The 70,497-nt window shown below is 50.7% G+C and overlaps 1 protein-coding gene across 2 annotated transcripts; it reads right to left on the reverse strand.

Annotated features, from left to right (window-relative positions):
* Nucleotides 1-4,378: 4,378 nt before the first annotated feature.
* SLCO2B1 (solute carrier organic anion transporter family member 2B1) lies at nt 4,379-58,151 on the reverse strand. 2 transcript variants are annotated; one of them, XM_030828897.1, is made up of 14 exons: nt 57,741-58,151; nt 46,423-46,553; nt 45,106-45,243; nt 43,249-43,411; nt 39,788-40,021; nt 39,430-39,528; nt 36,620-36,810; nt 20,948-21,050; nt 15,583-15,940; nt 12,492-12,657; nt 8,784-8,947; nt 6,194-6,258; nt 5,728-5,848; nt 4,379-4,753 (listed from the first exon to the last, which is right to left on the reverse strand). In XM_030828897.1, exons 1-14 carry the CDS (start codon nt 57,754-57,756, stop codon nt 4,573-4,575), a joined length of 2,130 nt encoding a protein of 709 aa, XP_030684757.1. In that variant the 5' UTR covers nt 57,757-58,151; the 3' UTR covers nt 4,379-4,572. The 2 variants fall into 2 exon arrangements, with proteins under 2 accessions (XP_030684757.1, XP_030684758.1); XM_030828898.1 differs by lacking the exon at nt 39,430-39,528.
* Nucleotides 58,152-70,497: the final 12,346 nt, after the last annotated feature.

Here is a 70,497-nt window from a genome sequence, read left to right on the forward strand (position 1 = left end):
ATCACTTCTTGGCCAGCCCCAGAACTGCTGTTTCCCAGGGTAAGCCCATTTGATAGCCAAAGGGGAAGTAGAAGGGAGGGACTGCTCTAGGAGGGAGAAAGAAAATCAATAAAAATGTAAATCTGGTTGAGAAAAGCTGTCCCAAGCTGGCTGTGGGGAAAGATAAGACTGGGCTGGCTGAGCCCTGGCTGACAGTGGAGGAGAGATTGGGGACAACGGAGCTGTGGCCAGGGTAAGGCAAAGGAGGTGTGTTCCTCCCTCTGTTGTCACTTCCCCCTCCCACCCTGATGCTTTATGTGTTTATGAAATTTTTTCTGGGACAGAAGGGGAAGGGAGCTTACAAATCCTGATCATCAGGTGTGGTGCCTGTGAGCAGGTACATGATGTTACCCAGTCCTCACAGCTTCTGGGAGATAGGAGCTAGGCATGCTCAACCTCACTTGCAGGTGAGCAAACTGAGGTGCAGAGAGGTTAAATCATTTGTTCATCGTCACACTGTAATAAGTGGCAGAGTCAAGATCTGATCCCAAGCCTGACTCTCTCCACAACTCTATAATCTTTTCACTCCATTAAGGGCTTTTGACTGGGGACCTGGGATTCTTAGGAGGTCTACACCCAGGCATCATATGGTCTTCAACCTCTGAAATCACATGCACAATTGTGTATATGTCTGTGTGTGTGTTTTATGTTTAGTGGAGAGTCTATGCCTTTGATCAGATCCCCAGAGGTGGTTGGCACTTGCCCCCCATTGCCTGTACCATGTTGCCTTCCTGGAGTTGGTGGCCTTTGAGCCGGGCCTGGAAGATTGGGTAGGACTTTATGAAGTGGGGATGGAGAGACAAGCTGTGGGATGGGGATGAAGAAGATAACCCAGCAAAGGTATGTGAAGGGGAAAGAATTCAACACCTCCAGGCAATGGTGAGGATGTCCATGAGTTCTCTTTCACTTATCTGCATGTCAGTCATGACCCCTGGATGCCAGCTCCTGATGGGTCATCTGCCTGCCCTAGAACTTCCCAGCATCTAGCATCCCAGACCTTCCCAGGGTCTACAAGAAAAGAAACCTAGGCATCAGGATGTCAGTTCTGGTCTGAGTCCTGTCCCCTGCTGACTTTACACCAGCACAATCTGGCAGGGAGACTTAATGTCTTCTCCTCCCAGCTTCCTGGTACAGGGTAAGAAAGTAAGCTCGCAGATGCAAATGCTTGTGGCTCTTCATTGACCAGAGGCTATATTAGGGGAGAGGACTTCCCTGGGACCCCCACAGGGCCTGGAAAACCCCTCTAGCCCTGACTTGCTCTGCCCCTTGGCTCTCAACCCATTTTTCTCTTGGGTAACTCCTGAGTCTCCTCACCATGGCCAGTTTGGAAGACTTTAGGCACAAGGACCTTGTCTTTTCCTTCAGATCTTGGCTCAACCAAGAGGCGGACTCACTGAGATGTGAACGCAGCTTGAGCATCCAGGACTCTCCCCAGATCCAGGGAGGGCCTCAGCGATGTGTTCATGTTGTCATATTTTTGTAAAATTTGCAAAGGTAAGATACTTTAACCACAATCAAAATTACTATTTTCTTCCCACTCCAACTTCCCTTGTGTTTCAATTTTCCTTTATATGGGATAATTGGAGTGGCCATGGGCACTTCTGGGATCTGACCAAGGGGAAGCTGAGTGGGGGACTGATTTGAGTTGGGTTCATTGGGATATGTTTATGTGGTTTTCTGAAACAGAGGATATATTAATATTTATGTGGTTCTCTGTGTATAGATAAATCATTGCCAGTAATCTCTGTGTAGAGAATAGCTTCTAGGAATTCTACCCACTGCCCAGCTCACTTGGCATGGTGATATTAAGTTGCCATATGCAGAGGTCATATCGTGATATGAATGCGTGTCATGGCACCCAGCCCAGGAAGTATATGGGCAGTAGAGAAGAAACAGGAGAAACCAGGTCTGAAATGTACAGAGCCAGAAGCTAGTCTGTGGAAAATTCTTCTAATCATCAGGGGGAGAAAATGTGTCTTAGAGGTTATGCAGGGCAGTTAATGAAAGTATTATGCATTTTGGGGGGATTGTGTGATGTATCTGTTTTGATCTCTTTTCTCATTATAGGTAAATATGGGCACCTTGTACCTAATTTTATATTCATAATTTTGTATATTTTTCTTAAAGAGGGCTCCTCTAATTATAAAACCTTCAGTTTCCACAAGGTCTACACATCCAACCTTGGCTCCATCATTTATTTTCTGTGTGATCTTGGGGAAGTCACTTGTGCTTTCTGAGCCAGTTTCCTCTTCTATAAAATGTGAATGACAATTTGGATAGGTGAGGATTCAGAAATCCTCATGACCTTATTCCATTTTTGAAACCATTAGTAGAAGAAGACACTCAGTCAAACAAAAATTAGACCAGAATATAAGGATTGGAAAAGATGTAATATACAAGCAATAATGGTGAGCAATGAATCCAGTAAAACTTAAATCTAAGTTAATGGAAATGATGTGGTTATTGCAAACCTCTAATGCAGTTTATAAAGAAAGAATTTTTGTAATAGAAGAGACATTATGCAAGAACAAATTTGATAATAAGCCGTATCTATAATTCCAGACTTTTTTTCCCTGCAAAACCTGGGAAACAAGAGGGATGAAGGAATATAAACATCCTAAAAGCCTCATATTGTTGAAGGAGACTTTGAAATTCTTGGCATTGATACATACATGCTCAGATATTTGTTAAACATTTACAGATACCAACCAGCAAAATAAAAAGGGAATTGGAACTTCTGTACCTCCTTTTTCTTTTATCATATGGGAAAGTCTCAAAGCCCTGGCACTGGGAACTGCTCAGAAGGCAAGGGCCACATGTGCCCCCAGCTTCCCCCCACCCCCAGCACAGGGCTAGGAAGCCACTGCTAGTGGCTCCCTGTCTGCTGCCTCCCAAGCAGCAGGTCCCAGCGAAGTGGGGTGGTAATAGGTTGGGCTGGGAGCAGATTAGCAAACTCTATCCTCCCCGCAGGGAAATAACCAGGCCAGATAAGACTAGCCATAAAACAAAACAAGGCCTGATGTAGAAAAGGATTGGATCATAAGACCCAAGCAAGCCATAGCATCACTCATTACACAGAGCTGAGCTTTACTGCTCCCAGCACTACAGTCCTGGGCCTGACACCAGCCCAGGCATCGGAGAACCAGGTGCCACCCCCAAAAAAACAGTGTCACAGAACTAAACATTATGCACGCTGCCCCAGGTGACACAGACCCAGGCACCCAGGAGAAAATAGAGAAATTAGGATCCTAGTCACAAAGGTCACAGGGACTTTGGTGGCCCCTGGTCACATATGTGAAATCTTGGCAATATGTAGGAATCAGTGAGTGCGCACTGAGTGTGTGTTTGTTTGAAATTAGAAAATACCCAAGTGTGGGCCTGAGTCTCCCTCCCTACCCCAGGGCCCAGACTTGCCCACCCAGGGCCCTAAGGCAGGTGTTGGGCCTCACCCTCAACCGTGGCTCCCTGAGGGCAAGGGCTAGAACTTCCTGAGATGGAGAATGAGTCTCCCCGCTTCAGCTAAGGCTTCCTGGGGCCCCCACACAGGCCTCTTGAAGGCCCTGCCAAGTCTGGGTGTCCCACTCCTGAGGCCAGCTCCGTCCTCCCTGTGGGCGTCTACCCAGGGTCCAGCTCAGTGCTCTGCCTCCAGGGGGCGCCAAAGGGACACTTTTTTTTTTTTTTTTTTTTTTTTTTTGAGACGGAATCTTTCTCTGTACCCCAGGCTGGAGTGCAGTGGCGCGATCTCGGCTCACTGCAAGCTCCGCCTCCCGGGTTCACGCCATTCTCCTGCCTCAGCCTCCCAAGTAGCTGGGACTACAGGCGCCCGCCAACACGCCCGGCTAATTTTTTTTGTATTTTTAGTAGAGACGGGGTTTCACCGTGTTAGCCAGGATGGTCTCGATCTCCTGACCTTTTGATCCGCCCACCTCGGCCTCCCAAAGTGCTGGGATTACAGGCTTGAGCCACCGTGCCCGGCCGGTGAGCCACCGCGCCCGGCCGGGTGACACTTCTTAAAGGCTGCTGGAGTTGGGGAGGAGATCTGAGTGTACCCTGACCGCACAGATGGTCATAGCTGAACGAGCCTGAAGGCTGGCAAGTTCATTCCCACCTGACAGAAGATGGCTAAGGCTCAAAGAGGGTGATCCAGGCGAGTGCAGACCTGGGCTAGGGCCCAGCATGGAGGGCAGCCTGGCCCACTATGGCTCACTTTGCTGTCCTAGGGCCCTAGGGAAAGGTATACAGTCTTTCCACCCAGGAAAGCCTGGCTCCAGGACAGCTGGCTGGCTGGGGGAAGGAGGAGGAAGACCCTCTTGCTTCAGAAATGGCTAACACAGCAAACGCCCAAACAACTCTTTGGTTCAGACTAGCAAGCAAAGGCTCAGAGAGGATCAGTGTCTTGCCTGAAGTCACACAGCAATTTAGTGGAGGAGCCAGAATGGAACACAGGGCTCTTGACACCCAATCTTGGGCAAAGGATTCAGAGGAGGTACTGCTGTGGCTGCTACTCTTGGCCAGGTGGGGCCCCAAGACAGCTCACACTCGGGAATCCTCTGGCTTCTTCCCTGGCCCCGACACTAGCAGTTGCTGCTCTACAGCAGGGCTGGATCTGCTCTCTTTGATCCTTGCCTCTTTGTCCTGCTGCCTCAGGATAGCCAAAACTAAGGCGAAGCAGATCACGGAACCTGTTTTGAAGAAGAACTGGAGGCCGATGAACCTGGGGAAAGAATGGGGACCCTTGAACTCAAGAGCTGCCAGGCCAGGGCATGGACATCAGCAGTCATCACTCATTGTGAAATCAGAGATACTGAGGCCTCAGGGAGACATTGACCTCTGCTGGGGCTCTTCCCTGGAGGACGGGGAGAGGCTCTGCAGAGGAGCCCTGGGTGGGAGCAGAGGCCTGGCCATCTTCATTGCCCTGTCCTGGACTCTGCTCTGTGGCTTGGGCTGGTCCTGCCTCTCTCCGAGCCCAAGGGCTCAGGGGGCCTGACAAGTACAATTTTATATTGCCCCCACCTGCCACAAGAACAAATGGATTCCCTCTCCCCTGTTTAACTATTAAAGCCCTTGTTTGACTTTTCCTTTTCTAGGAAGCCCCCCTGTGGACAGTCCCAGCCCACAGAAACTGTGCCCTCCTCACCTCCTCAGAGCTGAAAGTGACCAGCTCCCTGTCCCCAGCCCTGCTAGCAAGTCCTCTCCACATCCATCCCAGGCCAGCCGCCTCTGTGCCTTCAGGTTCCTTTGAGTTCCCCTTTGTACAGATGGGAAGACTGAGCCCCAGAGAAGATAAGTCCCATGATGAGGGAGACAGAGCTGGGCCTGAAACCCAGGCCTCTTGTGTCCTAGACAGGGCTTTCTCCCCAGCCCTTCACCCCAAGTCCCTCTCGCAGCATGGCTGCTCCTCTGTTTCTCCCCAAGTTCCTGCATAGACTCTGTGGTCAAGGCCCAGCTCTGCCAGTTATTAACTGTGTGACCTTGGGCTACTTGCTTTAACTCTCACTTTCCTCATCTATAAAAGAAGGGGGGCAGTGTCTAGCTTGAAGGACTGGTGAGCTCAGCACTGAATATATAATGACACCTGTCACCTAGCAGGTAGACTTAAATGAAACCTCCCCTCCCTGCTGGTATCCTGCCTGGGACTCTGAGAGTATTTCCAGCACCCTTCCCACAAGCCGTAAAACCAAGTCTCACCGGTTTCGGAGCAGGTCGTTATTGTAGTAGCGACAGACAGCTCGACGCCCACAGCTCAGGGCCCAGTGCACACAGGTGGTGTCGATGGCGCTGCCGTGGATCACGGGGCTGGGCATCCAGGCTGAGGGAGGCGGTGCTCAGGGGGCAACGAAGGCCCACCGTCCTGCCCTGCCCCCTCCCTGGCATGTACAACCCCTCAGGGGCTGTGGGTTACTGGGGCCTCTTGGCTCTCTGGCCCTCAAGCCCGCCCCACCCCTGCATCCATCTGAGGTGGCTTCCTGACGGGCTGTCTAGACTCTGCCTGTACACCCCGCTCTAGGAGAGCTGGGCCAGGTCTGTCGCCCCATGGGCTTGTGAGCCCTAAGATCAGGGATTGAGTTCTGCTCATGCTTGTGCCCCAGGCCTGGCACACAGTGGGCATCTGGACCCCATCACCACCACCAGTGGTCCCAAGCAAGATCTTTACCCAAAATCCTCAGGAACATGAACTGGATGCCCACAGCCAAAGTCTTGTCTTCTTTCTTCACTCCTCTAACAAGCAGAGACATGGGCAACATGAGGTTGGAGGGGTTCCAGCCCCCAAGGGCCATGCATCAACGTTGAAGGGTTCTCATTATGCCCTTCTCTCCCACCACCAAAAGCCAGCCTCCCTCCCATCTGATGACCTAGGCTGGGGGCTCAGGGACGTTTCCCATCCTTTTTCAACCTGCAGAGCCTGGTCCCATATAAAAGATAACACACCCACTGACCATCAGGGTCCTGTGCTGACCTCTGTATGTTTCTGGTCACAGACATCACTCCTTTTCCTCCACCCACTGGTCCCATCAAATTCTCCCCTTACTCCTACAGTTGGCATGATCTGGAGCTGGGACAGTCGGACACTTCCCCAGCATCCCCAACCACTGTAACGCCACAGCCTGCGATCCTCTGGCTGCTGCCAGACAACACCAGTGGCCGGCATTTATGGAGCACTTACTACGGGCTCAGTAATTCTGCCCGGCAACCCCACATCACTCCTATGAGGGAGGTGTACATTAGCCCCATTTTACAGATAAGGAGACTGACACTTAGACAGATTCAATAACTTGGCCAAGATCTCATGGCCCACGGCGGTCAGGGCCTGTTTCCACGCAGCCCTGAGGTTGTGTTCTCAACTCCTTTTAGTCAGGCTGCCTGTTGGGCATCTGATTCCTCTATTTTCTCTCCCAGGCCAGCTTGTGTTCTAGATCTACATGTCTTCTGGTATTTGCAAGGGGCTCCATTTCCCTTCTAATTTCCTAGAAAGTAGATAGTGAATAAAATAATCCCAGGAGAAGGAAAATGGAAATTATCTTGCTCTGAGGTCCCTGTGATATTGTGAGATATGTATTTGGTCTTCCCGGCATACACTCCTAAAATTCTTGGAATCTTCAAAGTGAGAAGTGTCTTTTTGTATGCTAATGAGTTGATTGATGGTGAGCAGCCCCTAGGTAGCTTCAGGCTGGGCCTTGGTCACCAGATGGACCAAAGCAGGATTAGAGGGTTGAGACTTTCAGCCCCAACCTCCAGCAAGGGGAGAGGGGCTGAAGGTTAAGGTGACTGCCAATATCCAGTGATTTAATCAATCATGCCTACATAATGAAGCTTTGGAGAGCTTCCGGATAGCTGAACACATGGAGGTCCCTGCAGGGTGCAGCCAGGGAGGGGATGAAAGCTCCTCCCCCATACCTCGCCGTATGCATCACTTCATCTGTATCCTTTGTAATATCTTTTATAATAAACCGATAAACATTAAGTAGATGTTTTCTTGAGCTCTGTGAGCCACTCTAGCAAATAAAGCAAACTCAAAGATGGGGCTGTGAAAATCCCAGTGTATGGCTGGTCGTTCGGAATCATTGGTAAAACAGCCTGGGGCTTGCGGTTGGCATGGAAAGTGGAGGGGAAGTCTTGTGGGACTGAGCGCTCAGCCTGCGGGATCTGATGCTGTCTCCAGGTAGACTGTGTCAGAATAGAATTGGAGGACACTGGCTAGGGTCCACTGCAGAATTAATTGAGTGCCTGGTGTGTGGGAAAATACCCCCACACTTCTGGTCGCAGAAGTCTTCTGTGTTGATTGTTGAGTGAGAGAATAGAAAAACTGTTTTTCTCAGCCGAGTGTGGTGGGTCACGCCTGTAATCCCAGCACTTTGGGAGGTCAAGACAGGTGGATCACTGAGGTCAGGAATTCGAGACCGGCCTGGCCAACATGGTGAAACCCCGTCTCTGCTAAAAATACAATTAGCTGGGTGTGGTGGCAGGTGCCTGTAATCCCAGCTACTAGGGAGGCTGAGGCAGGAGAATCACTTGAACCCAGGAGGAGGACGTTGCAGTGAGCCGAGATTGTGCCATTGCACTCCAGCCTAGGCGACAGAGCAAAACTCTGTCTCAAAAAAAAAAAAAAAAAAGAAAAACTATTTTTTTCTCACTCAGTCCTCTTATCCCAGCCCTTACCCCAGGAGACCCTGATTTTGAACTCAGGTGACAATTTGTCAGGGTGAGCAGGCATTCTTAGGACGAGGGCCACAAAGATCTTGGCCCAAAAGGCAGTGCTCAGCATGGGTTGGGTCCACAACGGGCACCTAATAAGCACTTGTATGTAGCCTTGAAGCAGCATTCAGAGTCATGCACCAGACTGACACAGTTTGGTTTCCTAGATGCACCTCCTGCAGCTCATCCATTGCAGTATGATGCCCTCACCTCTAGAGGCCAGGACAGGGCCCTAGGTATGTCCTCCTCTCCCCTGGGCAAGGGGAGCCTGGGCTCTGGACCAGGGAACCAGTACTATTCCACCCAACACTTGCTATGTGACGGGGGCCAGCTCCTGAACTTCTCTGAGCCTCAATTTTCTTATCTGCAAGATGGGGAGAAAATCTTGCCTCAGTAGGTTGCCATGGGATGAACACAGTTAAGGCCACGTTGTGGGGGTCAGGACACCCAAGTGGCCTCCTTTCTTGAACTCCGCCCTTGGAATTCCTTGTTCTGCCTGTGGTTAAGGACCTCCTAGTATCCACCTTCCCCTGCCCTGCCCCCACCTTCACCTTAGGATGAGCATGAAGGAGGGTGTGTGGGTGAGACAGGCCAGGGCCGAGCCCAGGCTGACCAGGAGCAGGAAGGGCACCACCAGGTGGCTGCAGGTTGAGTCGCAGGATCCTGCCAGCACGGGGTTGCCCTCTGCCACGCAGCTGCAGTTGGTGTAGAAAACCTGGAGTAGGAAGAGGAGGAAGAGACTTCAAGAGCCTCCAAGGGCAGGCAGCTGGCCAAGGGCTTGAAGCGGGGAAGGCTTGTGAGAGGCCCAAGTCGCACAGCCAGTTGGGGTAGAGCTGGCTGGGAGTCCGAGATCCTGACCTGTTGGCTGAGCAAAGACGGCTTGAGGAGCAGGCACTTCAAGGGCTGTCTATGCGCAAGTTGAGCCTGGGCTGAGGCGGTAGGCAGGGAGAGGGAAGCAGAGAGAAAGTAGAGAAGAAGAGGAAGGGACCCAGGAGAGCATCATTCCCTCACATTCTACACACCAACTGTAAGAAAACATCCCCAGGCTGGCCATGTCCCCGGGCTAGCCCCCTGGAGTGTTTGATCCCAGCCTGCACTCCCTCCCTAGGTAGCCAGGAAAACCTCCAGCCAAGGACTCTGAGAAGTGATCTGGACTGCCAGGGCCCACAGGCACCCAATAGAAGCCAGCCCAAGCCAAGAGGCCTGGGCTTCTCTTTACTTTCCCATAGACCAGAGCTTCTAGACTCATGTGCCCCAGCCACACAGGGCCTCAGATGGGAGATAGGTGTGCAGGGATTTGTCCCATCAACCCTAGAAGTGGCTGGCTGGCCTGGGCAGCTGGAGCCCTCTGGGCCTCTCACCTTCAGCCCTGGAAGCTGCTGACACTTCTCAGTGTGAAAAGGGTTGGGAATCCCTGAGGTGGATGCTGGGGTCCTTGGGAGAATTTTAAGCAAGGGGTAGATGAGACTGGATGGTACAAAGGGTGTTCTGGGGGCTGCATGGAGGAGGGACCAGATCGGGGAGGCAGGCCAAGGGGCCCATCATAGAGTGGGCTTGGGGGTGGATGGATAAATGGGTTTAGATTTGAAGTTACTTAGCAGGTGGAATCAGAGAAAGGCAAGAGAGAGTGAGCATGTGAGCACTTAGGCTTGGGTGACCGGGCACTCTCCATTGGCCGGCAGAGCCAACGTGCATGATGAAGGTGTGCTGATCCTTCATACAAGGGTCTGAAGACCCTTCACACAAGCTGTGTGACCCCTAAGTGCATATCATCTTACACTGCAGGAAAAGTGGCCCCTGAACCTCCAACTACAGGCTGGAGATACAATGGAGGGACAAGAAATGGAAATGCTAAGGCGAGGTTCCTGGGAGAGAGGCATCCTGCCCCTGCTCCTTTTCTCAGAAGCAGAGGGTTGTCGGGATGAACGCAAAGCCTGGAGGCTTCACTTAGGTTTTTCCTGACCCTTCACTTAGGTTTTTCCTGACCCTTCACTTGGGTTTTTCCTGACCCTTCACATTCATTTAATTCCATGGCAGGAAGTTTTTCTTATGAATGACTTCAATCTTTCTGCCGCCTCAGAGTCTCATTCCCCCGGAGCATTCAGCTCCGCACCTGTGCAGGCGCCCACCTGCCCCATCTTACCTCATTCACTCATGCACTCATAAGCTGTTACTGAGCAGCTGTGCTGGGCGCTGAGCCACCCATCCCTGAGCCAAGATGTTCACAATCGAAGGAGGCAGACATGTCAAGACACAATTCCAGGCCAGTGTGACAACAGTCCCTGAGTGCTGGCCTGGTCTCAGCTGCACCCTCCTCCAAATACTGCACCTAAATCCAAGCCTCCATGATGCTCCAAAGAGGCGGCTGGCTGGGAGGCCAGGGCCTTGGTGCCCTGGTATTGAGACTCTGGGCAATGTCTGGTCCTTTCCTGGGCCTCCATTTCTCATCTGTACAATGGGTGTAATAGGAATGTGTGTTACTGAGTATTTAAAATTGCCTAGGCACTGTGCTATGTGCTTTCATGGATAATGTGGCGCTTTGCTTACTAGTTAATGAATTCATCCAGGTAAAGCATTTATTCAGCACATTCCTGCTCTGTAGTAGGCACTCAGTAATATTTCCCCTATTTTACAGACCAAGAAACTGAGGGACTGGTTAAATAATTTGCCTAAGGTAACAGAGTCAGTTAGAGGCAGAAGAGGAATTTGAATCGGGTCCCATATCCCCAGGTACTGCTCCACCTGCCAAGGCCTGGGGGCCTCTGGAAGGGCTCTCCGGCCCAGGTGGTGTCTGGCTGGCTTCTGAAGGACTATGCACCATCAACAGGTTCTTCTGCACCAGCCAGTGCAGCCCAGATCTCTCCCTGGAGGAACCTCAGGTTTAGATGCTGATGCCCAGCAGGAGGGTGGGAGGTGGGAGGACTCTGGAGAGAGGGAGATGTTGTCATAACCACCAGCCTGATGCTGCTGCCCCCACAAATCCCCCAGGCTTCACTACAGCCTGGGGGCCTGAGAAGGCAGACATTGTCCCCCTTTGTCATTTTGGGGAACTCAGGAAAAGGGGGAGGAGGAACCAGCTGGTCTTAGCCCTCCTAAGATTCAGAATGCACTGCTGCTGATTATATTGCCTTCATTTCCCCACTGGGCCCCTTGGCTCTGAGTCCTCAGCTCCCAGCACAGGGCCTGGCACAGAGGAAGAGATCAGTGAAAGTTTGTGGACTGACTGACTGACTGAATGCTCGCTAGCCTTCTGTGTCCTATCTTGTACTCTGCTCGCCTGCCCCCACACTATGGCCTCAAGCATGATCAAACACAGATCTGAACTTGTTATTCCCTGGCTAAAAACCCATCCATGGCTCCCCACTGCTCTCCAGAAAGTCCCCACTCTTGGCCTGGCATTCAAGGCCCCTCTTTTTCTGGGCCCTGCCTTCCCTTCATGAACGCTTGTGCTTCTGCTCCAACAGAAACAGTGTGTGTGCATGCTTGCGCATGTGTGTTCCTCCAAACCTCTGCTGAGGGCATTTCCCCCTGCCTGGAAAGCCCTTCCCTCCCAAGTCCTAGTTTACCCATTCATTCTTGAATGTCTGGCACAAATGCCACTTCCCATGAAGCCTTCTGGGACCCAGCCCCACCCAGGTAGGATGTGTCTCTTTTCATCTTTGTATGTACTTGTAGGGACCAGTTGTCTTACCTATCAGCACCTCTGGAATTCCTGTGAGTTCTTTCCTTTTGCATCTCCCCTGCACAGAGATCTGGAAGCCAGAATGATTCACCTCTGTGCCCTGGGCCCAGGCTGGCAATGAAAGCTTTATTTTTATTTTTTGAGATGGAGTTTCACTCTTGTTGCCCATGCTGGAGTGCAATGGCATGATCTCGGCTTACTGCAACCTCCACCTCCTGGGTTCAAGTGACTCTCCTGCATCAGCCTCCTGAGTAGCTGGAATTACAGATGCACACCACCACGCCTGGCTAATTTTTTGTATTTTTAGTAGAGATGGGTTTCACCAGTCTGGAACTCCTGACCTCAAGTCATTCGCCTGCCTCGGCCTCCCAAAGTGTTGGGATTACAGGCATGAGCCACTGCGTCCGGCCAATGAAAGCTTATTGAGAGAATAATGTTCTACATCTGCCAACAGGAGAGACAGAGAGAAGAGAGCTACAGAGTGAGAGCATGCAGAAGTGGAGAGTATGACAGGCCCACAGAGACATGGCAGGCAGAGCCCTGAGGGGCAGATGTTGCCATGAGAGGCCTGACTCACCTGGCTTTTGTCCAGAGCATCCCGGACCACCTGGCTTGAGCAGCCTGCATGGCAGGGTGTGATGTATTCCACACGAGTGCTCGGGTCGCAGACAGGGTTAAAGCCGTCCGATGGGCAGGAGCAGGCCTCCATGCAGCTTGGAAACAGCTCCAGCCCAGGCTGGGCACTGGTGGGAGAGAAGGCCAGTAGGGTTGTCCTGGCTTCCCTCCCTTAGGCCACTAGCTGGGGCCTCCTCGGCCCTGTAGCTGAGAGCAATGGCCAGAGATTTCAGCTCCACACAGGATTTTCATCATCAGGGCTTCCCGATGATGGTGTGATAGTGAGCTCCTTGCAATGAAGACGGGCAAGTATGGAGACAGGCCCCCTCAATCCTACAAGCCTTTGAGCTTCTTCAAACATCTCTGCACCTCAGTGACCCTTCTACAGGGTATACAAGATCAATTCCTCCCAGAAGTTAGTGTCAGATGAAGAGTATCTTTCCCTCAATGAGCTTCCTTTCTCCGAAAATCAATGATTGCTTCCTTTCTCAGAAAATCAGAGCTATGAGTGTGGGACCCGATCAGGAGACCTGACCACCAGTGGGATCTCCAGCCTGTTCCTGCCTCTCTGGGCCTCAGTTTCTCTGCCTGTCATGGCCATCCTGCAGTCTCACTCCCACCACCCTGTTCACTGTGTCCAGGGCACATTTTAGTCCCACCTGCCTCCCTCCAAGAGCCTGTTCCCAAATCCCCAGGGTGCCCCAGCTCCAGGTGGCCAGGGCAAGGTGAAGGTGGGCAGGGGCAGAGGTCAGAGGGAGGCTTAGTCTGAGGGGGAGGTCACCCTGGGAGGAGGGCAGGGAGGTGGCCCCTGGGACTCACAGTGTCACCTGGCTTCACGCTAGTGGGGAGCACAGCTAACCTGCCAGGGAGACAGAGGCCCAGAGAGGCTGTGCCTTTCAGGGTCACACAGGGGTCCAGTGGCCAGGCTGCGGAGGAGGCCAGAGGCGGAAGCTGGAGGTCCCTGTCTTGGGCTTGGGGTGGGTGTGGGGCAGAGGCCCAAGATGATCAGTGAGGCTGGGACTGGTGCTTAGTGAAATGTCAGTTCCATGGGGAAGAGGGTGAGCAGGAGCTGGAGACAGTCTCTAGCCAGGGTGTGGAGTGGGGAAGTGGGGCATGGGGCAAAGTGAGCTCCTCTCCCTCCCTGGGGTGAGGGGGCACTCCATCTGAGAGGGAAGGAAGATCATCAGCCACAAAATATTTCCTCTTCCTCCTCTGCCAGACAGTGCTCGTGTGTGTCTGACAACGTCTTGGCATATCTCCGTCGGGGTGGGGGTGGAGTGGGAAGGCTGGCACTCTCTGAGCTGAGGGCCCATCAGGAGGCAGTGCCAGGGGACTCTGCCAAGGGTGAAGCACTTCCCAGAACCCTCTGCTAGCAGCTGGAAGGCTGAGCAGATAAGAGCTAGGGGGCTCTTCCTCCGCTCCTCGCTCTTATTGACCACCTGGAGCTGATTGCTTTGGTGGGGACAGTCCTGGCTCCAGGCTCTACCCTGTTCCAGCTGTGGGGTGACTTCACCTCTCTGAGCCTTGCTGTACTCATCTGTGAAATGGGGCTAATAACAGGACCCATTACAGAGATCCCGTGGGGATTCAGTGAGACGTAACATGGGAAGACGCTGAGCGAAGGGAGACCTTCGGTTCTTGCAGCTGTTAGTACCTGCGGTTGTGCAGGAATATGGAAAGTTCTTCTTGCCTAGCTCAGTTGGTCCCAGATGGTCTCTTCAGTGAATTAGAACCCAGAGCTTAGTGAATAAATCGCAAGAATTTAGATGAGAACACAGGTGACATGAGATGTCAAAGCTAAGGTGTGAAAGGGAGAAGAGAGATGGGGCGTGTGGGATGAGCTGACTTTTTCTCCCATGCATATTTAAAAAATTGTGGTAAAATATCCATTTACTTTTTACTCTAAAAATCATTTGATTGAGGACCTGCCTCCCTCCTCAGACCAGGGACTTCCTGAGGACGTGGCTAAACCCCCGCTGCAGTGCCTAGAACAAGGCTCTGCACACGGGAAGCCCCAGGCTAGAGAGCAGAGTTGCCTCCCTATGTGGGAAAAGAGGGGCAGAGAATGAAAGGGGGAGGAGGGAGGGGAGATGGGGGAGAGATCAGCAAGGGTGGGACCTGGGACAGACGGGGAAGGGCTGGGTGCTCCTTGGCCCTGAGCTGAGCCCCCGACAGCCATGCAGGAGGACTCCTGGTGATGAAAGCTGGCACATGGGTGGAGGCAGAAGATGCCAAGGAAGGGGTGGGGACGGAGAAAGTTGGGAAATTCTAGCTGAGTGTTGGGCCAATCTAAGCCTGGAGCAGTTTCCAGGAAAAATGAAATCATTCTGGAGAAGAGGCAGGAATGTGACTTCCAACATCCTCTCCAAGAAGGCTCCCAAGGGTGAAGGTGTGAGGGAGAATTGGAGAGAGAGAAATCAAGAGACTTCCTCCCGGAGGGCAGAGGCAGGTGCTGCCTCACAGATGTGGAAAAAGAATTCTGTAATTTTAGAGTCATGGAATATCAGAATTTTATTTAGCTCCCAAGCTCTAAAACCCAAAGTATCAGAGGTCTGCTGTCCAATCTTTTCCCAGTGCCTGAGTCCCCTGTGCAGCCTCCCTGATAGGGGCCATCCAGCCCCTTGCTCACTCTCTTGTCCCCTCTCGTCCCCGGGATGGAGAGCATGCTCCCTCCTGGGCAGGCCATTCCTCTGGCTGAGCTGGGTCCTGGCTCCTGTGATGCAGCCTCTGGCCCATCTCTGTTGGGTCCACAGGGCTTGGTCACTCTGGAGATGCCATCCCATGGATGGCTCTGCCCTGTCTCAGCCTCCACACCCTCCCAGGCTTGAGAGTTTCTGCCCCTGAAGTCTCATCCATGCCCCTTCCAGTGGTGCCTGGAAGCCTTCTGGAGCACCCGACTGCTTGATTCGAATCTCTAAAGGGCTGTTAAGCAGAGTTGGGGAGGCAAGATTTGAGGCAGGGGGCGCCCTGCCATCCTGGCCTTTGCCCAGGGACCCTGTCCTCCCCGTCCCATCCTCCCAGGCTTGCCTTTATGTGCCCACGCACACACTCACCTACTCTGGTGGGTGATGCCTGCAATCTGATGGCTGGGGCAGCCGATAAAGAAGAGCGGCAGGCTGAAGAAGAGGCACAGCAGCATCCCCAGCAGGCAAAGGGCACCGCATCCCACAGGGCCCAGGTGGAGGCGCTTGACCAGGATGCCACCCACCACGATGCCCACGATGACCGAAGGGAAGGAGAGGCAGCCAATGAGCAGATTGGCGTAGGAGGCTGTGATGGAAAACTGGCGCTCCAGGAACTTGGGCAGGAAGGTGGCCATGCCCGCAGCCATGGATGACAAGCATACCTGGGACAGGACCACCAGCAGGAAGATGGGGTGGCGTAGGGTCTGCAGCAGCACCCTGGGGAAGACTGTGGGGGTGAGTGCAGAGGAGCTCAGGGCAGGCAGGGCAGCCAAGCCGTCCAGCAGAGACTGCCCTCCTGCCCTGCTCAGTTCAAGCAGTTCCATTCCTTCCAACCAGCAATGAATTTTATCTCACTTGCCTCCATTCCATTTATTCTAGTCCTTTTTTTTTTTTTTTTTTTTTTTTTTTTGAGACGGAGTCTTTCTCTGTTGCCCAGGCTGGAGTGCAGTGGCACAATCTCAGCTCACTGCAACCTCTGCCTCCTGGGTTCAAGTGATTCTTGGCCTCAGACTCCTGAGTGGCTGAAACTACAAGCGTGCACCACCATGTTGGCTAATTTTTGTATTTTTAGTAGAGATGGGTTTTGCCATGTTGGCTAAGCTGGTCTCGAAACCTAGGCCTCAAGAAGTCCACCCACCTTGGCCTCCCAAAGTGCTAGGATTACAGACGTGAGCTACTACGCCTGGCCCTTGTTCTAGTTCATTTTTGAATTTCTGTTTCATTTTGTTCCACTTAGTTAGACTATATCTTATTTGTTGTGTTTTTTTTTTTCCATTCAATTCTATGCAGTTCCATATAGTTCTGGTCCATGCCATCCTATTTGATTCAATTTCATCCATCCCATCCCATGTCGTTTCATTTTTTCTATTCTACGTATTCATTCATCTTCCCTGCCCCACCCAGTTCTTTCCATCTTGCCCTGCTACAGCTTTTTCCAAGCCACCCAGGCCTCCATCCTCCCTCGCATCCCAAACAGAGCCCCAATCCCCTTCCCTGACCTCCCTATTCCTAGCTTTTATTTCTCCATAGCCCTCTACCTAATGTACTATACCTTTCACTCATCTAGCTGTTTTATTGTCAACCTACCAGAATGTAAGCCTTCTTTAAAAGATCAGGGGGTTTTGTTTGTTGTGTTAATTACTAAATCTCCAGAGGCTGGGATATAGGAGGCACCTGAATTCATGGAATGAAGGAAGGTATGAATGGATATATGGACTAATATGTGATCAAATGTCAGTATGTCTGGGGCAGAATCAAAGACCTCCAGAGAAGGTGAAATCCGAGTCTGTTTGGTGCTGGGAGACTTCCTGGAAGTGGGACAGAGCTAGGGCCTAAAGAATGGGGAGCGGGGGAGATCTGGGGAGGTGAAGCGAGGAGGAAAAGGAATTGAGTAGGGGCCCAGGAGGGGCAAATACTTGGAGGTAGGACAAAAAGTGACTGTTTTGGCAAAAAATTACCTCCCCAGTCTCCTGCTAGCTCCTAAAATGGTGCCTCATTCACAGGTTGCCCCCATTGCAAGTCTGCTAAACTAAAGGGCACAAAAGGGTGGGTAAGTCCTTTCTTCTCTGGGCTCCAGCAGCCAAGTGATGCTCATTGGTAGGGACAGCCCAGGTGAAAGTGTCAAGGACACTTTCTGTTCAACACATGAAATCCTCTCTCCACTAACATGTGTTTCTGCCTGCAGTAGGCAAGACTGAAGTCAAATATAAGGTATGGAGGGAGAGGAGCAAACCACTTGCCAGGCCGGGCTGGTGGAGCCATGGGGGTTCTCTGGGCCAGGTGGGGGCTCCTTCTGTTCCTGCAGCAGCAGGACCAGGGCCTCTGTCACGGGAAGATTTCTGTCTGTCCACAGAGCAGAGCCAAGCCAGCTGGTTCCCTAGCCCCCTGGGCCAGGTTAGGATCTGTTTCCTTGGGAGCCAGAAAATAAAGACAAACAGTTCAGGAGGGGTGGGTGGGGACTGTGGAATTCCCCCTTTTCTGTGCCAGGCCTGCCTCCTGTCCCTGGCTCCTTGCTGCACACCATGCATTTAACTAGCATTAGAGTGAAGAGGTATGAGGCTCGCTCTGACCCCAGGTAGCTGCTCAGCCTTCTTGCCATGAGCTGCTCTGGCCAGGGCATCTGAGGCCTTATATTGAGCCATGAATTTCAATCTGCCATGGTCCAGGTTGTACAGGTGTCCCTACTGCATGGTAGAGTCTAGAGAGGGACAGGGGCTCGCCCAAGTTCATCCAGAGGCCAGTTTAGGGCCAGGAGTTTCCTAGGGTCTCCTGACTCCTAGTACAAAGTCCACTCTCCCTTCTATCCTCCTCCCCCCATCCTGTGCCTCTCTGGCTGCCTGACTCCAGAGGGCTCCATCTCATGGATTGCTTCCAGTCCATTCTCCTGCACTGATCACTGCAGTGTGCTTTATAGCCATCCCCCATCTCTCCTCAGCATTCACAGCCTGGCGCCGGAATAGATGGAAAATTCCTGGAGGGCAGAGACTATGCCTTTCACTAAGATAGGGCTACCTGCAGAGGAATTCCAGGGCCCATCTCCAGCTCTGAGGCAGATCTTTTCCATGAGACAGGGCTTCCCTTAGCACAGCACAGTGTCTCCCCCATCAGACAAGCCAGGGCCTCCCTCAAGTCAGTGACTCTGTCTTCCTCATCAGCCAGAAGCCTCACCCAGCTACAGGCCAGGTTTCCTCTGTCAAATAGAACAGGTTCTCCCTCAGTCTAGGGACTACGCTTCTTCCAATTAGTTAGGGGCTTCCCTTAACTCAAGGGCAATGTCTCCCCCATTAGACAGGAACCTCCTCTAGTTCAAGGACTACGTCTCCCCTATCAGACAGGGGCCTTCTCCATCGCAGAGGTCAGGTCTCTTCCATCAGACAAGGCAGGGTCTCGCTCCATTCAGGGACTACGTATCCTCCATCAGAGAGATTGTATCTCTCGCATTAGACAGGGGCTTCCCCCAGCTCAGAGACTGTCTCCCGCATCTGACAGGGGCCTTTCCTAGCTCAGGGATTATCTTTCCCCAAGAGTATAGGGCACCTCCAGCTGAAGGACCATGGTTCCTCCTCCCTCGGCCTTCCCTGTGGCACCAGGTGGTCAAGGCCAGGCCCTAGAGTCAGACTGGCCCCTGGAGCTCAGCAGAAGCCAGGCTGGCTCACCAGCCACAGGGCCTGAGGGCACCCCTGACCTGATTCCCTCCAGGCTCATGTAGAAGCTGAAACCACCAGAGACAATCTGGCCTAGAACACTTGCTCTAGGTTCCAATTTCAGCAGCTTCCCTCCGGGCAGAAGCCCAAACAGTGATTAATAAGCAATTCAGCAGCGCAGAGTGCTGGGGCCTAATGGCATCTGGGGGTGGCCTGAGGCTAGGGAGTCCCGGCCCTTGCCTCTAGGCCCAGCACCATGCACGGAGTCCAAGCCCTCTCTTTCCCTGGGAGTGCTGAAAAAACTGGGAGCTAGATTACCGATATCCCAACATCAAGTCTTTTTTTTTTTTTTTTTTCAGACAGGGTTTCTCTCAGTCACCCAGGTTGGAGCGCAGAGGTGAGATCACAGCTCATTGCAGCCTCAAACTCCCAGGTTCAAGCGATCCTCGCACCTCAGCCTCCACAGTAGCTTGGACCACAGGCATGCACCACCAAGCCTGGCTAATTCTTTATTTTTTATTTTTATTTCTGTAGAGGCAGGGTCTCCTTATGTTGTCCAGGTTGGTCGCAAACTCCTGGGCTCAAGAGGTCCTCCTGCCTTGGTCCCCCAAAGTGCTGGCATTACAGGTGTGAGCCACCATATCCTGCCCCAACATCAAATCTTAGGAAGCTCTTCCCAAGAATAGGCTTAATTCCTTCCTGTTGCAGAAATCCTCAGTAAGGACTATGAAGCAACTCCTGTGGACATACCCTCCTAAACCACAGGCAGCTCAATTTACTACCCTAGGGCATGGTCAGAATAACGGTGGAACAAGAGTAATAATTGAAATAATTGTACCTTATATATAAGTACAGTTTTTTTAATAGCATAGAGAGGCTTTCCATTTTTCATCTCATTTGATTCTCATAATAGCCCTTGAGACAGGCAGAGCAAGGATTATTGACCCAATCTTCCAGATAAGGAAACTCAATTTAGAAAAGGAAACTAACTCCTTTAAGATTGTACACTTGTCACTGTTAGGGGCAGGACTCAAATCCAAGTCTTCTGACCTGCCATCCAGTGCTCTGTAAGAGGTGGGCACACGGCAGACACTCAATCAATGCCCCTGGGGTCATAATCTTGAGAAAGAATGGCCTGGTCATAATGTGTACTCTGGTTACTGATAGACTGAGTTCGTAGTCTCAGGATCATAGCCTCAAGGATGTTAGATCATTGAGTCTACTCCTGGCTATACAGATGGGGAAACGGAGGCCCAGAAAGGAGCGGGGATCAGGGACAAAAGCCCAGGTTCTGGATTTTAGCCCAGAGCTCTCTCCGCCCATGCCAGTGTCTGGGAATTTGACAATTTCCTGATGGCCTCCCATTTGCAGGCTTAGTGGCGGGTGGGAGGAGAGGAAGGGTCATAGATGAGCCAGCACAGGCCTGACCTTCAGGAGCACAGGCTCAGATCTGAACTGATCTAGAAGCCCTGAGGGTTCTGAGAACCAAAGAGGGAGGGAAGTGGCCTTGCTGGCTGGGAGAGCTGGACATGTGGAGAAAGTAGTGGCTTTTGAGCTGGACCTAGAGAGATAGGGAAGGTTTTTTTTTGTTGTTGTTGTTGTTGTTGTTTTTGAAATGAAGTCTCTGTCTGCTGGAGTGCAGTGGTGTGATCTTGGCTCACTGCAACCTCCACCTCCCGGGTTCAAGTGATTCTTCTGCCTCAGCCTCCCAAGTAGCTGGGACTACAGGTGCCCGCCATCATGCCCAGCTAATTTTTGTATTTTTAGTAGAGACAGGGTTTAACCATGTTGGCCAGTCTGGTACCGAACTTCTGACCTCAAGTGATCCGTCCACCTTGGCCTCCCAAAGTGCTGGGATTACAGGCATGAGCCTCAACACCTGGCCCATAGGGAAGGTTTTGAAAGCAATAAAAAATGATGGTCCAGGCAGAGAGGATTGCATGTGCAAAGACTCACAAGGAGTAGATGGTGCTCATGAGGGGTCTGCAGGTAGAGAAGATGAATCAAGAAAGGCAGGAAGGACTGGATCCTGACAATCTCGAGGGCCCCTCTGGCCCTGGCTCCCCATAACCTGGTCTGAGCTGACTTACCTTTAATGAACTGGATCACAGTCAGGTTTGGTGCAATCTGGACTAGGCCATCCTGCTTCTTCGTGGAGTCCCCAGGGCTCTGCTTAGAGGGAGAGTCCTTGACCTGAAGGAGACACAAAACCAAGGACAGTCTGCTGGATGCCAGCGATCCCACTCAGAGTTGGCTGTGGGCTGGGGAGGAGAGCTCTTGGAGAGGAGAGGGTGAGGGCCCTGTCATCTCTTCAGGAGCAATTGAGGCCTGCAGTGTTCCATTTGTTCTTGGCCCTATAGGTACCCAACAAGTGGTTTTGAAAGAATGAATAAAATACTTGTGGTTAAACTTTGTCATCAACCAGTATCCACGTGGGTTAGTTGTCATGACCACTATTAACATCATAATAATCACCAACATTTTTAGGAAAATCACCACCATAATCATCGTCATCATTTCTATTCCTCTCAGCTTAAATATCACTCTCATTCACATCACCCATATCGTTGTGACTAAATGACAAATTTAGTCATGACATTACCATCACGATATGATGATTGTTATTGTTGTCTCTGTCATGATCACCACCACCAGCACAATCATCATTATCACTGTCACCTGAACCTTCAGAATCACCACCACCATGATGGTGATCAGAATCATCAATATCATTATCACTGTCTCTAACATCATCATCACTACCACTGTCTTCACCAAGATCAGTATCACCAGCCTCATCTCCATTGCCACTGCCATCATCACCACCAATGTTACCCAAAACACCAACACACCAATCCAGTCAATCTTCACTCCCACTGTCACTGCTCCTCTTGGATGAATCAAGCCACACCCAGAGGATGGGCTCAGCTTTGGGTCCAAGCTGTGAAGATTCCCATGGACACCCTGGAGTGTGTCCCTCCACATGGGTGGGGACGGCCTATGTGCAACTCTTGAAAAAGAGGAGAAGAGAATATCATGTGTGTGGAGGGAGTGGGCACAATCACCATCTTCTGATTGCAGAAATAAGAAAGGAAATAATGATAAATAATGGTTAATGCTTACTAAGCACTTACTGTATGCTGGGCACTGTTCCAATGACTAATGCATAACTTACTGAAACCTCACAACCTCCTGAAGTATATACGTCCCTACCAACAACTTGGAGAAGGAAATAAGAATTTTTAAAAAATGAAGTAGATACCATAATAATCCTTTTTTGTCAGGTGATAAAACTGAGACACAGAGAGAAAATAACTTATTTCAACTTATTTCACACAGATAATAAGTGGTCCAGCTAGGATGTGAATCCAGACAGCTTGGCTCCAGAGCCTGCGCACTTCACTGGTACACCCTGAAGGAAGGGGGCAACCAAGGCCAAGGGCCTAGAGTACTCTACCTACATTTCTCTAACACAAAACTGTGTGAGGCAGGTACTATTACCGTGCACACTTTTTAGATGAGGAAATTAAATCTTGGAGAAGTTGCTATGGGCACAGGGTCATTTGAATATAAGTGAGCAAGTGGAGTGTAATTTAGTTATTTTTCTATGTAGGCTGAGGTCAGAATTAAAAGCAAAAAATTCCCTGGAAGAAGACTTATGCCTAGGCCGGGTGTGATGGTTTGCGGCTGTAGTCCCAGCACTTTGGGAGCCTGAGGTGGGAGGATCGCTTGAGCCCAGGAGTTCAAGACCAGCCTGGGCAACATGGCGAAACCTTGTCTCTACTAAAAATAAACATAAAAATAAATCGGTTGGGCGTGGTGGCTCACACCTGTAATCTCAGCACTTTAGGAAGGTGAGGCCAGTGGATCACCTGAGGTCAGGAGTTCAAGACCAGCCTGGCCAACATGAAGAAACCCTGTCTCTACTAAAAATACAAAAATTAGCCAGGCATGGTGGCGCATGCCTGTAATCCCAGCTACTAGGGGGGCTGAGGCAAGAAGATCGCTTGAACCTGGGAGGCGGAGGTTGTAGTGAGCTGAGATCATACCACTGCACTCCAGGCTGGGCAACAGAGTGAGACTCCATCTCAAAAAAAAAAAGAAAAATCAGCCAGTTGTGGTGGTACATACCAGTAGTCCCAGCTACTCAAGAGGCTGAGGAGGGAGGATCATTTGAGCCAGGGAGATGGAGACTGTCAGAGGCGTTAGAATCAGAACAATTCCATCTTGACTGAGGGGTAGGAAAAATGAGGCTGGGACTTGCTGGGCTACATTCCCAGAAAGTCAGGCATTCCTAGCTCTAGATGTTTATGGTTAAGGGAACAGACTGATAATGTTTACTAAATAGACCCAGACTTAGGAGTGTCCTGATATCCCAATGTCTGGAGAACAGAAGCATTTCTAATTTTGCTTTAAATAAAATAATATCAATTATTGCAAAATATAGTGATTAAGAAAATCCTTGATCACAAACCCTTGTAGCAGAGCACATCTCCCCATGATCTTTTTTCATCCTATATATAAACATGTATTGTACCTAGGGTGGACCCGTTCCTCCTCTTACTTTCGGGAACACCCTGCTCTGCCTATGGAGTAGCCATTCTTTATTCCTTTACTTTCTTAATAAACTTGCTCTCACTTTACTCTATGGACTTGCCCCGAATTCTTTCTTGTGTGAGAGCCAAGAACCCTCTCTTGGGGTCTGGATCCAGGCCCCTTTCTGGTAACAGTTGCAGTGAGCTGAGATCATGCCACTGCACTCCAGCCTGGGCGATAGAGTGAGACCCTGTTTCAAAAAAAAAAAAAAAAAAGACTTACACCCAGTGTGGACAGCAGTTTGGAAGAGGCTACCCTGGGAGGAAGCAAGCTCCCTGTAACTAGGAGTGTGCAGGCCAAGGCTTCCCCATGTCCAGGGCCAGGATGCCATGGACCATAGGGAAGGACCTGTTGGGCTGGAGAGCGCTCATTTGGGCTTCCGGGTTCTGCCTCCTCTTCCCATGTTGCCTGTGAGGTTCCTACAGGACTTACACTCTGGTTGGGTCTGACACTTTCTCTTTCTTCTCCCATCTCATTTTTTCTGAGATCATCATGAGGCAAATGTTGGATTTCCCCACATTTGAGAACCTTCATGTCAGCCACCACCTTGGGGGGTCCCTTGTTCCATGCCTCCCCAGCCTGGCTTCCTGATGCTGGCTGGCTCAAGGCTGGCCTGTCCCAGCAGGACAATTCATTCAAATATTAATTCATGTGTGTGTTCCCTTGGGCTTTTTTCCCTTTCTTCTCTCTTCTTTCATTCCAGCAGGGAGCAGGCTCTAGGTTTCCTGTCCTCAGGGGATGTTTGTGGCAAGGCAGAAAGCAGTAATGGATTGCAAGATTTCCCTTCCTGACTTTTGTCTCCAGAGCTTGAGTCCCTTGAGAAGGTTCTGCTGGGTGTTGTGGTGGGTTTGAGTAGAGAGGGAGGCTCTGAGGATGAGGGGAAAAGAATACCATCTTCCCTAAAATAAAGCCTGGAAAAGAGGATGGGGCAGAGACAGAGCAGTCTGTGGGTTCCATGAGCAGCGAGGAGCCACGTACCCTCTGAGATAGGGCCCACGGAAGCAATTCACCTCCAAGGGGCAGGATGCAGGCTGACCTAGGGAGGCTGGGCTCCTAGGTTCCCAGCCTCAACAAGACTCTGCTCCAAGCATGGTAAGGGAACCACATGGGCCAGGATGGCAAGTGGGCATCACCATAGTGACCACAGTGGGCTGATGCTGATGTCTGCTGGGGGGGCCTCCCTGGTGCTTGGGCACTGTGTAAGACACAGGACCTTTGCTTCACCTTGGTCAGAGAGCTCTGAGAAAGGCTGAGATTGAATTTCTTGATGATCTGGCAGGATGGGCATTCAGAGTAGAAATTAAGTTGATTTTTAAATAAAATAAAGAATGTCTATTTTTTACATGCTTTAGGTCTGAGGCAAACCTTATTTGACACCTTTCTCTCCTGCTGGACCCTGAACTCTGCAAGAGCAGGATTCACGTTTATCTTGTTTTCTGTTCAAACTCTTGTGCCTAGCAAGGGCCTGGGGCGAAATAGTGGTTATCTAGTAAATATCAATTGAAAGAGTAGTGCAAGAGATGGTTCTAACCAGCAGTGGGTGTGGCCAATGTCAGACTTTTGGGGGAAAAAATGAAAGCAAGAGGAGATGCCATCATGCCGCCAGGGAGTTCTTGAACTGCTGATGGTTCGGAGACAGGCAAAGGGTCCACAGAGCACACCAGTGCTAGCGGAACTACCATTCCAGGACATGCCAGGCCACTGGTACATGGGCTGGTAGCTACGCATACATGAGCCTGCTCCATCTTCACTGGGACCTGCCAGCAAGTCCTACACTCCTTCATACATGAGCAAACAAGTTCCAAAGGTAGGCAACTTGTTCAGCATCACATAACTAGAGAGTGACAAGACTCAGATCTGAGCTCAAGCTTGCCCGAGTAGAAAACTCCTGCTTTGACTGAGCTCGCACCTGTAATTCCAGCATTTTGGGAGGCCAAGGCAGGAGGATTGCTTGAGGTCAGGAGTTTGAGACTGGCCTGGGCAACATAGTAAGACCCCATTTCTACAAAAATTTTAAAATGAGCTGGGCATGGTGACATGCACCTGTGGTCCCAGCTACTCAAGAGGCTGAGGTGGAAGCATCACTTGAGCCCAGGAGTCCAAGGCTACAGTAAGCTATGATGGCACCACTGCACTCTAGCCTAGCCTAGGTGACAGAGCAACACCTTGACTCAAAAACAAACAAACAAACAAAAAAAACAAAACTCATACTTTATCCACTAAGCCCCCTGAGTCTGAGTCAGACAGCTCTGATGCAGGACTGGAAGAATTAGGAGGCATCTTTGTGGTGTGATTTGAAGGAATCTGAAATCCTACCATGTCTTATTTTTTTGGGTAAGGTAGCCTGCGTGGATTATTCATTTATACCTTAGAGCTGCACTGTCTCATACAGCAGCCACCTGTCACATATGGCTCTAAGGAATGAGATATGGCCAGTCCAAATTGAGATGTGCTGTAGGCATAAAATACACATTGCATTTTGAAGACTTAGTATGAAAAAAGGAAAATGTTTCATCATTAATTTTTTACTATTTATTTTATGCTAAAATAATATTTTAGATATAGTGGCTTAAATAAAATGTATTATTAAAATTAATTTCTTTTACTTTTGCATGTGGACAAAAAAAATTAGAATTACATATGTGGTTCATATAACATTTCTTTTGGACATGCTGCCTTAAAGAGAATCAGTGAATCTTTGCTCCTTTCTGAGTTCCATCTGAGCTCTGGGAGAGTGGTCTGGGAGGGGCGCCACAGTGGTGGGAGGGTCCTGGACAGCTGAGAGTGCTGGAGTGAGTGCTGCCCCAGGAAGCAGGAGGACAGGCTGGGGACAGACTGATCACTTCTCAACATTTTTTATCTGGAAGGGGCAGGGTAAGCAGAATCTTCTGAGTTCCTTGCCTGGGTTCCTTGTTCTCATAAAGAGTAAAAACAACCACAGTGTCATCTGCTCCCACGTATACATTCCTATTTGGTCTACACTGCACTTTTTTTTTTTTTTTTAATGGGGCCTTGCAGTGTCCCCTAGATTGGAGTGCAGTGCTGCAATCTCAGCTCACTGCAACCTCCGCCTCCCAGGTTCAAGCAATTCTCCTGTCTCAGCCTCCCGAGTAGCTGAGACTACAAGCACATGCCACCTCACCTGGCTAATTTTGTATTTTTAGTAGAGACAGGGTTTCACCATGTTGGCCAGGCTGGTCTCGAACTCCTGACCTCAGGTGAACTGCCTGCCTTGGCATCCCAAAGTGCTAGGATTACAGGCGTGAGCCACTGCGCCCAGCTACACTGCACTTTCATATCCATCATGCCATTTAATTCCCACAATGGTCTGTCTGGTGCAGGGATTATTATTGCACCTATTTTACAGAAGAGAAAACTGAGGCCCCAAAAGGGGAAGTGTCACCCAGGCAGTTATTGGCAGAGCAGGCTCTCAAACCAAACCCAGGTTCTCTAGTCTCCCTGTCTCAGTCCTGTCTCCTGCTGTGAAAGAGCATGGGGTTTGGAACAGGAGGGGAGCAACAGACCTTCAGGGGCTGAGTGGTCAGGGGTGGCATCCAGGGAGAAGTGAGCTTTGGAGTTTGGGTAGATAGAAAGGGAGAGCAGATTTGAAGCAGAGGCACGGTGGTGGAAGGTCTTGTGCAGGACGCAGTGGGGACACCAACCTGATTACAGCAGTTCTTGGCTGGGGTAGGGGCTGGGGCCAAAAGATGGGCCAGAGCCAGACTTGGGTGGTTTGGAAGGCCAGGATGAGATTTTGGCAATATTCTGTGGCTATTGGGAGCCCTAACTGTCCTTCGCTCCTGACTCTGTGCTCTCCACAGATTTCTGCCGCTTGCCCCCTCATCTGTTTTGAGGACAGCTGAGTAATAACGGGCTCCAGAAACAGGAAACATGCCTCTGCTCAGTGCAGGGATTGCAGTGTGACCCATTTGGGCTTGTGTTTGCCTTGATCAGCAGCCCTGGTTGGAGAGGGCTGCTGGAACTTCCCCTCTGGGGGCTCTTTGCTGATTGCTGCAAGCCTGCTGGACACCATGTGCTGTGTATGGCTCAGCCCATGGAAGGCCCTCCTGTCTGCTGGGCCCGCAGGGATCCAGGCGCTATCCTTGGTGAGAGCTGAGTTCCTATTAAAAAAAGGCTTTGTCCAGGGGCTAGGTTCCCTGACCCACAGAGCCAGTGTGGACTCTGGGGTGATATGGAACCCTCTGCCAGCCTCGGGTTCCTTCACATATCACCAAGGGAAGCAGCCACGGGGATGAGAGATCTGCTTAACTTCCTCCCACCCTGTGAAAGAGAGTGTTTTTCAGCAAGAGCTGAGTTTCCATGAAGAATGAAACACACTCCCAGCTTTCTTTTTTCTTTTCTTTTTTTTTTTTGAGGCAGAATCTTGCGCTGTCACTCAGGCTGGAGTGGTGCAATGATGCAATCTCAGCTCACTGCAACCTCCACCTCCCGGGTTCAAGCAATTCTCCTGCCTCAGCCTCCCAAGTAGCTGGGATTACAGGCACCCGCCACCACGCCTGGCTAATTTTTTGTATTTGTAGTAGAGACAGGGTTTCGCCATGTTGGCCAGGCAGGTCTTGAACTTCTAACCTTAGGTGATTCACCCACCTCAGCCTCCCAAAGTGCTGGGATTACAGGTGTGAGACACGGCAGCCAGCCCCGGCTTTCTTTTAATGAGATTCATGCCACTGGCCATGCTTCTTTTTCCCTTTGGCTACCAGAAACCTCAGAACCAAATAAATGGCTCAATGGTGTCAACTGAATTAATCTTTATGGGTCCATGCATTTATGTTTTTCTCTCTCATTCTGAAAACCTTTTGCTCTTATTCATATTTTTCCTGCTCCTTAGCCTTAATTGATTGGTTTCACCATTTACTAGCCATGTGACCAGGTTACTTAATCTCTGTTACCCAAGTCCCTCTGGTATAAGATGGGGGTAATAACTATATCTACTTCACAGGTGGGTTATGGGGACTAAATGAGATAATCCATACAAAGATCTTAGAACACTGCATGGTGCAGAGTAAGTAATAAATGTTAGCCTAATTCCTACTGTTGTAGTAGTACTGTACCTTTGTGTGGTGTGAGCTGTCTCAAACCTTTTATAGACTATAGTGCAAGTAGGATATAGAAAAGCATATGCAAACACAGTGGGATGTCTTCTCACACCCGAATGTGTACAGATACAACATAATGTATTAAAATAGAATAGAATGGCTATTATAAAAAATATGACAGATAACAAGTGCTGGTGAGGCTGTGGAGAAAAGGGCACAATTGCACCCTGTTGGTAGGGGTGTAAATTAGCACAGCCATCACGGAAAACAGTATGGAGGTGCCTCCAAAAGTTAAAAATAGAAACTTCGGATCTAACAGTCCACTACTGGGTATATATCCAGAGGAAATGAAATCAGTATATTTAAGACAGAGAGAGCTGGATTTATTATACACTTAAAAATAACTAAGACACTTTGGGAGGCCGAGGCAGGTGGATCATCTAAGGTCAAGAGTTTGAGGCCAGCCTGGCCAACATAGTGAAATCCTGTCTCTACTAAAACTACAAACATTAGCTAGGCATTGTGGTGCATGCCTGTGTTCCAGCTACTTGGGAGGCTGAGACAGGCAAATTGCTTGAGCCCGAGAGACAGAGGTTGCAGTGAGCCGAGATTGCGCCACTACACTCCAGCCTGGGTGACAGAGAGAGACTCCATTTCAAAATAAATAAATAAATAAATAAATAAATAAATAAAACTAAGAGAGGGACCAGGGCCAGTTGTGGTGGCTCACACCTGTAACCCCAACACTTTGGGAGGCCAAGGCAGGCAGATCACTTGAGGCCAGGAGTTCAAGACCAGCCTGGCCAACATGGAGCCTGGAGCCTGTAATCCCAGCTACTTGGGAGGATGACGCAGGAGAATTGCTTGAACTCGGGACGTGGAGGTTGCAGTGGGCCAAGATTGTGCCACTGCACTCCAGCCTGGGTGACAGAGTGAGACTCTGTTTCAAAAAAACAAAACAAAACAAACAAAACCAACAACTAAGAGAGTATAATTGGAACATTCGTAACACAAAGAAATGATACATTCTATTGATTGGTTATACATTGAAAAATAAATTAAAGAAATAAGAAATGATAAATTCTTTCTTGTTTCTTAAGGTGTTGGATACCCCATTTACCCTGATGTAATTATTACACATTGTATGCCAATTCAAAATATCTCATGTAGGCTGGGCACAGTGGCTCACGCCTATAATCCCAGCACTTTGGGAGGCTGAGGGGGGTGGATCACTTGAGGTCAGGAGTTGGGGACCAGCCTGGCCCACATGGTAAAACCCCGTCTCCTCTAAAAATACAAAAATTAGCTGGGTATGGTGGCGGGCACCTGTAATCCCAGCTACTCAGAAGACTGAGGCAGGAGAATCGCTTGAACCCTGGAGGCGGAGGTTGCAGTGAGCCAAGATTGCACCACTGTACTCCAGCCTGGGCAACAGAGAGAGAGAGAGAGAGAGAGAGACTCTGTCTCAAAAAAAAAAAATCTCATATGCCCAATAAACATATACACCTACTATGCACCCATAAAAATTAAAAATGAAAACATTTTTAAAAAGAAAATGAAAAAACACAAATTTTCAAATAAAAGAATGTATTTAAATAAAAGAAAGGAGAGAGATCTGCACTCTCACGCTTACTGCAGCACCATTCACAGTAGCCAATACATGGATTCAACCAGAGTCCATCAATGGATGAATGGATAAAGAAAATGTGCTATGTATATACAAAGGAACACTATTTGGCTTTAAAAAAGAAAGAAATCGTGTCATTGTGAAAACGTGGATGAACCTAAGGACATCATGTTAAGTGAAATAAGCCAGGCACAGAAGAACAAATACTGAATGATCTACCTTGGTGTGGAATATAAAAAAGCCAAACTCATAGAAGCAAAAAGCAGAAGGGTAGTTACCAGAGCAAATTGTTAGTCAAAGGATACAAAATTTCAGTTAGACAGGAGAAATAAGTTCAGGCAATCTATTGTACATCATGATGAGTCCAGTTAATAACAATATATTGCATACTTGAAAATTGCTAAGAAAGTAGGTTCTAAGTGTTCTCACCACACACACAAAAAGATAAGTGAGGTAAGGCATGTGTTAAACAGCTTGACTTATCCACTCCCCAATGCATACATAGATCAAAACATCATGTTCCACCATAAATACATGCAATTTTTACTTGTCAGTTGAAAAACTAAATTTAAAAAATAAAAAAGTTAAAAAACATGTAAAATGGAAAAGCATATAAGTTTAGAAAAAAGACACTTTTTCTGTTAGTTTTCCCCTTAAGAGCTGGCGAGAAAGATGCGAAGAAGAAGCACTCCTGTTTACTGCACCTGCGCTTTGCCACTGAACTGCCCACCTCACCACTTTGCCTTACTTCATTCTTACAAAGACTCCGAGATGCAGATGTTATGGTTATACCCATTTTACAGATTTCAGAATTAGTAAGTGGCAGTGCCTGGCTGGCATGGTGCGGCCACCATATTGCATGGTAGACGCACCTGACAGTACTAGCTTCTTAAGCATACCCTGAGAATGATTGGTCTAAACAGAACTTGCGTTTGGAGTTCTTTTTTTTTTTTTGAGATGGAATCTTGCTCTGTCATCTAGGCTGGAGTGCAGTGGTGTGATCTCGGCTCACTGCAACCTCTGCCTCCTGGGTTCTAGCGATTCTCCTGCCTCAGCCTCCCAAGTAGCTGGGGCTACAGGCACAGGCCACCACACCCAGCTAATTTTTATATTTTTAGTAGAGACGGGTTTCACCATTTGGTCAGGCCGATCTCGAACTTCTGATCTCAAGTGATGTGCCCGCCTCAGCCTCCTAAAGTGCTGAGATTACAGGTGTGAGCCACCACACCCAGCCTCATTTGGAGTTCTGAGCTAAGGAATCTGGGAGTGGCCAACCCAGAGATTCATTTCTTATTTATGAAGAACATCTGAACCCCTGGCTCATCCCATGAAACACAGAATGTATGAAGGATCAAGGCCCTTTGTTTTGGGTTAAGTGAAGGTTGCCAGGTGGAGGGTGCCATATAATCTGCATGGTTTTTACAAATGGTAGTGATTCTCTGTCCAGCCCACCACCACTGGACCACCCTGTATGTAAGTTCCCTCAATAAACCCTATGTCTTGTTTGCTGACTCGGGGTCTTTTCTTCAGCTCCTTGAGCATGGTGCCATGCCTACTGAAGTCAGCAGGCCTCCAGCATGACATGTGTCTAACCCCTGCCATGTCTAGCCCTGTCCCTGCCTGTGCAGGATGCCTTAGACACCAAGGAAGCTCGCATGGTGCCTCTTGGGCCTGATCAGCTACCTTTCATCTCTTCTTTAGCCTCAATCTCCTCCTCTGACAGATGGCAGTGTAGGACTAGCTCAGCTGGTTTTTAGGAAGAGAACCCTTTTCCCAATTGAAATCTTATTCTTTAGATTTAGTCTTTAGACAGGTATAAAAACACAAAATAGTAGAACTACTCTGACTGAAGTGTGTGTGTGTGTGTGTGTGTGTGTGTAGAGCGGTGGAAGGCCCTTAGCCCTGCTCGGTGATACCCCTCCTCCTCCTCCCTATGGTGGTACCCTTGGGGTTCTGTGGGGTTCAATTCAAAAAACCACTCAAGCAGATCGCCCCAACGGGGCCTCAGGCCCCACTGATGTTAAAGGAAGCTCTATGTGCGGACCTGGTGGTCTGGGGGAGCCTTTCCTCAGCCCTTTGGCGCTAGGACCTGGCTTTGTACAGACAGGTGCAAGGGCCCGTGGTGCTGCCCAACCTCTGGACGTGTCTTTAACCCTCTATGGGCCAATCCCTCCATCAGTGAGATGCAGCGGGGTCTAGAGGCAGTGCCTGCAAAGAGGAGGCACTCAGGACTAGGAGGCCTGCAGCACCTCACTCACAGATGCTGCCGTGGAGACACAAAGTCCCAGGGAAATGGAGGCCTCCTGGCTGGGCAAATCCCGATAGACCAGCCCTAAGTCCTGGGTTTTAAGGACCATTGCCACCTCACACTCCTCTCCTCCATCCCTGACTATTCTCCCAAAGAAGTACATGGAAGTTAATGACTGGGTGACAGTGGACATCACAGGCTTACAGACTCTTAGCCAAAATTGCAGCCATTTAGAAATGTGGATTTGGGGAGTCGTAGACCATTCGAGGAACAGACTTTTAGCATAATGTAAGTACTTGAGCTCTATTAGGAACACAGACTTTAAAACCATATAATTTTAGAATCCCAACCTCTCAGACATATTCCAGAAATAACAGACACACAGACTCCTCGTCTCTATGGTCACAGAGTCTAGTGGTGCTCAGAAGCTGTAGAGGGACAGGGGTCCTCATGGAACAGGCTTGCCTGCCAGGAAGCAGCTCTCTGGGCCCCTCTGAGCCCCTGACCCAGCTCCAAGGGCATGTTCTCAGAAGGACCAGAGGGCATGGCGGGCACAGGAGAGTTGCTGGCTGAATGGGAGCACCACTACCACAGGGACAGATGGGGACGAAGAATCTCTCAGGGAGCCCTCAACAGACGATCTTTACCCCACAGACCCTGCAGAGCCATCTGCCAGGAGTCCTTGGGCCTAGCAGGACCTTGGGGACTGGCTGATTGTAGACAGGAAGACTGAGGCCTAGAGGGAGGTGAGGCCTGTCCTGGGTCACTCCTATGAGGGTCTCTTGGTAGCACCTGAGCTCTGAGGGCACAGATATAGGGACAGAGCCAAAGGCAAGAAAGTAGGGCTCCTGTCCCCTCCCATTCCTTGCATGGCCTCCCCCAATCCCATGTCCTACTCTTCTCTGTGGGGACTGCTATTGCCCCCTGCCCCCCAGGCAGAGAATCCCATAATCATGGCCATGGGAGAAACCTGAGCTGTCATTCGTCATCCCCTGTCTCTCTGCATCTGGCCTTCCTTCACCTTCTCAGACCTCCTTGGGGCAGGGGCTGTGGAATGCACCCCTCTTTTCCCCTGTGAAAATGCTCACATATTTCTCCAGAGACAGTGAGCCATTTAGAGGAGATGGCCTTGAACCTGTCAGAGCCGACAGACCTTGTCTGATCTGCTGCCCATTAGACAGATAGAGACACTGAGGCCAGAAACCTTCTCTGGGTCACATAATTCTTGTATTACATACTGCCGTCTCCTGGATACCTTTAAAAACAGCATTTACTTCTAAGAGGGTATTTAGGGGACCCCTAAGCCCTGAGCCTGGGAGGGGACACCTGGTGAGATTTCAGAGTTAGCTCCGCCCTTCACTTTCTCCTCTTGCCCATTCTCTCACCCTGCAGAATATACACATCCCATGTCTGGGGGCCTGGAATTTCTGGCAGCCAATTCAGCCTCATTGGGCCTTTGCTCCTGGTTTATTCATCTCCTCATTGGTGGCCCTCCTGGACCAGGCCAACCGGTGTTACTGCAAGCAGACCCGGCCAAGGCAGCTTCAGGGAGGTGGAGGAACAATTCCTCCCACATCAATATTTATTGCCTGAGAGCTGCTGGAAGCAGATCATCATGTTCTCAGCCCTTGTTTCTTTTTAAAGAACCTCTCACCCCCTTCCCTCCCCACTCCCCATCCCCAGTGTGCTGACAGAATGAATCCAGGCAGCCAGACAGGTTCACAGCTGGGGAGCCAGGGTTTCAAAGCATCATAGAGACACAGCTCTTAAAATTTGAGTCTCTGAATCATAGCAGCTCCGACTCAAGGACTCGTGCATTCTCAGAATCTGAGGCGCACAGAATATTGCTCCAGGAACCTAACCTCAGCATCTTACACAGCAGCACAGAATGGGGAAGTGGCTTGCTGCTCAAGGTCACATGACTGGCATGTGACAGAGCCCAGCATGGTCTCCCACCCCTAAACTTTGCTTCTGTCACCTATCCCACCCATGACTCAACTGGCATTCTTCTCTGTTCAAATTTAGGACTCAATTTGGAGATCATCTGTAACCAGCAATAGAGGCTCTCTCTCTTTCCTTTATAAACAGCATTCCACCTCTAAGTTCTAGGAATTTCATCTTCTCGAAACTTTGGCCTGAACTAGGCAGAATCAGAAAGGCCCATCTGTGGTTCCAAACTGTCTTCTTCCCCTGAAACTGCTCACTCCCTGGTAGCTGCTTCCCTCTGCCTCTGAGACAGCTGCACCCAATCCCAGCATCAGCCCAACTCATCACTGTCTTGGGGACATCCCATAGCAGGGCAGCTATGTGCAGTCCCCAACCTGGGTATCTCCCAGATGCACCTCTATCCCCTCGTTGCCAATGCACGGCTTCCACCTGGCCTGAACCACCATCAGAGCTGTCTCATTTCTCTCCCTGCCCCCACCCTCTCCAAACATATTCAAATGCATCAACCTGCCACAAAAATGGTCTTGCAGCAAAAACATTCAACAGGATTTTTATAAATTATCCTTTTGAAATTAGAATTACTTAGCAACAAGTTACTTAATTTATGATTGTCTATGATTTCTCAACAGCCACCTCCCATATTTGAGAAAGAGGAAATCTAACGCACAAATTTTCAGAATGTAATGAAATGTGTATAAGTATTAAAAAAATTAATGAACTTGACATTACTGGCACGTAATTAAACTTTTAGGCCTGGCACGGTGGCTCACTCCTGTAATCCCAGCACTTTGGGAGGCCGAGGTGGGCAGATTACCTGAGGTTAGGGGTTTGAGAACAGCCTGTCCAACATGGTGAAACGCCATCTCTACTAAAAATACAAAATTAGGCAGGCGTGGTGGCACATGCCTGTAATCCCAGCTATTTGGGAGGCTGAGGCAGGAGAATCGCTTGAACCTGGGAGTTGGAGTTTGCAGTGAGCCGAGATCTAGCCTGGGCGATAGGGTAAGACTCTGTCTCAAAAAATAAAAACAAATAAATAAACTTTAAAAATTGTTTCTATTTTGTCATTTTCTTTTTAATTTGAAGCCAATTTGTTGTTTTTCAGGCCTCGTGTTTTTGCGGGTATCTGGAAAACTTGGAAGTCCCTGGCCCAGAATGGCTATCCGGCCTAGTGGCTCACATGATCCTGTCCTCTCCTACCAGCTTTGTGACCCTGGGCAAATCCCTCCACTGGGCTGGGCCTCTGTGTCCTCTTCTGAGGAGAGATCCACCTGCCCCAAAAGCAGAGGAGGAGAATTCTAGACACCCCTGGAGCATCACTCCGGTCGTGACTTGTCCATGAGTCCGTGTCCTCCCTAGACTGTGCCTGCTGGAAGGGTGGAGGCCATGGACTGATCTTCAGATCCAGCCTGCGGCCTGCACTCCACACCTGTTTGTTCCCTTCACTGTCCCCGAAAGCGCCAGGTTTATTTCCACAGCCAAATCCTTCATGCAGGGTGTTTCTGTGCCTAGAATCTCTGTTCCTCTCTCCTTTCTGTGCTTCCACACATCCTTCAAAGTCCAGCTGAAATCCCTCCTCTTCAGGGAAATCTTCCCAGACCATCCTACCCACCCTCCCAATTCTTAAGATTCCTATGGCACATTCAGAATTTACAAAAACTGTAAGTGATGAGCACACAGGCCATATTGTAGTGGTTAGTATGAGGGGCATGGGCTCAGAAAGGTGCGGGTTCTCATCCCAGCACTGCCCTTGCTTGCTGGCTTTGTGATCTTGGGTAAGTCACTTTCCAACAGTGGCTCTGGGTCTCCTCAGCTGTGGAGACGGCAGGTGATATTCACTGTGCAAGGCTGTCAGAAAGATGTGATGGAGCCCAGGCAGAAAGTATAGTGCCCAGGGGGATGCAGTGTAATTTTTTTTTTTTTTTTTTGAGACGGAGTCTTGCTTTGTCACCCATGCTGGAGGTCAGTGGTGCAATCTCGGCTCACTGCAACCTCCCCCTCCCAGGTTCAAGCGATTCTCCTGCCTCAGCCTCCTGAGTAGCTGGGACTACAGGCACCCGCCACCACGCCCGGCTAACTTTTTGTATTTTTAGTAGAGATGGGGTTTCCCCAGGTTAGCCAGGATGGTCTCGATCTCCTGACCTCATGATCCGACCACCTCGGCCTCCCAAGGTGCTGGAATTACAGATGTGAGCCACCATGCCCAGCTGAAGTGTAATGTTACAAAGGAGAACAAGTGAGTGGTGCTGGAGCCTGGACCCAGTCAGGTGACATGGAGGGAGCTTACCTTCCTGGCAGGTGAGTCTGTGACTGCTAAGGCCTTTCGCCGAAACTGAAGCTCACGTTTTTCCTTGGGCATTTCCTTGGGGAAGAAGAAGTAAGGGATGGCAGCCAGGGCCACTGCACCGGCAGCGATGAGGAAACCCAGCCACCAGGCACCCACCCATCGGGGGTCCTTTATGGTCAGGCTGATACCACCTGGAAGAGAAGAGCACGGTGACATTAGGGTCAGGATGATAGGCTGTCACTTCTAAGCCACCATCCTGGGACTGGCCTCTGAGACATGAGGTGGCCCAGGCTGGGAGTCAAGAGACCTGAGTTCCAGTCTGCTCTGCCAGGTGTGTCCTGTGTGACCCCGGGCAAGTCCTTGGCCCTTTCCGAGCCTTGGCTTCTTCACCTTCTAAGGCAGTGTAGTGCAGTGGTCAAGGCCATGGACTCTGGAGGTGGACTGCTGGGTCTGAATTCCATTACTAACTCATAACCTTGGGCAACCTACATAACCTCTTTGTGCCTCAGTTTTTGTCCTTTGTGAAATATAGATATTAGTAGCTTCCAAATCATAGGATTGTTGTGAAAATTAACGAAATAGATGTGAAGCACTTAGAAGAGCGTGTGCCATATAGGTACCTGCTCCTCCTCCTCCTCTTCCTCCTTCTCATTACTATTGTGATTATTATTCTTAAATGAATGGTTAGGATTACTGTTATGTTTCTCAGACCTTCATGATGATTAATATCCCCAGGGATGTTTGTCAAAAATACCTGGCCTTACCAAAGACCCACTTAGAATGACCACAGAGTGGGGTGGGAAGGTGACCAAGGAACCTGTACCTTTAACGAGTTCCTCAGATGATTTTGATCCCCCACTAGGTTTAATTGGGACTAGATTATCCCAGATGTACCTCCTGGCTGGAACACACAAAGCTCCCATCATACTTCTTAATCCCAAGGCTGAGTTGCGTACATTCTCCTTCAATTTCCACAGCATCCGAAAATGCTTCATAAAAATACAAATGAGCTGGGTGCAGTGGCTCAAGCCTGTAATCCCAGCACTTTGGGAAACTGAGGTGGAAGGCTGATTAGAGGCCAGGAGTTCGAGACCACCCTGAGCAACATAGTGAGGCCCTGTCTCTACAAACAAATTAAAAAGTTACCCAGGTGTGCTGGTGCACACCTGTAATCTCAGCTACTCAAGAGCCTGAGGTGGGAAGATTGCTTGAGCCCAGGCATCCAAGGCTGCAGTAAGCTAGGATTGTGCCACTGCATGAGGGGCAGAGTGAGACCCCGTCTCAAAACAAAAACAAGAAAAACCAAATGCTCCTTGATATACCAACTCCACATACAGAGCTGGTTCCCCTGGTGCTTGATCCTAACTTCCTCCCAGGCAGGGACCAGAGGACTCAGTTGGCACTTAGCAAATGTAGCTGTAAAGCCGGGGATGGGTTTGGCTTTTGCACTGATTAGACTTGATTCTCTCCTAACTTGTTATCTCCCCTGCCTCCATGTCAGGCTGGTGAGAGCTCACACTTGCACCTCTCCAACCCCTCTGCTTCTCTTATATCAGTCTGTGACTGCAGCTGGCATGATCTGCCCACCCTGTGAAATCTCCCATGGAGAAGGGAGCTTCGAGGTGGTAGGTCAGTCCACAGAAATGTCACATCTGCCTGTGGAGATGCCCCGTCTGCCTGGACACAATGTCAACAGAGTCAGAAAACACACCCCCTTGCATGGAGCTGAGGTGTGTCGGGGAAATCTAGGGAACTCCTGACTCCCAGGACTTTTCTTTCAGGGGAGGGAGGGGTTGCAGCCAGAGCCCACACTCTGGACCCAGCCTTCCAGAAGGAAAGTGGGCGGGGCAGGTCTGTCCCTAGTGGCTGCTGTTCAGCGCTGCGCAGACCTGTTCTGGCTGGAGGCGCTTGTGGGCAAAAGCTGGGTAACAAGAAGCAGCGTCTGCATGTTCATTCAGCCACACACATGTCACCTGAGGCTCCCAGGACCTGGCAGAAAGTCTGCAGGTGAGAATGGCAGGAGGCAGGAGGCACATCTGGAGCTGTCTGGTGTGATGAGTTGGGAGCTGGGATGCCACAGTGACACGCTCTAACAGGAGTACCCTACTGCTCTCCAAGGACTCCAGAGCCCCGGAACCCCGAACACCCCTCCCTCCTGGCCACCTTCAGACCAAGCGTCAGTCCCACTCCTTGGCCCACTCTGACCACTGCCTGGACCAGAGACTACTGTTTCCCAAATGGTGCCCCTGGCAGTTTCCTAGACTCTGAGCTGGTCAGAACTAGAAGGGTTCTTAGAGGTCACAGTAAATGTCCCATCTGAGAGAGGCCCAGGGTAATACTTTGAGTCACCAAGTTCTGCTCCAAAAGTTCTCTCCAGTGTGCACTGTCCTCTCTGTTTAACTCAAGTCTTGTTTCCACCTAAAAACAGAGGCTCCCTACAGGCAAGAGAGTACGTTCTTCCACCTGCCCCACAGCATGTGTGAGCAGGGGGCTGAGGGCCTAGTGAAGGTGGGGTATGGATCAAGGCAAAGACTTCTAGTAATAGTAGTGATGGCAACCACAGTTCCTCATCTGATGGCACTTTACAGTTTATCTCTACCATCTCACTGGACTCTGATCACAGCTTTAGGAGACAGACAGGACAGAGATTATCTCACAGATGAGAAAGCTGAGGTTCGGAGAGGCTAAGAGGCTTGCCCAAGGTCAGTGGTACTGCTAGGATTTGAACCGGGGCCCCCTGGCTCAGTGTCTCCTATGAGAGTGGCAGTCAGTTAGCTAGGGTCTAGCAAACACGTGTTCCTGAGGCTCACCTTCTGGCATCTGGTTAATGTCCACATAAAGACGCAGCATGAGGCTGCCCAGCCCAAAGGCCAGGCCTGGCCCCATCATGGTCACTGCAAACAGGATCCCTACAACACAAAGCCTGAGTTAGGATCCTCTGGCCCTGTCTTCCCTCTGCAGACCAGTGCCTGCCCAGTCTCTGATGGGCAAGAACACTCTGTCTCCCCTGGTCAGGGATGGGGAACTCTCCAGGGCTTCCCTGGACCTTTACTGGCCAAATGGGGCAGGGGGCAGGGACTCCATCTCCAGCCCCAACCCTGGGTCTCTCTTCCTCCTAGTTGAGCCTGGCCTGACCCTCAGAGGCCAAGGGATGGCACTGGTCCTCACCAAGGTAGAGGGGCGAGTTGCTGTTGTGGGCAAAGTCATCGATGTAGGAGATGCCAAAGGGCTGAATGGGCACCCCGCCCACACCCAGCAGGGTCTGTGCCACAAACATGATCCCCACCACACTCAGATGCCGGGTTTCTGTGTAGCTTGAGCAGTTGCCGTTGGAGGGGGCCGAGGCTGGGGCCGAGGTTGTGGGCAGGCACAGGGAAGCCTTGAAGTCCTGTGGCATATCCTCTGAGAGATGACAATGAAAAAATATTACAACAATAGCTAAGACTTAAATAGCGCTTACCCCAGGGGAAGGTACTGTTCTAAGTGCTGTGTATAAAAATAAGTTGAGCCCCACAACAAACCTCAAGGGTGAGTGCTCTCATTACGCCCGTTTCATAGGTGAGGAAACTGATGCTTAGACAGCAACTAGTAAGGGAACACGGCCAGGATTGGAACTCGGGAGGTCTGGCTTCAGAGTCCATGCTCTTAAACCGCCCTACACCACCTTTCTGAGCTGAGACATTTGCAAGTGCCATAGCAACGGTGGCCTCTGGGTGGGGCGGGGTGGTCAAAGGTGGTACAGTTTGAACTGGGTCCAGAAGAATAAACACAATTTTCCAGAAAAAGAGGGAGGGGAGGGGTGTTCCAGGGAGAGGTCACAGTACGGGCAAAACCCAGGGACTTGAAAGGGCACCGTGCCGGGAGAATGCAAAGCTCAGAATGGCTAGATCACAAAGTGTGAGGGCAAGGCCAGGGCTGAAGGCACAGTGGAGCAGGGTGGGGCAGCTGGGGCTGGATTGTGGAGGGCCCTGGGGCCCTTGGCATTCACTTTGGGGGAGGGTTCAGTGCCAGCTTGGGACACAGATGCAGAGTACAGAAAAGAATTTCTTAATTTAGTACCTGACATTTGTTCCCTGGAGCTCACCAATATTTGGTGAGCAAACTTGAAGAGACCCTCACACTAATATTATCCCAAATGTGGCTGTAGAAGCAGCCTTCTCTCTGCAGCCCTCCATTTATGGAGCTGGGACTCTGAGCTGTGTCAACCCAGCCCGGAGAGCCACTCCCTTGGGCTGCAAAGAGCCATGTGAACCAAGGTCAAGAACCTGAAAGAAGCCTTCCACGAAGGCTGCCTGGGACTTGCTGTGTGACTTTGACAGAGGCCCTTACCCACTCTGGGCCTTGGTTTCTTCATCTTTCAAATGAAAGAAAGAACAAAATTTGGCCGGGCGCTGTGGCTCATGCCTGTAATCCCAGCACTTTGGAAGGCCGAGCAGGGTGGATCACTTGAGGTCAGGAGTTTGAGACCAGGCTGGCCAACATGGAGAAACCCCATCCCTACTAAAATACAAAAATTAGCCTTGAGTGGTGGCACATGCCTGTAATCCCAGCTACTCAGGAGGCTGAGGCAGGAGAATTGCTTGAACCTGGGAGGCGGGGGTTGCAGTGAGCAGAGATCACGCCACTACATTCCAGCCTAGGTGACAGAGTGAGACTCCATCTCAAAAAAAAAAAAAAAAGAAAGAAAGAAAGAAAGAAAGAACAAAGTTCTCCAGATAAGGAATTCAGAAGCGGAAGAATTCAGCAGTTCAGAACAGCAGCTAAGGCAGTGCTACCTGGGTGTGACCTTGGGGCAGTTCCTCCCCTCTCTGAGCCTTGGTTTCCTCACTTGTGAGGAAGTAATGATAATCCCTGCCTCCTGGAGTCATGAATATTAAGAGTGGTGGGTGGTGAGTGTGCCCGGGCATGGGGCCTACTAGATGTTAGATGCAACAATTATTGGAGAGGTCATGTCTGCCTTCCCCATCCTTGTGTCCCCAGTGCCCTGCAGAGGGCCTGGCACAGAACACAACTTCATCAGTCTTGGATGAAGAATGAGTGAATGGAATAGCCTGGAGTGTCAGAACAGGAGGGGAGTTTGGAGATCTCTGAGTCTCTCCCATTCTTTGGGCTGATGTAAAGACAGAGGCTCAGACAGAACGGCTTTGCCTGAGGATTCAGGGGCACCTATTGCAGAGGGGTTTGTATGGTAGTAAGGATGAAGAACATGCGTGACCTTGCACAGAAAAACCTCTCTAAAGTGAAAATTCTGTACAAAGAAATGTGAGTAAGTATTATTTTTTGGTATTCCAAGCAGTTCTCTTGACAAGTTTCCATACAGGCCTAGAGAACGACTCTGCATTCTTTATACACACGCTGGGCTTTCCCATTTCCCTGCCTCTGCACCCATGCCCTCCCCTCCACCTGCAACTCCCACCTTCTCTCTAAGCTGCAGCTCAAGTGCCACCTCCTCTAGCCCCTCCAGCTCCCTCCAGTTGCCAGGGTCCTTCCCCTATTCAGGGCTCTAATGGCCTCCTCTGGCCACCTCCCAAGGTGCTGGGCTCTACACCTTGTAGCAGAGTTGCCCGTGCTCACGCCAACCCTGCACCCCACTGGGTCATGTCTGCTTCATCTTCTCTCCCCTATCCCTGGCCTCTGGTCTGGTACAGAGTGGGACTTCAGAGGTGTGAGCTGGTGGGAGGATGAGGGAGGAAGCCTGCTCTCTGACAGTCTTCCTCCCCTAGGAAGGCTTCCTCCATGCCAGGCTGGGGTGTGGGCTCCTCCCACCCCTGTGCTTCCCTCCTCACACAATTGTTTTTTGTTTTGTCTGTCTCCTCTCCCAGGCTGAGAGCTCCCTAGAGTAAAAAGGACTGATTCCCCTGAGAGGCTCAGGCATGAAGTAGGCAGCATTAAGAGTTTGTCGGGTGTCCCATTGGATGGATGAATAGATAAATAGATGGATGAGTAGGTGGATGGATCGATGGGGTGGATAGATGATGGATGAATGGATGGATGGATAGATGGGTGAGAGGGTGGGTGGGTGAGTGGGTAGGAGAGGGAAGGAATAAAGTGAATGATCAGGTTGTTAGGGTCATTCTCTAAGAGACAGGCATCCACTTGTCAAGTAGGGCCTCAACCAAATCCCACTGGGCTGAACATGGCTTCACCATTCCTGTCCAGAATTCTTTCATTTTTTAAATTTGTTCATTCACTCATTCATTCTTTCTTTTCCCAAAGTCTTTTATGAGGATTAAATGCATGACTACACATTAAGTGCTTAGAGCAGTGTCTGGTGCATAGTAAGTAGTGTATGACACTATTATTATTACACACGCAATTCCTGAGGGTCTACTGCATGCCAGGCCCGCAAAGTAGGCTGTGTTGTAAATTCACCCCCACCTAAAAAAACCCACAGTGACATACAAGCAGGCCCTCACCCCTCTGCGCAGGGCCTACTTCCTACCCCACTCCCCAGGTCTGCCAGAGACCCACCTGGGCTGGGGCCTGGGGAGCCGGGTTGGGTGGGGGACTAGCAGCTGTCCTGGGGTGTTGGGGTGTATCCTGCCCGATGAATGCCTGTGGGGTGGGCCCCAGCGCAAAGCAATGCAGAGGCTCACGTCCCACTCCTGCCCAGCCCCTGCTGCTCTTACCAGGGCTGGTGTTGTCGTAGCGGTATGGCTCGGAGATGAAGTGTGGGAGAGTCATGAGCAGGCCGGCCAGGGCCACAAGGATAGCCCCATAGCCAATCATTCGGGGCCGGTGCACCCGGCTGCCAAAATAGCTCACAAACACAATCAAGGCTGTGTTCCCCACCTGCAAAGGGATGAGGTGACCCATTAAGGTGGAACAGTGCCCAGGACTGGGGGCCTGCACTATCCTTGTCTCTATCTCTAACTTCCGTAGGCCCATCTGAATAATGGACTGAATAAAAATCATCTGGGTCTCCCTCCTGGGTCCCCCTGGGAAGGGCCGCACTGCCCCGTTAGGGGAGAGAAATGAGGGCAGAGTGGAGAAAGCTAGGAGTTCAATTCCATTTTTGAACACAGATTGGACCCCATGTTAGAACATGGGGAAGGATGGGCCATCGAATGAAGGGATTTCGAGTTTCAGGAATGTCATAAACAAAGTCCAAAGCCAGGTCAAGGCTTGAATTTTTTTTTTTTTTTTTTTTTTTTTTGAGATGGAGTTTCACTCATTGCCCAGGCTGGAGTGCAATGGTGTGATCTCAGCTCACTGCAACCTCCTCCTCCCAGGTTCGAGCAATTCTCCTGCCTCAGCCTCCCAAGTAGCTGAGATTACAGGCATGTGCCACCATGCTCGGCTAATTTTTGCATTTTTAGTAGAGACGGGGTTTCACCATGTCGGCCAGGCAGGTCTCGAACTCCTGACCTCAAGTGATCCTCCCACCTCGGCCTCCCAAAGTGCTGGGATTACAGGCATGAGCCACCGTGCCTGGCCCAAGACTTGACCTTTTGAGCCTTAGGATCACAATCCTAGGATGTGAGTTCAGGAGGGGACTTCAGTTCATGCAGGGCAGGGACAGTCTCTGCCACCATGAGCAGGGGGTGCATTGGCTCTGCTGCTTATTGATTGGTGACCGTGGGTGAGTCCCAGACACTCCTCGCTGGGGGAGTGGGGCAGTATCAGCAGGGGAGCCAGGGGATGGCTGACCCTGGAAAGGACAGCCACACTCCATAGTGGCTGTATCCATAGATAGGGCCCTGAGGCCCAGAGACAGGGGAGTGACTTGCCCAAGCTTCCAGAGCAAAGTAAGGACTTTCCCCTCCCACCTCTGAGGCAGGTGCTGAGGAGGATCTGGGGACACTGCAGCTGGACGGCCTTGGGTTGTGAGGAATATGACACATTACCAAGGGGGGAGAATTTCATGGGAATCTGCCCGGGGGACAGGGGAGAAAGACAACTTCCTTCAGGGTAAAAACATCTGGCGGGGGAAGGACTGAAGGACTGGGGCACAGCTGGACTCTGATCTCCAAATCCACCCAAAGCAGCCCATCTGCTCCTCCCTGCTTGGCTGTGGGCCCCACAGGCCTGTGAATCTCTGGGCAGTTCTAAGGACAGACACCCTGTGCCATGGTATCCCTCCCCCCACCATCCCAAGGCCCAGAGGTTCCGCTCTTGATGCGATTTAAGCCTCTCTCACTACTGTTGAAGTGACTTTCTTTGATTCCTTCCTGGGACAGGAAATAGTTGGGTGCCTGAAAAGGTAAAGGACACAAAGTGGGAGTGGGTGGATATGGGGACCCTGGCTAGCTCTGAAATACCCCAGGACCTGACCCTTTAGAGGTTCCCAAGGGGAGACAGCCAAGTCCAGGTCCTAGAAGACAGCTGCAAATGCTCTGAGGTTTCAGGCAGGCGCTGGGACAGGGGTTGCCTGAGGGCACTGGGAGGGGAAGGCCTTAAGGTAGGGTAGTGAGAGGGGAGGCTGGTGGAAGGTGCGGTGCAAGCCTCCCTCAGTGTCCACCCCTGTGGCTGGGCAGGGCCTGTACCTCGTTGAAGGAGGCCAGCAGCCCCGACGTCTGGCTGGAGAGGCCGAAGCGCTTCTCCACTGTGGAGATGGAGCTCTTTAGGTAGCCGGAGATCATGAGCTGCGCCAGCTGCAGCAGGCTGTGACACAAGACGAACAGCTGTGGGGGGACCCGGAGGCAGGCAGAGGTGGGCGGTGCATGGGGAGACAAACAGGGGGAAGGAGGCAGAGACAGCAGCAAGGAGTAGAGATGGGGAAACACAGTCACAGAAGGAGACAGAGGGCGGGAGAGTGACCAACAGAAGAGAGACAGAGAGAGACCAAAGGAGACAGGGAGAGGAGGAGGGAGGGGAGGGAAAGAGAGAAAGGGAAGAAAGCCCAGAGGAGGTAGGGGGCAGAGAGAGATGGTTACTAGTGTAGCTCACAGCTTCTCACACAGGACTAAAAACTAGAAAAGCTATCCTGGGTACACTCCAGGGGCCTGGGGGCTATCGAAGAGCCACAAGACCAAGAGTAGGGTCTTCCCATGGCCAGGAATGGTGGGAGCCCCTCTGACTCTCAGAGCCCCCCTTGGCTGGGCTGGACTTTCCTCCCAGTTCTACCATCCTGCCCCTCTCTCAGGGAAGCTATCCCAGATTCACCCAGATCCTTCTCCATCCCACCCCCACTAGTCCTCTCCCAGAGTGGCACTGTGAGGCCACCTGCACACACTGAACCCCACCACAAACATCCCAGCCTGCCTGGAGTCTCCTCCTGAAAAACTCTAAAAGAACTCCTAAGAGAAGAAAAACTTTAAAGGATTAAAAAGTAGAGTATTTATGACAGAGCTTAATATATTCACTCTGTTCTGAGTCTCAGTTTCCTCATCTGTACAATGAGGACAACAGCCCAAGTTCCCAGGGATATTGTGAGAACTAAATAAGATCACATGTGAGTGGCACCTGACACAGTGCCTGGCACCCAGTGGGCTCTAGTGGACGTTGGATGTTCACAGCTGCCCTTGGTGGAGCCAGGACTCCCAGTATCCACATAGGTTTGGGATCCCCAGGGCACTTCTCTATTTCTCTGGGAAAGTGGGAAACAAGTGGTGCCTCATCCTGCACTACTCCAAGAGCACCCCTTTCCTCTCTGGGAGGAGCGAACATGTACTGGCCACCTTCTATATGCCCAAAACCCAGCTGAGTGCTTTCGCAGATCATCCCTTTGATCCTCACAGCCATCCATTCTATAGATGAGGAAACCAAGGCTCAGAGAAAGTCTTCCTTGGCATTACACAGCCGGTACGTGGCAAAGCCTGCTCTTCTAGACTCAGAGGCCCCTGCCAGGCCCTGAGAGGTACCTTGATGTTATGGAACACACTTGGCCGCACGTCCTGAGGGTCTGGGCTGGCTTTGCCTCCAGGTGTGTTTTCTGTGCCCATTGTGGCTTTGGTTTCCTTGTCTGGTACCTGGGGTCCCTCAACCGCTGGCCCTGAGGGACAGAAAACCAGGGAAAGAGAATAGATAGAATCCCAGAGAATGGCCCTGACCTGATTAGGTAGCCCTAGACCTCAGAACCAAGGACTTTCAGGAATTCTTAGTGGTTGATGAGAATCTGAGAATTAAATCACCTTCAGCCTTCCTCATTCTTAGGTCGCAGTTCTGGAAGGGACTTTCCTAAAAGGGTGTGTATCCCTGTGCCCCTGCTGATCCAATACCTATTGGGTACCTATTTCACACCTCACTCTGCTCCTGGCAAAACTTCCCTTCTAGGGAGAAGCTGCTGACCTCTCTACACAACAAACCTGCAGGTAGTGGCCCCAGCAGTAGGGTAAGTTGTGAAGACTCTCAGCCTGCCTTGGGTTGTGAGACAGCCCGTGCTCTTGGAGACTGAGTCTGGGCCTGGGACTGTCTGGCTCAGTCTAGGATCAGAGGTCTGGGGCAGGTGCAGGGTCAAGGCTAGGTCCATAGTCAGGGAATAAAGGCTTTTCTGGGGTGTATTGGAGTTGATTTCAACCCCTGCACAGGGAACCCTTGGGCATGTCATCAGAGAGCTAACCAGCCAATCCCCAAATCACACCATCAGACCATGTTGCTGGTCAGGGCAGAAAGGGTCCTCTGAGTTTGTCTCATTTAACACCCTTGTGGACAGAGGCCCATGGGGTGATAACTGAGGACACAGAACTGTCTTGGACCCTTGGCCTCCTTTACACATGTTGGCTTTCCTCACATGGTAACTATGATAACTGTCAGTATCTCACTCACTGCAATGAGAGGAAAGCTGAGCCCCTTCAGAGGCATCTCCCAGGGTCTCCTGAGCTCACTCTCAGTGGGGAGCCCGGAAGTCCAACCTTGAGACTCCACCCCTCCATTTAGACTGAAACCACCTGCTCCTCCTGGCAGCCCAGGCCTCCTTGGCCTTCCTCCCCTCCTGCAGCTCCACTTCCTGCCGGAAGCCTCCATTGTTTCATGTCCCTCTCACCACCGGCAGGAGTTTCCTTTCACTCAGCATGCTTTCTGGAGCCTGAAAATTGACCTCAGGATTCCTCTGACCTGGGGGACTCTCACTCTATCTCCAGGGCTGAAAGACAAACTCAGGGAGGGGGCTACAGAGGCCCTGAACCACCACAGGTGAAGTTTTTGTGATCCTCTTACAAGGTACCTGGGAGCCTGAGGATTTTTAAAATTGAGATGTAATTCATAGCCATAAAATCCACCCTTTTAAAAGTGCACAGTCCAGTGGGTTTTAGTACATTTACAAAGCTGCACAACTATCTCCACCATCTAATTCCAGAATATTTTCATTCCCTCATAAGAAGTCCCATACCCATCTGTAGTCACCCTCCATTCCTCCCTCTTCCCTGGCAAACACTCATCTACTTTTTGTCTCTATGAATCTGCCTATATTCTGAACATTTCATATAAATGAAATCACACAATATGTGGCCTTTTGTGACTGGCTTCTTTCACTTAGCATAATGTTTTCAAGTTTCAGGTATTAGAAACATTCATGTACAAATTTTTATGTAGACATACATTTTCAATCCTCTTGGGCGTACACCTAGGAACGGAATTGCTGGGTCATATGTTCATATAAAATAATTCTATGTTTAACTATGTGAGGAACTGCCAAACCATTTTCCACAGTGGCAACACCATTTTACACTCCCTCCAGCAATGTTCCAATTTCTCTACATCTTTGCTAATACTTTCATTGTCTGCCTTTTCAATTATAGCCATCCTCATAGGGTAGAGGTGGTATCTCAGTGTGGTTTTGGTTTGCATTTTTCTAATGACTAATGATGTTGAGCATCTTTTCATGTGCCTACTGCCACTTGTATATCTTGCTTTGGAGAAATGTCTATACAAACAGGTTGAGGAATTTGGCTGAGGAAATGGAAGTGCGTGTGGCTAGGGAGGAGTCCCTCTGCGGGGCATAAACACTCAGAGGAAGCAAGGAACTGTTGAAACAAAACTGACACCTGACAGGAGGAGATGGGAAATTGGCCTAGGGAAGAGGAGTGTCGTGGAACACTCATTGGGAGTCACTTTAAAGGCAAGGAGGAAGTAAGGCAGTTCAAAGCAAAGGCTCCCAGAGGAGGTGGAGGAGACCATTTCTGAGCCTCAGCTCCTCTCACCAGCCGCAGGGGGTTTCCTGCTGTAGTCTGGGCTCTGTGCCACAGGCTTTCTGTGCACTGGCCCATTAACCCTCTCCACAGCTCTGTCCCTTTGGTGTCTTATTATCTCTATGCTTCTGATAAGGATACCCAGGCTCAGAGGAACTAGCTTTGCTGGTTAGCATTGGTCCTAGGACTCAAGCCCAGGTAGGTGTTAAACTCAACATCACTCAATGCTCCTTGTACAAGTTTGACAGGCAGAAGCACACTGCTTTTCTCTGTCTTGGCCCACCCAAACCTAGCCAAGTCACTTCATAGGTAGCAGTGCCAGTCCACCAAGGGTCCAAGCCAACCAGGTGAGAGAGCGGGAGCTGAGGCTGGGAGCAGAAGTCCCTGACCTGGAGCCCTAGCTCTGAAGGAAACCCAAGGAATGGATGGGGGAGAGCAGGGAAGGCGTGTGGGCCGTCTCAGAATGTGAGGCCCCCAACTCCAGGCCAGACCCTGGACCCTCCACTTAGCTTCCTGGGTATACTGGAGGCATCCTTGCTGTGCCCCAGCCTGTCTAGCCCCAGTTCCAGCCCCCTGGCCTCTCACCTGCCCGCTCGTAGAGCCTGCTCACCTGCCTCAGGTGAGCTCCCACTCCAACCTCACCTCTGGCTCTCCCTGAAGCTTCAATCCCAGCCTCTTCTGTCAAGGCTCAAAGCCTTCCCGGGATTACTTTATCCTTTAGAGATATGGCTGTTTGTGGAGGGCAAAGTCCACAGCCTGTGCCTCTGGGCAGGGGAGGGAAGCACTGGCCACATTCCTCCGGGATCTGAGAGGAGCACGAGTCATGTATTGGGGGTCAGTTGGTTACTGAATGGGGCTTGTCAGGCAGGCTGTCCACCCCCTCCGAGCCTTTCCTGTGGGCTGGGGTCTCTGCTGACGCGCTGACAGCAAACTTTCCCCTCCCTGACTCAGGGCAGAACTCCCCTTGGAAGGATGGTCGAGTCCAGGACTGCGTGTCCTCCTGTGGAAGGGCATTGAGGACTTTGTCAGGGGCCACCCCTGACAGGAGGAGGGGACGGCCATGGGACTGAACCTGGGCTAGGCAGGCGGTCGCCTGTGGGAATGAGGGGACCTGGGGCAGGGAGCCAGGCCCTAGTTTAAAAAACTCAGTCCGTCTCTCTCCCAGGTGGGCAGCTAAGTTTTGGGGTCCCAGATAGGCCAGGTGTCTCCAGGGGCTAGGGACCCGCAGCCCGAGCTGGCCCGCAATGGGTCTGTGTGCCTGACTGTCAGTCGGTCACTTGGCTGATCACTCATGCAGGCACACCGTGTCCATCTGCTGGTAAGCCAGCCAGACAGTGGGCTACTGTCTTTCAGGAGAGCTGTCCGTTCAGGCCGTCAGTCAGCCACCTGCCTGCAGCTCCTCATAAGACAGTCAGACAAGTTCCTGAAAGTCTGTCAGCCACAAACTTCGTTTCCCAGGTATCTGGTCAGTCAGAGACTCACCCTTCAGGGGGCTGCCCTTCACGGGTAGAGTCAGCATTCTCCACACCACCTGAGTCTGGGTGATGAGGAGCAAGGTTTCAGAGACCAGCCTGACTGCAAGAACCACCTTCCCTTACCTGTTCTCTGCGGGAAAGACCCAGGATTTTGCCTCCTTTGGCTGCCTCCCAGCTGCAAACGGCAAATCTCAGGGAAATGTGAGGCTGAGAATAGGCTTTAAGGCCTCAGACCTGGGTTGGAATCCCAGCTGTGCTACAAGCGCACTGTGTGAGCCTGGACATATCCCTTGAACTTTCTGAGCCTCAGTTTCCCCATTTATAAGGTGAAGATAACAGTATTTACTGATGGAATTCAGGACACACTACTCCCCAAATATGGCACCTTGGCCACATTTGAGAAAACAGTAGAAGCAGGTCATGAAACCTAGGATAGTCACCCCACTCTGACCTTCTCCCGCCTTTCACCCTGAAACAGGTCATAAGATCCTCATTTGAGAGTTGCTCTCTTTCTACCTGGAGAAAAGAAACAGCCTTAACTTTGAAGACGCAAGGACACAGAGAAGAATCTGAACAAACAGGCCTTGCTAGGTTCCCCCAGGTGTGTCACCATTAGCTCACACCCTCTTCGTGCAATACCTCTCCACAACTATACACTTCTTCATCAAACTTGGCATAAAATGTCACAAGTTTTTGACATTTTAGGCTAGATGATTAAAAAATAATAAACCAGCCTGGGCAACATGGTGAAACCTCATCTCTACTACAAATGCAAAAAATTAGCCAGGTGTGGTGGTGCATGCCTGTAATCCCAGCTACTCGGGAGGCTGAGGCAAGAGGATCACTTGAGCCTGGGAGTCAGAGGTTGCAGCGAGCCGAGATCGTGCCATCGCACTCCAGCCCAGGCAATAGCGTGAGACCCTGTCTCAAAAAATAAATAAATTAATTAATTAATTTAATTTAATTCAGCATAATAAAAACTAAAACGTTTAAGAATACACACGTCTTCCCATTTCTTTGGGTCTTCATCTCTGAAGGCCCTTGTGTCATGTAAAACTTATATTAAATAAATTTGGGCCAGGCGCGGTGGCTCATGCCTGTAATTCCAACCCTTTGGGAGGCCGAGGTGGGAGAAGTACCAAGCCCAGTAGTTCCAGAGTAGCCTGGGTGACATGGTGAGACCCCATCTCTATGTAAAAATAATAATGAAGTAAATTAAATTTTTAAAAGCCAAATAAATTTGTATGCTTTTCTCCTGTTAAGCTGTCTTTTGTTATAGGGACCTCAGCCACCAGCCTAGCAAAGAGTGAGGACAAGAAATCTCTTCTCCTCTATACGACCTCAAAGAGGTAAGGCCTCTGGGGCAGCTGGCCTGGCATATAGGTGGCCCTTGCTCTCTTTTCCTGATAAATATTCAAACACATCTGAGGCAATCGGGCCCAGCTGGATCCATCCCCTGCCACACACACCTGGTCTTCCTCCAGGTAAATCCCTCCATCCTGACATCACATTCATCCATCTCTGGATCATCTCTCTCCCTCTCTGGGCTAGGAGGCAGTGATACAGGCTTGAAGCCCCCAGCTACAATGCAGGGACTGTAATCCCTCCTTCCTGGTGCAGAAAGCATCTCCTGAGGATGAAAACCGTCTATCCCCACATTCAGCCTAAGAGCTAAAAACCCAAAACTCTACCTTACCATCTACATTCACATGATGGTATTTGCTATTTCACTGTCTTCATTAGCAACATTTTTCCTCTTCCTAGACTGTCTGTCCAAAGCAAATGGTTTGATTGTTCTTTAGAGAAACTTCCTGAAAGATGGATCAGCCCTTCAAGGGAAGAGGCTGTGGCCCTCAGATTCTCAGACTATCTCCCCACAAAATCCAAAACCATTGAATTGAGATTCTTACCCATCTCCATCTCCATCTCCATCTTCATCTTGAGTAGGGATTGGGTAAAATAAGGCTGAGACCTACTAGGTTGTATTCCCAAAGAGTTAGGCATTCCAGGTCACAGAATGAGATAGGAGGGCAGCACAAGGTACAGGTCATAATGACCCCGCAGATAAAACAGCTTGCAGTAAAGAAGCCGGCTAAATCCCACCAATGCCAAGATGGCAATGAGAATGCCCTCTGGTTGTCCTCACTGCTACACTCACACCAGCACCAATGACAGTTTACAAATGCCATGGCAATGTCAGGAAGTTACCCTATATGGTCTAAAAAGGGGAGGCATGAATAATCCACCCCCTGTTTAGCATATCATCATGAAATAACCATAAAAATGGGCAACAAGCAGCCCTCGGGGCTGCTCTGCCTATGGAGTAGCCATTCTTTTATTCCTTTACTTTCCTAATAAACTTGCTTTCACTTTACAGACTCACCCTGAATTCTTTCTTGCACGAGATCCAAGAGCCCTCTCTTGGGGTCTGGATCCAGACCCCTTTCTGGTAACACCTCCAGAGGTGTTGGGGTGGGAGGCAGCCAACCTCAAGGCCACGAGTCCCTGCCTTGGGCCCTTCCTACCTCCTAAGTTGCTTGGGGTTCCCTGGGCCTGCAGATCCCCCTGTCAAGCTCCTGCAGCCCAGCTCATCTCTCATCTCTCCCTCCATAAAACCCCCCTGCCAGGCCAATTTCTGTTGGTCACTCTCTTGCATTATTTATGTTTGCCTCTTATCTGCCTGACTAGGCAATAAACTCTCTCAGGGCAGAGGTTGTCTTGTACTCCCCCAGTCCTGGTGGATCATGTTAGTTCCCTGCTGAAAGCCTCTGGGTGAGAAGACTTTGGATTCAAATATTTGTTTTGTCATATCATAGCTGTGTGACCTAAGGCATCTGATTTAGCCTCTCTAAGCCTGTTTTCTTCTCTGTAAGTGAGTGAGCAGTGTCTATCTCCCGGTGTTTTTATTAGGATTAAAGGAAAATGTCCTATGCCTGGTATACTGTGGTCCTCAACAATGGTTAGCCCCTCCCCAACTCCCAGCTCCATCTGCAAACCGTGAGTACAGGCTCAGTCCCAAGGAGGTCAAGGCTAGTGGAAGCCGGTCCCATCCCATGTACCCCCCACCCTAGTGAGCATTATTCCCTGGCTCCAATAGATTCTTGCCATTCCCCAAATTCATCATGTTCTTTTCCACCTCAAAGCCACCTGTATCCTCAGCCTGGAGTGTCCTTCTTCCCCAGCAAACCACTTATCTTTCGAGGCCTGGCTCAAGCCTGGCCTCATGGTGGCTCACACCTGTAATCTCAGCACTTTGGGAGGCCAAGGCTGGCGGATCACCTGAGGTCAGGAGCTCGAAACCAGCCTGGCCAACATGGTGAAACCCTGTCTCTACTAAAAATACCAAAATTAGCCAGGCGTGGTGGTGTGTGCCTGCAATCCCAGCTACTTGGGAGGCTGAGGTATGAGAATTGCTGGAATCTGGGAGGCCGAGTGTGCAATGAGCCAAGATTGTGCCATTGCACTCCAGCCTAGGCAACAAGAGTGGAACTCCGTCTCAATAAAAGAACAAGATTGTTGAATTGAACTAAACTAAATGAAGGGGAAGAGAAGGCTGGAGCACGGGGTCTGTGGGTGGGGACTGCGGTGGTGCGCATGAGTTGGGATGGGGGCGGCATGAGGGCCCTGAATGCTCCAGTTCCTTGTTCGGCCTGGCCCAGCATTCTGGAGGAGAGAGAGTCAAAGGCAGGAAGGGGGCGTGTCTCCAGGCATTGGGCTTGGCTGTCATATTTGGGAAATTCTTCCCAGCAGGACCTTGGGTGGTCTGCTGGGAGGACAATAGCATGCTTGAGGTCCAGCTTTGTGAGACTCCAGCTGTTGTTTCTTGAAGGAGATCTGGCAGGGTCGCGGAGGGGCCAGGCAAACTTTCTGGTGATTTCCCAGCTCAGTCAGGAACTCTGAGCTGAGACTTTCTGTTCCCAGTTGTAACCCCGGCTACCCCATCTAGACCCAGGATGACCTAAAAATGAGCAACTAGGGCCTGGAGGGAGGGTCACCCTATGCCTAAAACAAGGAGCCAGAGGCTCAGAGATAGGCAGCTATGGCTCAAGGCCATGCTCCATTTCCTCCATGTGGTCCCAGCTAATCTCTCTCTGTGCTTAAATTGACCCCTTAAGGAGTCCGTGTTATCCCATCTCACTCGTATCATGAAGCTCTAGTGCTCCAAACACAAGGTGACCCAAATGACCGTCTTCAGGCTGTTTTGGCACCAGAGACCCTGGGGTCAGGGCAGGCTTCCTGCAGAGCCGGCTCCCTCAGGTCTATGTTCACCAGGCACAGGCTGGGAATATTGGAGCCTTCAGTACAGATTTGTCCAGAAAGAGGGGAAGAGGAGGCCAGGAAGGGCTCTGTTACCAGTGGGAGGCTCAAGTTTGAGCCCCAGCTCTGTTGCTGAGTAGCTGCATGGCCTTGGGCAGGTAGCAGAACTCCTCCTAGCTTTTGTTTCCTCATTTGTTGTTGTCGTTGTTGTTTTTGAGATGGAGTCTCACTCTTGTTGCCCAGGCTGGAGTGCAATGGCGCAATCTCGGCTCACTGCAGCCTCTGCCTCCCAGGTTCAAGCAATTCTCCTGCCTCAGCCTCCATAATAGCTGGGATTACAGGCATGTGCCACCACGCCCAGCTAATTTTTTGTACTTTTTTTTTTAGTAGAGACAGGGGGGTTTCACCATGTTGGTCAGGCTGGTCTCGAACTCTTGTCCTTCATTTGGAAAATGGGCCCAGAGTGCTTTGTTATCATAAAAGTTCTGCACATGGCCAGGCGCGGTGGCTCATGCCTGTAATCCCAACACTTTGGGAGGCCGAGGCAGGTGGATCACGAGGTCAGGAGTTCGAGACCAGCCCGGCCAACATGGTGAAACCCCATCTCTACTAAAAATACATAAATTAGCTGGGCATGGTGGCGAGTGCCTGTAATCCCAGCTATTCGGGAGGCTGAGGCAGGGGAATCATTTGAACCCGGGAGGTAGAGGTTGCAGCGAGCTGAGATGGCGCCATTGCCCTCCAGCCTGGGTGACAGGGTGAGACTCTGTCTCAAAAAAAAAAAAAAAAAGGTACTGTACACAAGAGTGAGGTTATTACGAATGTTCCCAGGACACAGATTCTCTGGGCCACTGAAGCAGGGCCACTTCCTCCTCAGATACTTTCTATAGCTCCCAATTGCCTTTAAGACAAAGTCCACGTGCCCAACCTGGCATACAAGTTCCTTGTGACTGGGCCCCATCAGCTTCTTTGGCTTAACTTCCCAAGGTGTTGCCCAGTGACCCCCACTCCTCCAACGGTACTGGGCAGCTCACTAGCTCCACAGACATGCAGGTGTAGTCACTTTCCTAAGCATTTGCAGTGCTATCTCCTTCCCTGGCGTGCTCACCCTGTGTGGGATTGGTGGAGGGAAAAGAAAGCACAAGGGCAATGGCACGGAGAGGAAGAGCTCTGGTACCAGGCAGACCTGGGGGCTGGTCTCCACTCTGCTGTTTACTTTGGGGTGAGCTTGGACCTTGCTTGCCCCCTCTGAGCATCGGTTTCTCACCTATTGAAAAGGGGAAGGATATTTCACTGAGTTCTCTTAAAGCCAGTGATGCGGTGCTGGAATTTGAACCTGGGACTGCTGGTTCTTTCCCTCGCCCCACGTGTCTGCCCTAGAATGGCTTACATTTGAACACAGATGGGCTGGAGAGAGGAACAGCAACACCGGAAACAAGGAGGGATGACCCTTGAAGAGAGGGTCATCAAACAGCGTATGGGAGAGGTTACCCCCAGCTGGAAGAATCTGGAATGGCTTCCTGGAGGAGTTGGCATTTGGAAGAGTTGGAAAACAGGGCAAATGTCACCAGGATGGGATGTGGGCAGGGGCTTCCTGAGCAAAGGTGAACAGGTGGGAAAATGAAATCTCTGAGTCACACTGTGTGTGTGTGAATGGCTGCCCCATCACTGGCAGGGAAACTGCTGCCTAAGGAGTCTGTGGTGAGTGGGTGGAGGGGCTCTGCTGGAGCCAGATCTGACCTTCACTCCTCTCTGGTGTCTGCCCTGACTGGGACAGCTTCCCCCTCTCCCTTGGGGACTCTTCCCAGGCTGCAGGCTCTGTATCCTACCCCACCCGCATTCCCACACCCCTCAGAGTAGTGTGGTGAGCCTGGCCACAGCCCAGAATGGGTCTCAGGAAGCAAGGCTAGAGGTGGCACCCGATGACCCACCAGGCAGATGCTGGGGTCAGCTTCCTGCTGTCTGTGTGGGAGCTCAGGGGGCACCTGGAGAATATTCCAGAGCTGGGCCCTGCAGGGGTCAGAAAAATAGTCCTGGGGGGACTTGTGGGGACCTGTAGTGCAGCCAAAGTCTCTAGTTAGTTCCCACACCCCCCAGCTCTCCATCCCTCCCATCCATACTGAGCCAAGGCTGATGGGGAATTTGGTTTGTCAATGGCCGATTCACACCGCTCCCCCCAACCATCCCACCCAAATCTGACCTCATTCTCATCTGTCCTGTGAGGCACCCTGAGAGGAGGCATCCATCCCACCCTTCCTGCCATACTGCAGTCCCCAAGCCTTGGCTGTGTTCTCCTGGAGTCCCTACAGCTGCTCCTCAGCCGGGTCTGTCTCCATGGCCTATGAAGCCCTCCCTGCTGGGCTTCTGGGAGCAAGTGGGGCCTTGCCCAAATGGCTGTGAGGCTCACACAGCCCAGGGGAGGATGAACAGCTGGGAAAGAGGCCAAAGATGACAGCTATAAGGCGTCTAACCTGGAGTTCTCCCAGTAGAAAGATCCTTTGTTTCTTCTACCCATACTGCCTTCCCAGGAAATGCTGGGCCAGGTGCTCTGTTTCCAGAAACACTGCCCTCGATACAAGGCGATTCCTTGTCACCCTGCAGTCAGAGCTTCAAGACCTTTTTCCTCCAGCCTCCTCCCCACTCTACAGTAAGAGACCTCACTGCACAGAGACCCACGCAGGTCTCTGCAGGTCACTCTCAATCCCCTGGTCTTCTGGGTGGATCTTCTGACTCTGCCTGCAGGTCTGTCTGTAGCTCTCCATCACCTGTCCCTGTCTGATTCTCTTTCCTGCTCTGTCTGCTGCCTCTCTGTCTCTCCCAGTCTCTGCTGCAGCCCTCTCTCCCGGTTTGACCTCAATACCTTTCTCTGCATTCTCCCGCTGATACCTGTTGATATTGCGTTCTCCGACCTCCTGTGTGCCTCTTCGTTTGAGCCTGCCTGTCTGCACTGTCTGACTACACTTTTCTCTTTTTCTCTGCTCTGTCTGTCTCTATCTTTTTCTCCTTCGAGAGGGGAAACAGGGCTCAAAGAGGGGGTCAGGGGCCTGTCTTTCTGTTGTCCTCTACGTCTTGGTCTCATCGACGAGATTTGGCTGGGTTCCCTGGCTCCAGCTGAGTAGATAGTGTCCCTTCCTGCTCCTCCAGTCATTCACTCATTCATTTAACACACCTTCACTGAGCTCCGGCCATGTGCCTGGCTCTGTGCCAACAGCTGTGGGCACCCATCCCACCTACTCTGGCTCTACGGTCTCACCCTTTTCTCTGGGAACATGTCCCCCAGGCTCGCTCTCCATGTCCCTTCCTTAATTTGTTCGGACTTACCTATCCTGGGTCCCATGACTGCTGGAGTGCAATGAGCTCCAGCCCCTAATTCAATCTCAGGACCTGGAGCTTAGCAGGGGAGAGGAAGCAAATCTTCTCAGGGGCTCCTGGAGACAGCAGCAGGTGAGCCACAGCAGGGATGCAATAATGGCGGGAGCTCCAGACACTGGGTCAGTTCTTCTTGGGCCACACAGGACATCAGACTCGTCCAGGCACAGGTTAGGGAGTCTTGCTCAAACTCAGCCCCAAGTATCTCCAAGTGTTTGTCTCCCTGGATCACTTGCTCCTTCTGTCTCTCCCTTGCCCTGGCTCCACGGTTGTGTAGGAGGCTGGGTTTGTTCAAGTCCAGCCTCTCTGCGAAGAGGAAGCTGCACCCCGCCTCCCTGAGGCTCAGCCTCAGCCTGTCCTTTTCCAGCCTCTTGCCTCAGCATTTCCCTTAGGTATTTTCCCCTGCTCTGTTAGCAGCAGAGAGGTGGGGGCACAGGAGGGATGTTGATGGGTCTCCCCAAGCTCCCCAACCTTCCACACTCATCCCCCAGTCTCCTCACTGCCCTCCCATTTTCCACCTGAGCCCTTCTCCTACCAAGCTCTTGTTCCCTTCACAGAACTTTTGTTGCCCTCCCTTGATAGGAGGACCCCATAGAGAGCCCTTGTTCCCCCATCTAGCAGTTGTCCTCTTTCGCTGAACCCCTGTCCCCCTCAAGCCCACGTCCCCCTCACTAAATCCCTCATCTTCTCCCTGAGCTCCAAGAATCCACAGCAAGAAGGGGCTGTGTCCACTAAGTATCCAGTGGCAGCCGGCCTGGGTGGAGCTCATGGTAGAAGCTCCATCAATTTCAGCCATCTAGGCAAAGGAGGAGGGGAACAGAATGGAAAATATGAAATTCTCAGAGTTTCGTGGACTGAGGACTGAGGATGGAGGTTCAGGAGCCAGAGAGATCTGGGTCCCATCTCAGTTGTTATTTGCTGGTCAAGTGATCTCAGGCAAGTCCCAGCATCTCCCTGAGCGTCAATTCTCTCATCTATAAAGAAGGGACAGTAATCCCTTGCAGAGCCACTGTGAAGGTTCAGTGAAGGAGAAAGAAGCCAAGCCTGGAGGCCTGGAGCTCAGAGAAGGGAGTGGCAGAGGTGGGGCTCAGAACAGGGCAGCAAGGGAAAGCAAATCCACTTTGCCTTTCCCAGCTTGCACAGCACTTTCACACACAAGGCCCCACTGGGTCCTCCCCTTGACACTATAACATCAGGTTATTTATTCCCTGATTTTACCAATGAGGCATTGAGTCTCAGTAACTTGCCAGAGATCACCCAGCTAGTAGGTGGTGGGTGCCTTGAACCTCTAATGCTAGAACCAGGCTTTTCCCTCCACCCAGGCTATCTTCTCTGAGGAAGATCTGGGTTTCCCCAAATCCAAGATGCAGAAGTGAACCTGACCCTGTCTCTGGAATAAGGTCTTTGCGTGGAATGAGGATGTGGGTTTGGAGTCTAACTTTCAGGGTGCAATAATAGAGAAACATACACCAGCTCCACTTGGCTCCTATTTGCTGTATGAGGGTGCTAGTAGGATGTAGGGAATGTGTGAAATAATCACAGATCTCCCTGGCACTCAGGAGGCACTCAATAGATACTTGTTACATGAATAAATGAGTCTTTGAGAAACCAGAAATGTGAGTGCATGACCATTCCACTGAGAAAGGTCAAGAACTGGCTTGGATTAATAGAAAGACCAGACCCTGATGGGTTTGACCCAGGGTCTGACCTGATCAGACCCTACTTGAGAAAACCAAATTGGGTCTATCTCTCCAAATCCTTCTGACCAACGTCAGCATTGTGAATCCTCATGAAGATTGGCAGAGGTGCAACCTTCCAGACTCCAAATTACAGGTATGAAGGTCCCTTTAAACTTTCTGGAAGCCCAGTTACCCCCACCTTGGCCCCAGGGCCTGAAGAAATTCTGTGTATGGAATGGTCTTGGTAGGGGGACCAGCTTGTCTGGCTAAGTTTAGCTGATTGATCTTTTTGTTTTTGTTTGTTTGTTTGTTTGTTTTTGAAATGCAGTCTCTCTCTGTTGCCCAGGCTGGAGTGCAGTGGCACAATCTCAGCTCACTGCAACCTCGGCCTCCCAGGTTGAAGTGATTCTCGTACCTCGGCCTCCCGAGTAGCTGGGATTACAGGCACGTGCCACCACACCTCGCTGATTTTTGTATTTTTAGTAGAGGCAGGGTTTCACCATGTTGGCCAGACTGGTATCGAACTCCTGGCCTCAAGTGATCCGCCCACCTTGGCCTCCCAAAGTGCTTGTATTACAGGTGTGAGCCACTGCACCCACCTGGCCTATCTCATTGATCTTTGAGTCAAGCAATTCACAATACCCCCCAGGGTATGATATATACAGTAGCCTCTGGCATGAGCAGCTTTCATTTATTACCTCAACTTCCCCAGGCTGGCAAAGCCTGGTCCAAGAATATTCCTGAACTTGAGCTGTAGAACTGGAGCAAGAGTCAGGTAGCCAGTAGCCTCTGAGACTTAGGCTAACATGCCTTCAGACAAGCTCCCTGGTGAACCCCGTAGTCAGCTCCTGCTATGAGTGGCCCAGGTCTGAGGTTTGATCACACTGGTTTGCACCTGGGCTTTGCCATTTGCCAGTGTGTGGTGTTTGCTGCGCTTTGTTCAAGTATTATATGAAGGTGCATTTTACAGAGCGCCACGATGCGTGTGGATCACAACACCATCTGTGGATTCCCACAGTTTACAAAACTTGATGCCTTTTTTAGAGTCCTTGGCTGTTGGCAAAAGCCTAGCACAATCTGCAAAACTCTGCTGCTTCCAGAGCCCTGTGTCTCATGCTAAGCCCGATGCTGTTCATAAAACCCTGGGCTGTTTGCAGAACCCAAGCCCTTACCTTCTTCAAGCCAGCCCACTTAGGAAAATGCCTTTTAGTAAACCAGGAAAAATAGGAGACTCTTCATTTTATAGAACTATCTGCTTTGGGGTACAAAGGAAGAGTGCTGGGCCCAGATTAAAAACCTCAAGGCTGGTCTCAGCTCTGTCATAATCCTGCTGTAGGACTTTGGGCTGATTCTTTGTCCTCTCTGGGTCTCTATGTTCCCATCTGTTAAATGGAGATACTGACATCCAACCATCCACCTCAGGCCTGTCCTGAGGATCACTGTGAGATTGCGCAGAAGACAGGGTGTGGGCGGGGTGAAAAGGGGAAGAGTGCCCAGAGGCTTCTTCCTGAAAATGGCTCCAAACTGCCACCTCGGCATCTTTGTTCCCACTTCCCTTCTGGCCTGGCAGCCAGGAAGGGGATATCTAAAAATGAGCCATGGGCCAGGCAGACAAGCGAGGGCCTCGACCAGAGCCTCGGCCTTCCCTGCCCCCCAGATGCTGCCTTGGAGTCAGACCCTCGCTGTGCAGACACACTCCCATGTATGGCTCGTTAACTCTGCTCAAGGAAGGCAATGTCCTCCTTATTTCACCCATGAGAACACTGCCGCTCAGAGAGGCCTCATGTCTTGCCTGAGGCTACATGTCAAGTATACGGCAGGGGCTGGGATCTGAGCCAAGGATAGCAAGGATGGATGCCTGGTCCTCAGAGGTCGGAGTTGGAAGGAATGTGGAGCTCATTTAATTCAACCTTTCCTTTTTTCAGATTGGTAGACTGAGGCCAGGAGAGTGTGGAGACCACGGGGGAGGCACTGTTTATCTCTCCCTAGAGAAGCAGGCTTCAGTCTCTCTAGCTGGTTGATGAGAAACAGGCCCCATCCTGCCAAGCACTCAGGGCTTCCCCTGTCTTTGTTGGCACAACTGCTGCATCAGGACACAGCTCATCTCCTAACTGCGAGGAGAGGAGCAGGTGTGCAGGCTGGGTGGGTGTCCAGGTTGCACAGCCACGTAACCTCAACACAGCCCCTGGCTCTTCCAGTGCCCCACCCTTGTATAGCCCCTGCTGTGCTCCCTGTAGCAGCTTAAACCCCATCTGGAGGTTTCTCCCGACCTCCAACCACTCCCTTTGGAAGCTGCCTCCCCCAACCCCCACCTCCAGGCTCTTTCGCCCCACAGCAGCCTTCCCCTTGTTCCAACTCCCTCCATCTCCCAGCAGTTTCTCCCTCCAGCCTGTGAGAATACACACTGCGTTGGAAACTGCATCCTTCCTTGAAAGTGATAGCTCTGGGCCCCAGAAAGAGCATGAGCTTGGGTGTCAGTTCAACCCTGACCCAGTATAAAGCTCTCTGAAGCTGTTTCTTCGTCTGTGAAATAGAGATGAAACGTGATAACTGAAAAATCATGAGATCTACAGATTTGGAGAGAAGACTTTATTTCTTTTCTTTCTTCTTTTCTTTTTTAGAGACAATGTCTCACTCTGTCCCCCAGGCTGAAGTGCAGTGATGCAATCATGGCTTACTGCAGTCTCTATCACCTGGGCTCCAGCGATTCTCCTGCCTCAGGCACCCCAGTAGCTGGGACTACAGGTGTATGCCACCACGGCTGGTTAATTTTGTAAGTTTTTGTAGAGACAGGGTCTCACTATGTTGCCTAGGCTGGTCTCAAGCAGTCCTCCCACCTCGGCCCCCTGAAGTGCTGGGATTATAGGTATGAGACTTTATTTCTTATAAAGAGTTACAGCCTACAAGGTGGCCATTCTGATGGGCTGGGGAGCTCAGTCTTTGGCAGAGTCCAGAGGCAGACACTACAAGGAAGGAGGGGTTGGACAGAAATTTAAGCTGAACGCGTTGACCAAATACACATATTCAACAGGTTATAGGAGGAGCTATGAATACTCATGAGGTGGTCCTAATGTATGCATATTGAACAAACATGCATGTTACATACGACCCATGTTCACCTTGGGTTGGAGACTTAACATTCAAATGCATATATACATCAAAAGGTGAAGCACGGACATGAAGGGCTCAAGTGTGGTGTCTATAAACTGGCCAGAACCCATCCATGGTCAGTGGTCTCTTATTAGAAAAAATTCCTGAAATCAGTCTCTAGTCCAGTCAGAGCTATAGTTATGGCTGGTGGAACGGGGATCAATTAGTTAGTATCTGGCGGTGGAGGAGCTGCAAATTGTTTTACCATTGCTTATCTCAAGACCAGAGCTTATTAGCTGCTAGAGAAAAAGAGAAATGTTGTGGCAGTGAGAACATAGTTTATTCTTTAGTGTATGAGTGTGGGACTTAGCCCTTGCCTGGTGTGACCCTAGGTCATGTTTATAGTTTGGCATCTTATTGCCACAAAGAGTCCATTCTGTCAGCCTTATGATCTCTGTTTTAACATTAATGCTGCTCAGGTGTAGTGTCTAAGCCACAAAAGGGAGGGGAATAAACGAGGTGTGTATCTTGTCCCTTCATGGCCAAGAACTCAGTTTTTAAAAGTTTCTCTGGGGTCCCCTTGGCCAAGAGGTGGGTTTTCCATTCAGTGAATTGAGGGGCTTAGGATTTTAGTTTTAGTTGACACAAGAAACCTCCTGGCAGGACTGTCCTAAACTCTGTTTTCTTGTCCGATCTTCTCCTAAGTATGTGGTACAGCTTCTTCCTCCTGGGAGACTGCCCCCAGCCTCGCCCAGTGACCTGGGACTGGTCACTTGCCCTCTCTGATCCTTAGTGCCATTGTCTGCAAAATGCCTTCCCAGAGCTGTCATATGGCTTAGATGAGCTGATGGATGGATTAGTGCTTCCAAAATTCTGGGAGCTGAGCAGACTTGAGCCATTATTAATACGGCAGTGATGGTGATGGTGATGACTCTTATAATTCTGGAAGCAGAGGATGAGGAGGAAGTAAATCATGACACGTACGTGCCAGGTCAGCCTGACCCCACTGACAACCCAGGAGAATAAATCACTAGGAAGGCCCCCTGAGGTAGCAGGAAGCTCAGGAGCAAAATGGGGACCCTGCAGGTGGGCAGGGGGACCACTGTTCACAGCTGTTGTTCTGCGGGTGCTGCAGGGCTCCAGCTTGGGCACTGGCTGGCCTTCAGCCCCCAGCCCCAGCTCTGCCACTGACATGCTGGTCAGGTCCCATTCCCTGCCTGGTCCTCAGTTTCCTTATTATAAAATGGTGGAGGGTGGGGGGTGCAGGTGCGGTGGCTCATGACTATAATCCCAGTGCTTTGGGAGACCGAGGCAGGAAGATTACTTGAGGCCAGGAGTTCGACCCAAGCCTGGGAAACATGGTGAGACCCTGTCTCTACCAAAAATTTAAAGATTAGCCAGGTGTGGTGGCACATGCCTGTGGTCCTAGCTATTGGGGAGGCTGAAGTGGGGAGGATCCCTTGAGCCCAGGAGTTGGAGGCTGCAGTGAGCTATGATCGCACCACCATACTGCAGCCTGGGCAGCAAAGCGAGACCCTGTCTCTAAAAAAAAAAAAAAAAAAAAAAAAAAAAAAAAAAAAAAAAAAATTAATGGTGGTTGGGGATGGGGGTGGTGGAGGTTGGGGGAAGAGTCTCATTCTGCTCTGCCCCTGTCTTTTGGAGTCTCATTCTACTCATGGCCCACATGAGCTAATGGCTGTGCCACTGTTTTCCTAAAGTGTCAAGTGTGGGATTACAGTTATTAATGTGCCTCCTTGGAGAGAGGACACGGGAGAGGGGTAGTGCAGCAAAGGCTGGGAGGGATGCTGAGGGTGGGAGTTGGGGATGGGGTGGGGGGGGTGGCAAATGCGGGATGGGAGTAAGCCCCTGCCAGGCTGTGGATAATTTGGAAGGGCCCTGCTCCCTAAAGACTTTGCAACACTGCCCCCTGGGGGCTGGAGAGGAAGCCTGTGCCCTGACTTTTCCTCTGAGGCTTCAGTCAGGGAGGGGACCTTGAAGGACCACTGTCCAGAGGCTGAACTGGGTGGGCCAGAAGAAACCCAGCTAGGGCAGTCATTGTCTGCCCGCATTCCCCACCTGTCCATTCCACTTCACGAGCCTCTTAAACCTGCAGCCCTGTCCTGGCCTAGCCCACCACCGCTCTTGTCTGGGCCATGCCCCGGCCTCTCTCCCACCTCCAGTCTCACACCAGCCCACCTTCCTGCAAGCCAGAGGGATCTTTCTAACCCTTAAATCCTACCATGCCCCTTTCTGTGTAAAACCCTGACCCAGCTCCCAGTAACCCCAGGAGAGACCATCCTTCTCAGGCTGACACTGAGTGGCCCCTGTCTCTCTGCCCAATCACATCTTCTGCAGGTCACTATCCTCATTCGCAGATGAGACATTACAGGGGTGTTTAGAGCAAGGAAGGTGCTGGGGTAGGACCTCTCGGGTGTGACTGCTGGCTTCCCCCCTTAGTAGCTGTGTTACTTAATTCTTAGTTTGCATTTTTTTTTTTTTTTTTTGAGACAGAGTCTTACTCTGTCACCCAGGCTGGAGTGCAGTGGCATGATCTCAGCTCACTGCAACCTCTGCCTCCTGGGTTCAAGCAATTCTCCTGCTTCAGTCTCCTGAGTAGCTGGGAATACAGCTGCGCACCACCACACCAGGCTAATTTTTATATTTTTAGTAGAGACGAGGTTTCACCATGTTGGCCAGGCTGGTCTCGAATCCTGACCTCAGGTGATCCACCCATCATGGCCACCCAAAGTGCTGGGATTACAGGCGTGAGCCACGGCACCCAGCCTGCAGTACTTTTTTAAATTGTAAAGTATATATAACATAAAATGTTAACATAAAATTCAGCGGCATGAAGTACATCTACATTGTTGCGCAAGCATCCTCACCATCCATCTCCAGACCTCCCTCATCTTTCCAAACGGAGACTCAGATTCATGTATTCTTCATTCCACCTGTTTTCTCATCTGACGGATGGAACTAATCACTGAGTGTGCTTTGCACGTGCTTACAGGTGGGTAATAGGTACTCAGGCAATGTTACGACTGTTTTCTTCTCTTGAGGAATCTGCTCTGGAAAGTCAGTGCAGCAGCATCGCATGGAGTAATCTCTAGAAACCCACAGCCTACCACTGCCCGGCTTCATTTCTGTGGCTCAGGCAGATTTTCTGAGAGCTGCTGGGGAAGCATGCTGCCCATCTCATCTGGGAAGATGAGTCACTTCCTCTGCTGATGGTTTATGAGCCTAGGGATGGGGAAGGCAGGAAGCAGAACACAAGCAGCTGCTTCTCAGCTGGGCGGGGCCTCCGCAGTGGCTCACATAAGAACCACGTGGCCATGTGGATTTTCTCTGGTGTCTGGACCAGGGTAGGACACCCTAACTTGCCTGTGTGCCAATTCTCTCAGGAGGGGCTGGAGCAGGCTAACTTGCTTCCATCAGTGTTGCTTATTCAGAGCACATCAGTTTGCGTTTTGCTTGATTCTCTCCTTTTCACATCATGCTCCCAACACATCATCCGCCCCCCCCATTCTACGCACACACTTCCAAGATTCACTCACTCCAACTGTTCCTGGCATGCGCGTCTAAAATCATCTCACCTTCTAAGTGGCACTGTCCTTATTTAAATGCATGTCCTTTTTTTGTCCCCTAGGTGGAACTAGGGGAGAGACCAGGCCTCAGGCCTCCCTGATGGATCCTGGTTTCTGGCCTGCTCTCTGGCCAGGGAAGCAAGTGGATCTCTCCAGCAAACAAGCTGAATGGTGGTGTCAGAATCAAAGCTGGGTCCAGACAGGATGCTTAGAGGGCCACAGAATCTCCTCCTAAGAGTCCTTCAGCTGGGGACTCTAGTCTCTTCAGTTAAAGACATCAACCATCCTCCAGAAAGAGCCAGCGGTGGCAAGTAGTTAGCTTAAGCAAACCGGTCAAGTCTTTGGAGTAGCTTAGGCTGGAGCTCGGCCAACACTAGTTGTGTGGCATGCGGCAGATGCTTCATTTTTCTAAGCCTCAGTTTCTTCTTCAAAATGGATGCAATGATTATGACTAACACTCATTATTTGCCAAGCACTGTTCTAAGCACTGTGTCAGCTCAGTTAATGCTGCAAACAACCTATTATAATCCGTAATTTACAGATGAGGAAACTGAGGTACAGAGAGACCTGCCAAGGTCACACAGTTGGTAAGAGGCAGATCAGGATCTTAACCTAGACAATCTGGCCCCAGAGTCCAAGCCCCTAACCACGGCACTTAACCATCTCAAAGGGCAAATCTGGGGATTCGGACATCATCCACTGGTCCCTAAGCCATGAGGTTGAATACAGAATGAGCCAAATACTAAGCTGCTGCCTTTGACTGACCCTGGGCGTTTCACTTTCCTTGTCAAATCTCAGGTTTCCCTCCTACAACAGGAGGGGCTTGAACTCCAGCTCCAGCTCAGCAAAGAGCTCACCATTTGCCTGGAAACCTGCCCCTCCCTGGTCCCTGTTCTGAGCCCCTCCCATCTCCTCAGAGTCAGCCCCCATCCCCGCAGCCTGTGTGGCAACTCTGCCTTCATATTTCTCTGTCTCTCTTACTCCCTGTTCTCCCTAAATTCAAAGCCCACTCCTTGTTCCTGTAGAACCCTTGCACAGCCTCGTTAATCTTCTGTGACTCCCGTCTCCCTAGTTCTAATCCATCCTCCACATTCTACTGGAGCCATCTTTCCAAACGCTAATCTTTTTTTTTTTAGACAGGATCTTGCTGTGTCATTCAGGCTGGAGTGCAGTGGTGCCATCCTAGCTCACTGTAGCCTCAAACAAGCAATCCTCCCACCTCAAGCTTTCCAAGTAGCCGGGACCACAGGCATGCACCACCATGCACAGCTAATTTTTTTTTTATTTTTATTTTTGTAGAGACAGAGTCTTGCTTTGTTGCCCAGGCTGGTCTCAGACTCCTGGGCTCAAGTGATCCTCCCACCATGGCCTCCCAAAGTGCTGGGATTACAGGTGTGAGACACCTTGCCAAGCTCCTAACCCTAATCTTATTGTGCCCAGCCATTCTCCTCAGAGCAAAGACTATTTCTTAGCCTAACATTTGCTGCTCATCACCACACACCTATAACCTATGTTTTGCACTTTCTTTCTTTTTTTTTTTTTTTTTTTGAGACAGAGTCTCGCTGTCGCCCAGGCTGGAGTGCAGTGGCAGGATCTCGGCTCACTGCAGGCTCCGCCCCCCGGGGTTCACGCCATTCTCCTGCCTCAGCCTCCCGAGTAGCTGGGACTACAGGCGCCCGCCACCTCGCCCGGCTAATTTTTTTTTTTTATTTTTAGTACAGACGGGGTTTCACCGTGTTAGCCAGGATGGTCTTGATCTCCTGACCTCGTGATCCGCCTGCCTCGGCCTCCCAAAGTGCTAGGATTACAGGCGTGAGCCACCATGCCCGGCCTACCTTTTGCACTTTCATCCCTGGCGCCTGCATATGCACAGTTCCCTCAGCTCAAATGCCCTTCCTGCCTTCTACCACTGGATAAGCACAGATCCATCCTTCACCTGATAAGGACGACCTCCAATCCCTCCCCGCACCATCCAAGTGTTCCCTGCTTCCTCCTGAAAGAATACACACGTGCTCACAGTCATATCCTAGTTCTCCACGTGTCCTTGGCTGATCAGCATCGAGCAGGCTGGCCATTCCCTCGGGGAGCTTCCCATCAGCCAGTTCTTCTGCCTGCAGCCTACCTCCTGTTCATTCATCTGAGCTGCTCCAATGCTCCAATGCAAATGGAGTTTTTCTTCCCCTTCTCAGACACTGGACTAAGAATGGGGGCAACCCAGGGTCACCTGTCACAGGACTGGCATAATCCCAAAGAGAAGCTGAGTGCGAGAGTCTCAGGCTTTGCAGGGTGAGAAGCCTCAGAGGGGAAGGCATCCAGGGGGTGGAATCTCTGTGGCTGTGGTGGCTACTGCACTGAGGCACTTGATGATTTGCAAAGCGCTCTCACATAGAGTAGCTCACTAAGTCACACTCGAGCCAATATTGCCATTATTATTACCCCCATTCACAAAGAGGAAACAGAGGCACAGAGAAGTGAAGTCATGCGCGCCCAAGGACACACAGGTGGTACGTGGAGCTGAGATTTGAGACCAAGTGCCTTTGGCCCCCACAGCTGATGCCCTTACGCTGGGGCCACACTGCCCCCTGGTGGCAGCGAGGATGGTGGCGGTGATGAGTATGCCGGAGGCCCAGCATTGGGGACGCATTCTGGACTCTGCTCCCCTGAGCTTCATGGCCTCCTCTGCATGGTCATGCAGAGGACCTGGTGGCCCAGGTTCTTTCTGGACGTATTTATAACCTCCCTTTGGCACTTTCCTTTTCCAGCCTCTCGCGTCTGTTGGAGCGTCGCACACCTGGGGGAGTGAGGGCGGTAGGGGCTAGACAGAGAGACAGAGCTCCACCGTTCCCATTGTTTCCAGGGCAGAGCAGCGCCAGGACAGGGCGCAGGCAGCCAGCCTCTGGTTTAGGGGGAACTTCAAGGGTTGGGCTATTTTTTTGTTCTGAGCTTAAAAGTATTCCTGAAATACACGGGCTCCTCCTGGAGACATATCCGTGCCTCTCCGATTTCTGTGGAGGGAGACAGTGGATGGACTGTGAGTGTCTGGACTTCCCCATGGTCCCAGGAGAGGGACAGTGGCTTGTGCAACCTGGATGAAATGTTTATGACGTCTGCTTGTGACTCTTACCAATTCTCAACCTGCACCACACCAGCTCAGAGCTTGCACTTAAGAAATACCTGATGATGAGGTCGGGCACGGTGGCTCACGCCAACACTTTGGGAGGCCGAGGTGAGTGGATCACGAGGTCAGGAGTTCAAGATCAGCCTGGTCAAGATGGTAAAACCCCGTCTCTACCAAAAATACAAAAAAAAAAAGAAAGCCAGGCGTGGTGGCAGGTGCCTGTAATCCTAGCTACTCGGGAGTCTGAGGCAGAGAATTGCTTGAACCTGAGAGGTGGAGGTTGCAGTGAGCAGAGATGGCGCTACTGCACTCCAGCCTGGGCGACAGAGCAAGACTCCATCTCAAAAAAAAAAAAGAAAGAAAAAGAAAAAAGAAATACCTGATGATCAATCCTCCATTCTGCAGAAGAGAAAACAGGTTCTCAGAGAGCTAAATGCCAGGCTTGAATCCAAATTAGTCTGGCACCAAGATCGGAGCGTTTAACCACTATATTGCCTCCCAGTCCCATTCAATGGGGGAACAAACACTTCTACAGTCTCAGTATCTTCACAAAATTCCCCCACCACTCCAGTCTTAAGTGAGGATAGGCCTTCCCCCTGCAGCGCCAAATCTGCACACTGACCTTTACTGCACTCTTTCTACTCTCTTGTCTCCCACTCCCACTGGGAGCCCAGACACTGGCTTCGGAAGCTCTCCTCCTCCTCCTCCTCCTCCTCCTCCTCCTCTACTGACCATCCTCTTCCTCTCCCATTCCTTCATCCTCTCACTCTCTACTGGCTGCTTCCTACCACGAATTGTGGCAAATATGCTCAAATATCTCCAATTTTTAAAGTACAACAAAATTCCCCCTGACTTCTTGCTATGGTCTGAATGTTTGTGACCCCTCAAAATCCATATGTTAAATCTTGGCCAGATGTGGTGGCTCACACCTGTAACCCCAGCGTTTTAGGAGGCCATGGTGGAAGAACTGCTTGAGGCCCAGAGTTCAAGACCAGCCTGTGCAACATAGTGAGACCCTGTCTCTACAAAAATGGAAAACACTAGCCAGGCATAGTGGCATGTGCCTATAATCCCAGCTATATGGGAGGCTGAGGTGGGAAGATCACTTAACCCCAGGAGTTTGAGGCAATGAGCTATGATGATGCTACTGCACTCCAGCCAGTGCAACAGAGTGAGACCTTGTATCTAAAAAAAAAAAAAAAAAAAATGCATGAATGAATAAATAAATTAACATTTAA

This window comes from Nomascus leucogenys, chromosome 15, assembly GCF_006542625.1.
Source record: "Nomascus leucogenys isolate Asia chromosome 15, Asia_NLE_v1, whole genome shotgun sequence".
Taxonomy (NCBI): Eukaryota; Metazoa; Chordata; class Mammalia; order Primates; family Hylobatidae; genus Nomascus; species Nomascus leucogenys.

Excerpts from the sequence above, each read along its gene's own strand:
- SLCO2B1 (XM_030828897.1), bottom strand. Across the intron at positions 43,412-45,105 it reads TGCTGGCCTCCTTCAACGAG|GTGGGGAACACAGCCTTGAT; the intron begins GTACAGGCCCTG and ends ATCCCTTTGCAG. Across the intron at positions 4,754-5,727 it reads AACGACCTGCTCCGAAACCG|GTTCATCGGCCTCCAGTTCT; the intron begins GTGAGACTTGGT and ends TTCTTTCCCCAG.